This window comes from Phyllostomus discolor, chromosome 12 (genome assembly GCF_004126475.2).
Source record: "Phyllostomus discolor isolate MPI-MPIP mPhyDis1 chromosome 12, mPhyDis1.pri.v3, whole genome shotgun sequence".
Lineage (NCBI taxonomy): Eukaryota > Metazoa > Chordata > Mammalia > Chiroptera > Phyllostomidae > Phyllostomus > Phyllostomus discolor.
The window spans coordinates 47,729,530-47,797,499 of record NC_040914.2 but is presented as its reverse complement, the minus strand read 5'-3'; the positions used below and the strand labels follow the sequence as shown (position 1 = coordinate 47,797,499).

General features: G+C 60.4%; 3 protein-coding genes across 4 annotated transcripts in view; 2 read left to right on the top strand and 1 right to left on the bottom strand.

Annotated features, from left to right (window-relative positions):
* NETO2 (neuropilin and tolloid like 2) overlaps positions 1 to 9,144 on the top strand; it is a 31,351-nt gene extending 22,207 nt beyond the window's left edge. For both annotated transcript variants that reach the window (XM_036013511.1, XM_036013510.1), the window contains exons 8-9: positions 3,452 to 3,565; positions 4,662 to 9,144. In XM_036013511.1, the coding sequence (XP_035869404.1) occupies positions 3,452 to 3,565; positions 4,662 to 5,281 (734 nt within the window). In that variant the 3' untranslated portion in view covers positions 5,282 to 9,144. The remainder of the gene's footprint in view (positions 1 to 3,451; positions 3,566 to 4,661) is intronic.
* Positions 9,145 to 26,109: 16,965 nt separating this feature from the next.
* Positions 26,110 to 37,670, top strand: DNAJA2 (DnaJ heat shock protein family (Hsp40) member A2). The gene is made up of 9 exons (XM_028501794.2): positions 26,110 to 26,341; positions 27,745 to 27,804; positions 28,090 to 28,313; positions 30,944 to 31,024; positions 31,273 to 31,406; positions 33,299 to 33,495; positions 36,228 to 36,372; positions 36,482 to 36,609; positions 37,055 to 37,670. Exons 1-9 carry the CDS (start codon positions 26,264 to 26,266, stop codon positions 37,244 to 37,246), a joined length of 1,239 nt encoding a protein of 412 aa, XP_028357595.1. The 5' UTR covers positions 26,110 to 26,263; the 3' UTR covers positions 37,247 to 37,670.
* A 5,121-nt stretch (positions 37,671 to 42,791) lies between these two features.
* Positions 42,792 to 61,270, bottom strand: GPT2 (glutamic--pyruvic transaminase 2). The gene is made up of 12 exons (XM_028502097.2): positions 61,126 to 61,270; positions 60,641 to 60,904; positions 55,212 to 55,301; positions 54,654 to 54,762; positions 52,433 to 52,566; positions 51,694 to 51,937; positions 49,862 to 49,941; positions 48,323 to 48,459; positions 47,029 to 47,203; positions 46,524 to 46,679; positions 45,546 to 45,658; positions 42,792 to 44,474 (listed from the first exon to the last, which is right to left on the bottom strand). Exons 2-12 carry the CDS (start codon positions 60,881 to 60,883, stop codon positions 44,384 to 44,386), a joined length of 1,572 nt encoding a protein of 523 aa, XP_028357898.1. The 5' UTR covers positions 60,884 to 60,904; positions 61,126 to 61,270; the 3' UTR covers positions 42,792 to 44,383.
* Positions 61,271 to 67,970: the final 6,700 nt, after the last annotated feature.

Sequence of the window (67,970 nt, the reverse complement as noted above, 5' to 3'; positions counted from 1 at the left end):
TCAGCCCTCAAGACAGGAGCGGACGGGGTCAGCCCTGGAGACAGGAGCGGACGGGGTTGGCGCCACGGTGACCGGGTTCGTGAACGTGCAGGGCGGTGTAAAGAGCTCCCCGGTAAAAGCCGGGCACTCTCCCCTCACTGCTCCATCGGTGGGGGAAACCAAGCAGAAAACCTGTCTTTTTCTTTTTCTTTTTTTTTTTTTTTTTTTCCACTTTCGAAGCTACAAGAGCCACCCAGATGCAGCCACGCAATGGCATTGCGGGTAAACGTGAAGAGCTGATGACAGTTGGACTCAAACAATCAGAATACCTGGAAGCCCCAGGTATAATACCTGGAATTCCAGGTATTATAACGCCCCTCCACCTGGCTTAACCATGGCTCCTCAGTCCTGCGTCCCCGTTTGTGAACGGGAGAAGACAGTGAAATTAGAATTCAGCGTGTGCTCGGAGAGAGCGTGATGCACAGGGTCCGGCAGGGGGAGGCTGGCTTGAGTGCGGTTGGGAGCGTGACACCGTGGGTGTGACCCTGTACAGTTTTCATGGGAACATGTCACCCACAGTGTCATAGGGTGTGCTTGAGTGGGACATTGTCGTGGTACAGAATGACATGCTTATGGTTTGGGCATAAAAGAGGGGCGTTATTTGTGCTGGGCCCTGTGGCATCCTGGTCTGATACAGAAGCAAACAAACCAAAACCCCCCAGCAAACTCCAGCTGCTTCTAGAAGTGAGGAGTTTAAACATCGCTGTGCTCTCCAGCCTGTGATTTCCAACTTGTTCCTCGTGACCATGTAAACTAATCACTGAATTCTGCGGCACACCACAAAATGTGTTTTTGCTGATCTGAGGAAAAAACAGGTACAGTTTTGATTCATTCGCACCAGATGGCTGTGGTTGTGTTGGCTGGCATCGTTTTTTTTATTTGACCGTCTAAGGGAAAAGAGGCCGGTGCCTCTGACTACATAGTCGGGTACTGCGCATTTTACAGATTCTTGCGGTGCACCAGTTGGAAATCGCTGCTCCGGGCCATTTGTCACATGTCAGAATGCTGCCCTGGCTGGGTGGCTCAGTTGGTTAGAGCGCCCTCCCGATACACCAAGGTTGCAGGTTCAGTCCCAGGTCAAGGCCCATGCACGAATCAACCCGTGAGTGTATAAATATGCGGTACAACAAATCAATATTTCTTTCTCCTTTTTTTAAAGTTTTTTTAATTTTATTTATTTATTTTTAGAGAGGGAAGGGAGGGAGAAAGAGAGAGAAAGAGAAACATCAATGTGTGGTTGCTGGGGGCCATGGCCTGCAACCCTGGCATGTGCCCTGACTGGGAATCGAACCTGCGATCCTTTGGTTTGCAGCTGCGCTCAATCCACTGAGCTATGCCAGCCAGGGCCCTTTCTCCTTTCTTCTCTCGCTCTAAAATCAATAAACTAAAAAAAAATTGTCAAGTGCGCACACCCTGTGTGATGTGGTTTTACGATCCCACAGCACAGCTGACGCCGGCGCGCTGGCTGACCTTGCACTTGAAATACCACCCTCCGCCCTCATCGGCTCTCCTGTCCTCCGGCCAGCGGCTTCGACGTAGCCTCCTGATGTAGCTTACCCGGACAGTCTAAGAGATGCGACGTTGACAGGTTGCCCCCTCGGAGTGGGTCACTTGCTACGTCCCCTTTCTCGCACTTGGATTGAGAACTGCAGTGTCAGCCTGATTGGGGTCCTTCAGAGTCTCACCCAATGGTGGTGGCCCCAGGAGCCGGAGGGGGCCTGTAGCCCACCCACTCGTTCGAGAGGCAGCCGAGGCCGGGTCCAGGTGCACTGCTCACATGCAGGCCCGTCTCTCTCGGTTGTGGGTGGGTCGGTAGCTCCACCGGCAGCCTCACAGCGGACCGATCCCTTCCTCCTGGATGGAACGGGTTTTCTGGAAATGCAGGACGTGTTAGGCCGGGGCTGCCTTTCGTTTGATCACGTTCGTGGGAGTCAGTGGTGCGCTGAGTCGGGGAGTTCCGCCACACCCCCGCGGAGGTGGCGGGAGTAAGCTGGCCCAGCTCTCGACTTTGCGGGTTTCTTGCTGGAATCTAGGATTTGCTCCCTCACAGAGGCAAGCACACGCGTCACAGTCCAGAGTGACACACATTTACGCGTGCAAGGAGGGAGCTGCAGGGGGAGGCTCCAGGGGGACAGGAGCACGCAGGAACCCTGACCACGTACGAGAGCTGAGGGGACTCTTCTCTGGGAGGACGACATTTGGGGTGACCCTGGAAGAGGAGTAGGAGGCGGCCATGAGGGGAAGGAAGGAGTCATTTCAGACCAAAAGAGCAGCTGACATCAGTGCGAGAGCACGTGGAACACAAACCACGTACCTTTATTTTTCATTGTCGTTCTGGTACAGTTGCCCCAGATTTCCCCCTCTGCCCTCCTCCACCCGCCTATATACCTTTTTAATTTGAAATTCCAAAGAGTTTTTAATTTTCATTTTGCTCTGATGCTAAAGTCTGTGCAACTTAAAATGCACCACTTCTAAGCACGGGAGTCCCCGGCACCGAGCACAGCCCCCCGCTGTGCCCCCGCAACCCCCCCCCAGCAGGTTCCTCTGCCCACACTGCGCCTCCGACCCGTCAAACGCCCCTCCCTGGCCGCCTCTCACCCGCTCCCGGACAGCCTCCACTCTGTGTCCTCTGGCCGCCTCAGACGAGTGGGATGCGACAGCGTGGGTCCTTCTGTGCGTGGCGTCTTCCACGCAGCACGATGCTGTCCAGGCTCGTCCACACAGGCATCCTGTCAGGGTTTCCTTCCATGCTGGGGTCTGAGTCACACTCCCTCGTGTGTGTGTGTGTGTGTGTGTGTGTGTGCACGGGTATATGCACGTACATGTGCACGCCCCTCAAGGTGGCTGTCTGTCCACCGCCCGCAGTCACGGGGCCGTTCCCACCTGCGGCTCTTGGGAATGGCGCCGCTGTGGCCACGGGGTTCTGGAAGCCCTCGGAGCTCCTGCTGTCAGTCTCCTGGGTGGAGCCCAGGAGGGGGGGTTGCTGGACCATGTGGGGACCGCCGTGCCTCTCTGAGGAACTGCCAGGCCGTTTCCCACAGCGGCTGCACCATCTCACGGCCCCACCGGTGGGGCACAAGGGCTCACGTGCCTCCCCATCCTCTCCAGCATCGTCCTTGCACAGCTTTAAAAGCTGTGCCAGGCTGTGTACTGTGGGAAATGCGTCCATATCACCATGACACTGACAGTGGCCTTTTGGTAGCCAGGGTAAGTAGAAGTGTCCCCGCGTCATCGTCCAGGACCATTGGCCCCTGTCTCCCTGTGTGCCCAGCGCAGAGGGGACTCCGGGGCAGGCCCCTGCGGCAACACAGTGACCCCACGACAGTCAGTGCGAAATGAGTCCACGGGAGCGTGTGGCCGCCCGCGTGCTTCCCGGCCTCAGCAGCGCGGTTCTCTCTCTCTCTCCCCGCAGCGCCCTGCACGGGCAGCTCCTTCTTCTGCCACAGCAGCATGTGCATCAACAGCTCCCTGGTCTGCAACGGCGTGCAGAACTGTGCCTACCCGTGGGACGAGAGCCACTGCAGAGGTGAGGCCCGCCGGCTTGCGGAGCAGACGGAGCTCAGCGGCCCCAGGGGGAGGCGTCACGGGTCCTTGTCTGCCCCTGCGCCGGGATCCCCACTTTGGCAGAAACGGAGACCTGCGTGTTACTATTCTTTGAAATGGATCATAGACCTCTGGATGTGGTAAAAGAAGAAAAAAGAAAAGAAAAATACTTATTCTCAGACTCTGCTTTTTATCGTAAGCGGTTCCATCCAAAGTTCACCATAATATTCTTGCCCTTGTTCTGTTGGTCATTGGTCTTGGGGAGACACCCTATCCTCAGAATTATTTAGAAAGGGGCCTCGAGGATTACTGTTTTTTAAGTTGCATGGAAACACTGTTTAACAAAAATCCATGGATGGATTCGGTCTAACAACATGAAGCAGGCTCCTTGGGAGAACGGCTTGTGTTCAGGTCATAAAGTTGCCTGCGCCTTCTTCCCACGGAGAGTTCTGCAGGGCCAAGTCAGGCCGTGGTGACCATCCGGTGTCCGCACGCTGGCCGCCCAGTCGCTGTGTCAGGGCTCGAGTTTATCTGCCTTTTACTCGTCCTGGGCTTGATAAACGTCTCCTGTGAAAAGGGAATGACTCTGATGCGGCAGACTTAAGGACCAGACCGGGAGTATTTCCGGGAGTCATCCCTTTGTAGCAGTGGCCCCAGGCAGCAGGCCTGGGAGGGCCGGTCTGGGCATCCAGGTCCCCCGTGAGGTCCCCGGAAACACGGGGACGTCCTCACACCTGCCCGAGAGCAGGGGGCCCGTGATGACAGAACAAGGGTGTGCGTTCTGGCATTTTCTCCACGCACGTGTTCTGTTTGCTTTGCTCGCTGCATTCCCCCGTGTCTTCTGGGCAAGGAGCTGAGTGCCCTTCCGTTTCCGCCATCTCTCTCGCTATGGGATGCTTGGGGAGTTTAAGCAGAACTCCTGACGCGGTTATTTCACTTTTCATTTTAAAACCTAAGCGTGCATTGCATTGCTCCTTGGTGTACTTGACCCGCGTGTCTGCCCCGCCCGAGCGGGGACTCGATCCCGAGTCGTCAACGCCTGTGTGTGTGTGTGTGTGTGTGTGTCTCTCTCCCTGCAGAGAAGAAACAGGCGGGCCTCTTCGAGCAGATCACGCGCACGCACGGGACGATCATCGGCGTCACGTCGGGGGTCGTGCTGGTCCTCCTCATCGTGTCCATCTTGGTGCAGGTGAAGCAGCCCCGCAAGAAGGTCCTGGCGTGCAAGAGCGCCTTCAACAAAACGGGCTTCCAGGAGGTGTTCGACCCGCCGCACTACGAGCTGTTCTCGCTGCGGGACAAGGAGCTGGCCGCCGACCTGGCCGACCTGGCGGAGGAGCTGGACGGCTACCACCAGCTGCGCCGCTCGTCCTCCGCCTCGCGCTGCGTGCACGACCACCACTGCGGCGCGCAGGCGCCCGGGGGCGGCGCCGGGGGTGGCGGCAGTGGCGGCGGCGGGGGCGGCAGGGCGAGCAGGACCAACCTGGCGGCCGTGGAGCTGCCGTTCCGGAACGACTTCGCGCAGCCGCAGCCCATGCAGACGTTCAACAGCACCTTCAAGAAGAGCAGCTACTCGTTCAAGCAGGCGCGCGAGTGCCCCGAGCAGGCGCTGGAGGACCGCGTGATGGAGGAGATCCCCTGCGAGATCTACGTGCGCGGCCGAGAGGACGCGGCGCAGGCGTCCATCTCCATCGACTTTTAGCCGCCGGCCGCGGGCGCGCGCGCATGCCCCTGGAGCGCCCCCTGCGTTCCGCTGAGAGCCCTGCTCGCCGGTCACGGCTGCGAGGACTTCCCTTCCCAGCCACCCGCTGCGGTGGTGACGTGTGTATTATCTCAGGCAGTCAACGCGCATTGAACCAACCCAGGGGCGTGCTCCGCTCGGTGAAAGACAGCAGCCTGTGTTGCTCGGTGTCCTGTAAGCGGCGCAGCAGCCAGATGGCACCCGAGGGTCCGGCGACAGGAACCTGCTCTTTTTTTTTTTTTTTTTAATAAGATTTTATTTTAGTTTTAGAGAGGGGAAGGGAAGGAGAAAAGAGAGAAACATCAGTGTGTGGTTGCCTCTCGTGCGCCCCCTACTGGGGAACCTGTCCTGCAACCCAGGCATGTGCTGTGACTGGGAATCGAACCAGTGATCCTTTGGTGGTGCTCCATCCATTGAGCCACACCAGCCAGGGCAGGAACCTGCTTTTGATGGACACCACTCGGTCAATAGTCTGATCCCACAATACGTTTAAAGATAAGATTTTTCTCTATGTTCCTTTTATTTTTTTTCTTTCGATGTCGTGGGTTGCGCAAGCCAGAGATTGTACCATTTCACCCTCTTCCATCGGTGTACGTGGCGTGAGCACCGCGCGAGTCTGCACATCGGCATTTGTTCTAGACTTTGTCAGACACGCGCGTTACCATGGTGAGCCCAATTAAGAGCCGGCGCTGAGCTTCCTCCATCTGTTTCTTCCTGACTAATTTCTAGATTGTTCCCTTCTAATTACTGGACCCTTAGTCTTTATTTTCTGTAAGAAGCAGATGATATGGTGTGATTTATGGCCTGGAAGTCTATATTTGGTCTTAGTTATAGTACAAAATCCCACAGTTCTGGGATGTATGTGCCATTGCCAATTATGACTAAAAACTTGGGGGAAAAAATGAAAACTTCTAGAAATCCTTTGAAATTTCCCGAATCTGGCCACACCCAGGGGCAGCCCATCCATCCCCGTCGGCAAAGTCACACTCGGTACATTCGTGAAGAGGCTGGTGGTTTTGTTCATTCCCAGCGGTTCTCATCAGCAGGCGTGTTCCCCATTATTTTTATGAAAAGATTAGTTAGCTCCCTTTGTGTTCATTTACTTTGTAGCGTACGGTACCCCAGGCTGGCTGGGAGCTTGAGGAAAACTCCCACGAACTTGTAGAAGCCTTTCCGTCACTGCTTGCTTGGGACAATACATTTCTCTAGGTCTTACCAAGAATAACAATTCCCACTTTTTTTTTAATGCACATTTGACCTGCTGGTTTTTATTGATGGCATAGAAACAATAATTTATAAACATGATGGAAAAATTCATTGTGCTTTTTCAGACTTTTGGTATCGTTTGATCCTGGACAAACTTGAGGAGTGACATCAAGATGCGCGCCCTCCGGGACAGATTTCTGGCGGTGTTCCCCATAGCCGATCGGCAGGGAGGGGAGTGGACCCTGTAATTTATTGTAAAGACCTCGGTAATGTGTACATAAGCTCTGTGTGTCCTTTTGTTACTGCATCCGGTTTATGATACAGATTTTCACTGTGTGGTATTTATTGCTCTACATCACTACACAAACCCTCTATTTATGCATTGTTCCATGGTTCTTCAGTCCTGTTCTTTATGGCACTGAGGTTTTAAAGGAATCTGGCTGTTGAATTATAGCCACTTCAGACTTGCCATTCAAGCAGGATACGTTCTCATTTCCTATGTTTTTGTAGTAAATTCTCAATGAATTGAGAAATTGAAATTTCACTGGATTTTGTTGGTTCCTTTAAATAGCACATCTGTGTTTTCTCACATTAGTGGGAGCTGTGACCTTAAGTGATACATATATAATACTCCTTCAAAATGAGTTTTATTATCACCTTTTTTACTTTTTAAAAAGTATAGAATATCCGGAGGCTTGGAAAACGTGCACACGGTGTATATTCATGATCTGAGGATTTTTTTTAGATCAGCATCATTTCTCATGTCAAAAATGCAGCTCGGGGCAGTGGGGAGACGTCATGAATGTGGTGTGCAGTAAATCAACGGGCCAGGGCCAGGTGAGGCAGCTCAGTTCCCTCACAGCTGTGTCCAGCAGGTCTGTCCATAGGTCACCTGTCAGCCACCATCGGGACAACATAGTAAATATTTCATGACAACCCATCTCCCTCCTGATGCTGAAAGGGAAACGAGCATATTTCTGTGTAACATGTAATAATATGCGTTACAAAAACAGCTGTTCTCCACCTTTAACATCTAAGTTAGAGTAGAAAATAATATAGTATGCTGAGCTACATTATCTAGAATCACTGTAACTTTACTTTTGAAGTTTGTATCACGTGTGAAACGGGCAGGAAGAGGCCCACCAAATACCGTCTTTATGGACACATTTCCCATGCAAACAGCACAACACGGCAGGTCAAGTTCAGACAACAGACTCGGCTCTGCATCGTACGGCGGCCGGAACCAACGACAGAAATGGTTTCTGTGTGTCACGACAGCAAACCCGGACACCTGCTGAGGCTGGCCTTCTCTTACTGTAAAGGAGGGGAGGGTCTTTAGCCAGGATGTGGCTTCCTCGGAAGTTACACAAGATGCAGGACGCAGAGAGAGGCCCCGTGGCTGCCCTAGGCCGGCGCAGGCAGGGCGTGGCGCGGTCCACCCCGCGGGGACGGAGCCGAAGAGCCGGTGGCCGCCCGCTGAGCTGGTCTCGGACCGCCCTGTGGCACGTGCCTTCGTTGACCTAGAGGTGGCCACTGGATCTCCGGTGGCGCTCGGTCAGCATCCAGCAGTCCGAGACGGGAAGAGGACAGAACTCATACACATTCGGCATGATTTTGAGCGTAACGTTAACTGTTGTACATAGAGCCTTTTATCTTTGAGGTCAGTGAGAGAACTTTTCCAACCGTTTACTAAAGTAAAAGCCATACATTTTACCAGTGGGAGGTGGGAGCCCGCCATCTCGCGGGAGTTCGTGCACCCTTCACAGAGACCTTGGGGACCAGTGTTAGGCTGCGAGGGGACACGCCAGCCTGGGGGGCACCTTCCACGCAGGAGGACCCGCACCGCAGCTGTATGGGAGCACCTTCAGTCTTCTGTGGCACAGTGGCTCCCGCACGTCCCAGGAAACCTGGCAACGTCCCCCGGCCCCACTGCCATGTCTAAGGTGTTCAGGACCAAAGTGGGAGGCTCCTTTGCTGGGGGTCAAGGTCTCCTTCTGAACGGTCGTCCAGATCCATGGATGTCTCCTGAGCAGGGTGCCCCCTCCCTTCAGGGGCGCGTCACCAGGTGCGCTGGGACGGGAAGGGCCCGCGTGGTTCGGGGAGTGATTCTCGGTCCGAGGCAGCACACGCGTGCACTCGCAGGGTGGCGTGTGCCACGTTGTTTGTGTCGGATTATGTCATGTATCAGAAAGAATGTGTCTCGGGTCCAACTCATCAGACTGGTCAGGGGGAATCTTGAGTTTGGGGGGTTTTCTAAGATCCGAGAAAGAGGATCTGGTCCAAGTTCGTGGCTGAGGAGGCTGGAGCCGGAGAGGAGAGAAGGGGCTCCCTGTCTCGGAGCAAGCCCCCTGGCGCTCCTTCCGCCGTCTCCCCGCTCCCCGTCTTTCAAGTCGGGCAGTCTTAAACAGCGGCCCCGATGGCCCGGGTGAGCTCGTCGTTCTGACTTACAGTGTAAAATTTACCTTGTAACGTTTTCTATCAGATCATCGTGTTTTCCTCTTTTCTCTTGACCTATGGAAACCGTGTCCTTCTACAATGTGTGCAGCCAGGGTTTCTTGGCACCTACAAACGCGGCAAGACAATGACTGTGAATTCTTAATAAAACAATGTTTGTTAACGATCACAGACTCGACTGGAGCGTCAGTGTTTTGCTTTTGCCATCTTTTTTTAAACTTAAAGGAAACAGTGTGTCCTCTGGAAACCCAACGTCTGTGTGGTGCATGTCTTGAGTTTGGAGAATGATTTGAGTTCAGAGCCGTGAGTAACGTTGTCTTTTTCAGTGCCTGGCAAAATCGGTGGTCTGTGGTTTGGGGGCCTCTGCTCGTCCTAGGAAATCCAAGATGCTGGATTTGCCTTTCCTGGGTAACTCTTTGATGTATTCCTGTGATTGGTTTAAGGACAACAAAAGCCCAAGACTGGGCTCAATGACTGGGGTGCATGTCTAGCATGAACTGCCTCGAGTCGGTTTTTTTAAAGAATGGGTTTTCCTTTTAAAGAGGAACTTCCGGGCCACAGGGGAATTCTCACACGCTAATCTTGGACTTGACGCTGCACGGTAAAGAACGTGACCCCGAACCTGAAATAAGGACTCGTGCTTTGATTATGTTGCTGGCCTTGGTTTCCAAAGTCTGGAGAAGTGGCCAAGAATCTTCACTTCCTTTGGAGGGCCAAGGTGGCGTTTCCTATCTAGAAGTTTCCAAAGTAAAGTAATTGTAGTTCTGAGATGTGTGTGTGTATATATATATGAGCAGCCTCAGGCTACTGCACTGAAAGCCATTTGAAGTTTTCAAATCTTCAAGCGAAGATGAACTTTTTAAAAAATGAGTCCGTCTTCGGTTTCCCGCAGGATGCAGTCTACCACGGCGACCCGCTGACGCGGGGTCCCGGAGCGAGCAGCTGCCGCAGCACGCTGTCCTGGTGAGCGGCCGAGGGCATCGGTCCCACGGCTCGGGGCGGATGAGTGGCCCCGTCGAAGGTGCCCACTGGGGAGCCCGCAGAGAGAGGCCAGAGCTGCCGGGTTTTCCAGGCAGTCGGCACGGGTCCGTGCCCGCAAAGAGTGATGGGCGATTTCCCTTTGTGTTACTTAGGGTCCAGAAACAGCTTTCACCCGAGGGTGCTCTCGCCGTCCAGGCTCGGTCGGGCCCGCGCCGCAGGCAGCCGAGCTGGCGCATGCGCTTTGCTGAGGCGTCTCCGAGGCTGCTGGCGGCCGGCCGGGAGGGCTTTGTGTCGCACGTCTCGGGGTTCAGCCAAGCTTCTCAAGTCTGGTTCCCTTCTTCCGTTCCGGGCTCGGTGCTGCTGTATCAAGTGTATCAAGTGGTGTATCACAGGAGTGTTCACACCTTTTGAACCGAAACATAGCTGTGTGACTGCTGGGGCCTCGGAGGCAGACACGTGGAGGGGCCTGTCCCTGAGGAAGGAAACCAGCCGTTCGTGTCCAGAACCCACCCTGCCCGCCCCCCACCCCAGGCGAGAGGTGATCGCCGAGACATTGCAGAGATTTCCTGCTGTGATTAAGAAAAAAGAACATTTCCTGGAAGATGATGCCCTTTTCTAGCTTGGCTTTGTCCAAAGTGACCGAAACCCAGCTCAGGAAAGGGGGTCTCGTCGCAGTGGTCTTCAGCGGCCGGCTGAGAGCCGCAGCTGCCTGCTCCGGAGACACAAGGGCCCTTCCGTGGTCTCGGCAGAATCCGTGGTTCCTTCGAAGCTGCTGCTGGCGCCGACCACGCCTGGACCCATGGGTCGTCACGGCGTGCTCGGTCCTTTCCTGACTTCAGGCCGGCAGACCCCAGCCTCTGGAAACAGGATGGTGCCTGCCTGCAGGCCTCGGGTGCTCCCCTCGGACCCTGGTCTCTGCAGGACGGGCCCGGGTGCACGTCCCGTCCCCGATCCTGCCGCGTTCGGTGACCGGACGAGGACGTGGCCTTCCCACCGGGGGCTCGTGGAGACCACGCCCCCCATCACTCTGAAACAGCAACGCCCACCCACCGCGGTCCCAAACCCAGGCTGGATCCTTTCTGCAGGGTCCGCACCATGCCTCCCCTTCACCCCCAAATGCCCCCAGGGTTTTTCAAGCAGGCACCACAACACCAAACCAAGACACTGCCAAGGTGGTGGATAAAAACCTTGAATGGTGCAGGTCAGTAGCAGTCCGAGGGGCGCACACAGAGATGGCCTTGCTCCAAAGCCGTGCCCCCGGGGCTGTGCCTACGGATGCTGTTCCCTTTCTTTTTTCTGTTGATTGACTGTATTGGGGTGACAGTGGTTACTAAAACGATGTGGGCTTCGGGTGTTCAGTGCTACGGCACACCATCTGTACTGGGGATGACGCTCCTGCCGGCGGGTGCCCTCACCTCGCAACCCGGAGGAACAGCTGGCGTCTGTCTGGCACAGTACGCCGCGCAGAAGGTGCAGGCTGCGCTCCGCTGCAGGCGCGCAGGGCGCACAGGGCGCGAGCGCCGCCGGGGAGCTAGACGGTTTCTGCGCTCCTAGGGCCGAGCCGAGCGGCGCGCAGGCGCAGTGCCGGACGGGCGGAGGAGGCATGCAAGGACGTTCTTCCCGCGGTGGCCCCAGAATCTGGCACGTGCCGCTGTCGAACACCAACGTGCCACCAGCGAGGGCACCAGAGGCGGACACCACTTCCCGCTCTGTGCTCCGTTTCTTGGAGATGGAGAACCCGAGGGCCGCAGACTAGTCCTGGAGGCCCCTGCTCCTCCGATGGCCCCCGCGGCGGGCCGCATTCCCGCGCTCCCACTGCGTGGTTTCTGTGGAGCGCGGGTGGCAGGACGGCTGAACGGCCTGTCCTTTCTAAACCAGAGGGAAGAGGGAGGAAATCTGACTGTCGGAAAAAATAATAAAGTTTCTTATCCGAGAGAACGGGATGTCTCACCCTGGCTGGTGTGGCTGCGTGGGTTAGGTGTGCTCCCACAGACAGGACGGTTGCAGGTTCGGTTCCCAGTCCGGGCACAGGCCTGAGCTGTGGGCCAGGTACCCTGTGGGGGCGGTGGGAGGGGGGCGCATGAGAGGCAACTACACGCTGATACTTCTCTCCCTCTCTCCCTCCCTTCCCCTTTTTTAAAAATAAATTTTTAATCTCAAATGAATTAATGAATTAACAGATTATAGCTGAAGGAAGTAGATAATAAAGGTTAAAGCAGAGATAAATGAAATGGTGAATAAGAAAAAAAATAGCCTTGACCCTGGGCATGTGCTCATGGCTGGTTAGAGCGTCATCCCAGTGCACCAAGGTGGGGGTTCGATCCCTGGTCAGGGCACATGCAGGAATCAAGCAATGAGTACTTAAATAGTGGAACAACAAGTCTCTCTCTCTCCCTCTCTCTCTCTCTCTCCCCCCTCCCTCCCTCCTTCCCTCTCTCTCTCCCTCCTTCCTCTCTCTCTAAAAATAAGTAAATATCTTTATGAATTTTGTGAAACCAAAAGCCATAAATACCAGTCACAGGCCTCTCAGCCTTTCTGCCCAAGGAAGGACACTCCCTGAAGCACCTGTTCAGAGAGATCCCCGGAGATAGATACATCCCCGGAGACAGAGACGGCAACACCGTTTCCGAACTGCCCCTACTGGGCTGCCCTGGGGCAGGTGGGGCCGCAGGCTGGGCTCTCGGGGTGGGGGGGGCTCACGTGTGGATGGAGGCTGGGGTGTGCCCGTGAACCAGGCACAAGGAAGAAGGACTGGGCACAGGGAAAGCCTAACTCCCTGACCAAGGTCCAGTGTAACCAGCGCGGAAGCTCAGGAGAGGACGGAAAACTGCCCTCCAGAGGGCCCTGCATGGGGCTAGAATGGGCTTCAGGTCCCTCCAGGATCAGAACCTCCTGGTGTTGTCCTGGGAGGGGCGTGGCCTGGGCCAGGCGGCTCCCTGGCTGTTGCAGAATGAGTCACGAGCTGGTCACCCTCTACAGTGAGGCAACGAGCATCGCCCACAGAGAGCTGGGGGGCGCACCCCACCTGTCTCCCAGAGCTGACTTCTCTTTCATTCAAGTCCGGATCCAAAATCTTGTTGCACTGAAAAGGCTTCCAGTCGTCGATCAGGGCTCAGCTGTGGGTCCTGCCCGAGCCCAGCTCCCCCTGGTGCTACACTGGCCCCCGGAGTTCACCAGGTGGACACCGCCTGTGAGCAGAGAGAGGGGCAGCTCCTGGGACAGCCCCCTCTCCAGCTGCCCACACCTGCCCAGGTCGCACCATCTTGTGTCCCATCCAACGCGACACTGAGCCGGACCTGCCTTCCCCTGCAGCCGTGTGAGGCAGAGGCAGGAACCCGCGGGTGGGGGGGACGCATGAGGTCGCCTCGGCAGTTCATCGGGGTTGTTATGGATCAGCATCTCCGGCGCACTGCTGGGCCGCGAGCCTGCCTTCGCCTCTGTTTCTCTCTAATGCATCACAGCGAGGGACGCGGGCAGACCGCATTTGCTAATTGCCAGCTCCTAAATTAGCCAGCCCAGGTCTGCTGATGGCTCTCTCCCCTCTGGCTGCAGGCCTCGATTCCTCCGCTTTCCAGGGGCCTTGCCGAGGGAGAAGGGGCGGGGCCTGGCATTCACTGTCCCCTGACACCGGCAGCCATCCTGAGTGGCATCAAGGGGGCTGAATAGAGCCCCTGGTAACCCAAGGTGGATTTCGTGTCTTCCGTTTCAATAAAATCAAACAGCTTGTCTTGGAAGGAAGAAAAAGGTCACTGCCAAATGGATGTAAGTTCACCGCCAAGGACTCTCTCTGGGTCTCTCCCTCTCCCTCTCTCTCCTCCATTGCTCGTGCCTATTTATAAATCCAAGTCCCATCAAAACCAGGCGCCTGTCCCTCCCTCCACCCCCCACTGCTCCGGCCCCAGCTCCCTGAGGATGACGGTCAAGCGCAAGCTCGGCCGAGGCTTCGGGCAGCCCGTGCCCACCGCCCCCGACAGCCCCTTTCTGAGTGCAGCCGCCTCCTCCCCGCCCGACGCTGGGGTCTGCGTGCCCGGGGCACCGGGCAGACTCGGTGGGGTGGGTGCTTCAGCGCAGGCTCAGACACCCCCCGGCCTATGTGGGCTGCACAGGACGTTCCGCCAGGCCACTCCCCGCCCTCCTCTGAAGGGATGGAGCTGAACGAGCCCCCCGGCCTTGGAAAGAGCAGGAACCGGGGCTTCCTGGGGACCTGGTGCCAGGGACAGTATCTGGGGGACACGTATCTTCTCGGGGTGATTTCAGAGCAGGTGGTTCCAACCCAGGCACCACGCTCACTGTGCAGCCTTGGGCGGGGAGTGTCTTCATCCCTCTGGGGTGACCTTGCCCTGGGGGGCCAGGGGTGCCGCAGAGCCCCCCCCACGCTCACAGCTGTGCACACAACGCAGGTGCTGCTGCCGCCGCATCGTTGTCTGAAATTTAAATCAAATCGGCTGGCACCTCAGACTCCGTGTCCAGGGGAAATCAGTCTTTCCCCCCAGGACCCCCAGGACTCCCTGGGGATGGCTGCCCACTGGCCACCTCCTGCCCCTGCTGGGGTCCCGGGCAGGAACGAGGGGACCCCTGGCCAGGTCCGTGTCTCTGCAAAGTGCAGACCCCAACCCGCAGCTCCGCCCAGCCCCCTGCACACCTGTGACACTCTCAGGGGATGAGTCCCCACTGCAGATGGGGCTAGGGGCGGGGCTGGGGGCAGGGCTGTCTCCCTGGCAGTCCCCGGGCCTGGCCTTGGCCTCCCAGGCTGCTGTCGAAGGGACAGGGAGGAGGAGAGGCAGTGCTGCCCCGGGAGGGGACCTTGCGGTGAGGGGCTGGGGCCCCGCTGGAATCCTCCCGCCTGCAGGGCGGGCAGGACCAGCGGGCTCCAGTTACCTGCTGGGTGACGAAAAGCAAGGCCACACATGAAAACAAGAAAGTGAAAGCCCCGAGGTCTCTAGGAGGTTTCACAGGGCACAGACAGAAGCCCTTGTCACTGCCACATGCCTTTCAGGAAGACCCCACTGTCCAAGGGGGAGGGTGGCTTTCTCTTCCCTTCCACTCGGTTTCTCTCTCCTGATACTCAGCTGGGCTCACTCCTCCATGCGAGGAAAAGTCATTCCACAGGCCAGCCTGCCCTCTGGTGGCCAGAGTCCGGACCAGCTGTGTTGCTTTCCTCTGACCGGACCTTCTGCCCAGCCCAGTCCAGGAACGTGACCCAGAGGATGTAAGGAGCCGGAGCCCAGCCCCACGCGCAGATCTGCCCCCAGCCTCGCTGGCCGCCAGGTGCGGCCCCTCCAGGACCACCTCTTCCCAGAACCTGTGGCCCCAGACCACAGGGCAACACAGTGTCCTGGGTGGTCCTGGCACTTCCCGCCCTGTGGTGCTGTTGCCAGTAGAGGGGGCCTGGGGGAGGGAACCCTGCCAGGTCACCTGGCCTCCAAAGGGCACAGGGCTCTCTGCAGGGCGGGTGCTGGGCTCCTCTCTGAGGACTAGGTGGGTGAGGTTGGACAAGGCAGAGGAGGCGTCTGTGGGAGGGCCCGGAGGTGCCAAGGGCGGCCCCCGGGGTCAGGTGCGACACTGCACAGCCCAGGTCCAGTTTCACTTCAGATAAACAGCAATTAAAAAAAAAAAACACCTCAGTATAAATATGTCCCAAACACTGAAGGGTCCATACTTCAACAAAAAGTCTTTTGTTGTTCATCAGGCATTTGACCTTCACTGACGTCCTGTGCTTTTGTCTGCTAAATCCCAGAAGGAGTCCATCCGGCCAGGGCGGGGGCAGGGTGGGCACAGGTCCCGGAGGGGCTGGGGCGGGGCCCACGCTTGGGGCCGGGCAGGAGGATGGCGCTGCAAGTGTCACCCGGTGCCTGGAATGCCCAACTGCATCACGGGGCCTGAGAGGCCAAAAACAAGGAGAGAGGAGACCGGTTCTCAAGACTGCTCTGATGTCCCCTCCCCCCCCCTCCTTCCCTGCATAGGAATTTAAAAAAGAATGTATTTCTTTAAAGATTTTCTTTATTTATTTTTAGAAAGGGGAGGGGGGAGAAAGAGAGGAAGAAAAACATCTCGTGACCAGTCGGTTGCCTCTCACACACCCTCAGCTGGAGACCTGACCCGCAACCCAGGCACGTGCCCTGACCGGGACTTGAACCAGGTAACCTTTTGGTTTGCAGGTGGGTGCTCGACCCCCTGGGCCACACCCGCCAGGGCAGGGCCACAGAATGCACTTAAAGAGGAAACTTGGTCACCGGCAGCGCCTGCCTCACCGGCGACCTCCCGGCTGGTGGAATGGGAACGCGAGCCCAGCCCACCTGGGAAGGCAGGTCACGGGCGTGAACGCCCCAGAACCAGGCCAGGCGGCGACACGGGGCTGGAGACGCGTGTGTCCTCACCTGGGCCCGTCCTGCCACGCTGCCTGCTAATCAGTGCCACCGGGTTGCTTCCTGCGGTGGGTTTGCACCCCTGCCCTTCCCCACACCCCGTGGCCCCTGCAACGGCCCCCAAACACCTGGGGGGATTTCCTTCTCTCCCTGGGCCAGGGCTCAGGTGGGCCCCGTGAACGCCACGGGGCACCACACCCTCCGAGAGACGATCTCTCCGGCCCGCTGCCCCGTGACTGGGGCCGGGCGCCCGCGTTTCCAGCAACAGGACGACCTGTTTGCAATGATTCATGGTCATCACCCCGAACCAGCGTCGGATGGCTCCCGCGCCTCTTTGTTTGGCCGGGAAACACCCGAAGCGTGAAGCCGCGTGAGGCGATCAGCGCCAGCGCCGTTGCAAAACCTCACATTTGGAAGCAATTTAGGGTGTCATTTTCGATCTCGCCGATGATCCATCCTCGCGCTCCGAGTCCTGGGTGGCTGCGATCTCCCGCTCCGGTGCCCGGGGGACAGCCAGAGGCAGCAGGCCGGCCCGGGCAGCGGGCGGCTGGAGGGAATGAACTCCCCGGGGGGCGCTGGTTCCCTAAGACTCAGCTATTCCAGCCGCATCTCGTCTCCTCCTGTTTACAGCAAGACGCTAGGACTAATGGAAGTGCCATCCCAAACCCTGCTGGCGTTCCCTCCTCCCCCCCTGCACAGCTAACAGGACACCCCCTCCCCCGCCACCCCACCCCCCTGCCTGTACCCCCCTGGCACTACTGCCTCCTGGCTGTCCGGGGCTCGAGCTGGTGCACGGACCCTGAGGCTCGGCGTTCGACGACCACCCCCGAGTAGAACAGCCGGGAGGGTATCGTGCATAAGAGTCTCTCCATCTGTGACTCGCGCCGAAACAGCTGGGGCGAAGGCGTGGCCGGTGAATTAATGGGCCAGGCGTGCAATTTGCCATGATGACGCCCAGAACACAGGCGGCTGCGTTTTTCCACTCCCCGTCCACCTGTTGGGCTGTGGGTGTGCCCTCCCCTCCCGCCCGCCCACGCCGGGCGCCCGGAGGGGGTTCCAAGCACACGCACCTTCCGTGCGCACACGGGAGCGCTCGAAAGACCCTGAGGTCGGGCCCTGAACGGGCCACACGGACCCACAGCTGGAGCCCGGGCCCGGGCTCCCCCGGCCAAGGGCTCATGGACGCCTCCACTGGCCCCAGGGCACCCTGGGGAAACTTCTCCCTGGAGAAGCCCGGACAGTGGGGGCGCCCTGTGATTCCTCTGCCCCCCCCCCGCCCCCATGTTAATGAGAAAGGGCAGTAGGAGGCAATCACCGGGCTGAGGAGCAGCGCCAGGGCTGCAGGCCTGGACTGTCCGGTTCCTTTACCCTCCAACTCGGGCTGACTTGAACGGGGAGAAATCCGGTGTCCCCCTGGGGTCCAGACACCTTTCTCTAAACAGACCTTGAAACACACGCAGGAGCACCTGTGTCCGTGGCACCCACTGCTCCCCTTTAATGCTCGGCACTGAGAGCCCGGAACCCCAGCCACTCCCTGTCTCCCTTCCCAGGGCGATTCGTTGTTTCACGTCCACTGGTAAAAGTAGGGTTTTATTTGCACAGAAAAACAAACAAACAAACCATGAAACAGGAACTAGAGAGGGATGGAAAACAGTTTCCACGTTTATACAGGTGACATAAGAACGTCCCTCTCCCCCCTCTCCGCCTGTTGGGGCTGGGGCGCAGGGGGAGACAAGAGGTCACCCCGATATCGATGGTTTTACACCCTCTTGATCTCTGCTCCTGCTCCCCCCCAGGGAGATGACAGGACCCTGCAGGGCCTTTAGCCAGGTGTCGCCTGACCCCCTGGTCCGGGGCCAGGGCCTGAGCAGCAGGGGGAGGGAGCCCCTTTCCGCGTGGGTTAGCCGAGCGGCCCCAGCCACTCGGTGACCGTGGCTACCAGGAGCCCCAGAGCCCTCCGCTGTGTCCCCACCCACCCCGGGGCCAGGCAGTCCCTCTGAGCCTCAGAACCCCCACTCCCACCGCCTGGCTGGGACGGGTCACGCTCAGCACATTCAGACCAAATGCAGATGCTTCCTTCCCCCCGCCCCCACGCCGGGGGACCGAGGCAGGCGGGAGGCGTCCTGAGTCAGAAGCCCTGAGGCTCGGCCAGCCTGTCCGACCGGTTCCGTCCGTCCGACTGCTGTCCCCAGCCTTTGACAGGCCGGCCGCACGCTTGACCAGGTTCCGCCTGAGGTCAGCACAACCGCCCAAGGCGGCACACACTCCCCTCTGCAACCCGACCCGCCGCGTGGCCATCGGACTGTGGCTGAGCTGTGTACAGTCGGGCCCCCAGGAATTCCGACGAGCACCCTGCGCCGGACCGAGGGGGGACAGGGCAGCCCGCAGCTGCTGCCGTGGCCTGAAGGCCCGTGTCCCCCTGAGATCCCTGTGTCGAGATCCCAATGTCGAGGGTGAGGGTGTGAGGAGGTGAGGCCTTTGGCAGGTGGTGAGGTCATGGGGGCGGGGCCTGCAGAAAAGACACCCCAGGGAGCCCCGGCCCCTTCGGCCCTGTGAGGAGGACACGGCCAGGGCAAGGCCATCTGGGTACCGGGAAGTGGGCTCCCAACAGGCACCAGACCTGCCGGCGGCTTGAGGCAGGACTCCCCAGGGTCGAGAACGGTGAGGGATAAATGTCTGTCCTTGAAGTCCCGGTCCACGGTGTGTCTGCCACAGCACCGGACGGACTCAGACAATAGCCACATGCCCGGGACCGTCCAGCCTCTGGGCCAGCCCTTTGAGGCTCTCAGCATCTCACGGGTCCCCCCTGCACCCCGGAGTCGCTCCTCCTGGAGGTGGTGCGGCTCACCAGCGTCCGGAACGCTGCTCCAGACCGCGTAGGCCGGATTCAATGCCGGATCTGCCCGCCTGCGGCCTGACCTTTTCCTCCAAGACCCAGTGGTCCCCAAACTCACGCTTCCTGGGCCCCACCCTGCGCCCCTAGTTCAGTAGATCTGGGGCCATTCCCTGGGTGACTCTGGAGACTCACCCAAAAATGATTGGAGGCGACGTTTAGAGGCGTGGCCCCAGCTGGCGTTAGAAGGTCGTTAGTCCCACCGAGAAAAGGGCCAAGAACCCTGGAGATCCTTGCAGGAGCTCAGAGGGGGTGGCACTTTCTCCAGGGCTGTCCAGATAAGGAGCAGCCTCCGCGCCTCCAAGAATCCTATCTTCCCTAACCAAGGACACCTCCTGCCTCACCAAGGACACTTCCAAGCAAACAGTTCACCCTTCCCCTCCCCAGCCAGCGGGTAAACAGCCTCCCTCGCCCTCCTCCGGGAGAACAACCGTGGAAACACGGTCAGTGCCATTTGCTAACCACACCCGAGCGCGGAGGAAGTTGAGGGAGTAAGTCTGCTGTAGGCGCACCGGCACAGAGCTGATGGTGCATGTTCTGTTGAGACCCTCCCCTGAGACCTCCTCTAAACCCCCAGCCTGTAAAACCCTCGAGAGAGAGGGCCCAGCATGGCCTCTCTCCCTCCCAGGAGCATGCCGCACCGTCCCCTCCCCCCCAAACCCTCCTCTTCCACCACACAGGTGCATCTCCTAAACTCGAAGGGTCCCCATGAGACTCGCAACCAGGGAGCTGTTGGCAGTGGCAGCAGCTCATCCCAGGCCCCGCCCCCCGCACCCTGTCCCCAGGGCCCCCTTTCTCTCTGACTCCCCAGTGAGCTCACAGCAGCGTCGCCTGGGCTCACTCCTGTCCCATAACTTTTCTAAATAGCCAAAGCAGCCCCACTGAGCCTCTCTCTGGCTGCTTTTTTTTTTTTCAATCCTAAGTCCTCCCTTGTCTCAGTGTCCCCAGCTTCATTAACGTCCCCCTGAAGTCACCGGGACGGTGTTGTGGAACCTCCCCAGTGCCCACACACCCCCGGCCCCAGGCAGACGCGCTCTGGCCATCCCTTTCCGGCAACGATGTCAACGTCCACGGACTTCACCCCTCGTGGAGACCTCCCGGGGAAGCATTTCCCGCGGTGTCTTTCAGAGGAAGGCGGGGCTGCCGTCGCCAAGGCCAGCAGTCCTCGGAATGTCTTCTGCGGACTTTCCCAGCCGGGCCTGCACGGCTTCTTCTTTCGTGGGGACAACCTGCGAGCCAGAGCCACGGCTGGACCGCAGCTGAAGCCGTGTCCCTGTTACAGGGACCTCGAGACGGTCATCCAGAGCTGCTGTGTGTGCAAGTTCGAGGTCTCGGCCCCGAATCACCGCAGAACTCGGGTGACTTCCAGCCCTCCAGGACGGAGTTCCCGGGGAGCGCTCCCATCCCAGCGTGCTGAAAACGGGCGCCCCTGGCCTGAAGAAAATCTAGCATTTTCTTTGGGTTGAAACCAATGTCTTTAAAAATCAAATGATCAGACATAAACTCAAAGCTTCAGTCAGCCTCAAGGAAGACCCCTGAAGAGTGAGACCCTATTTTCTCATCGTTGGAAGTCAAGAATCACGTCTGGGGCATTTTCATTTCTGGCGTAGACACGTATCTTAGTTACCGGATGATGAGTCCAATGTCCGTCACTAAAGGACTGATTCAGTTCATCTTGGTGCATCCTCACGATGTATGTTTCTATATTTCAATAAAACTTTTACCCCCCCCCAAAAAAAAAAGAGGAAGGAAAAAGGAATGAGGAAAATCTGTGTCCTGATGTGGATTTTCAGGATTCTCAGACGACCAAAGCCAGTACAGAGCAGTGTATGCAGTACTCTGCTTTTCTGGTAACAAAACGGCAAGCTAGGAGTATAAATTTGGCCCTGACTGGGGTAGGTCAGTGGATTGAGCGCAGGCTGTGAACCAAAGAATTGCTGGTTCGGTTCCCAGTCACAGCCCATGCCTGGGTTGTAGGCTGGGTCCCCAGTAGTGGGGGCATGAAAGGCAACCACACATTGACATTTCTCTCCCTCTCTTTTTCTTTCCTCTCTCTAAAAATAAATAAAATCTTTTTTTAAAAAGAATATAAATTTGTATTTGCTTGACTTGTATTAAAAAATGAAAGAATAGCCCTGGCTGGTATGGCTCAGTGGACTGAGCACCGGCCTGGGAACCAAAGGGTCACCAGTTCAATTCCCAGTCAGGGCATATGCCAGGGTTGCGGGCCAGGTCCCCAGTAGGGGGCATGCGAGAGGCAACCACACACTGGTGTTTCTCTCCCTCTCCTTCTCCCTCCCTTCCCCTCTCTCTAAAAATAAATAAATAAAATCTTTTTTTTAAATGAAAGAAGAGCCCTGACCAGTGTGGCTTGGTGGGTTGAGCATAGTCCCGCATCATTGCAGGTTCAATTCCCGGTCAGGGCATGTGCCTGAGTTGCGGGTTCGGTCCCCAATCAGGGCACGTGGATAAGGCAACCAATCAATGTCCCTCTTGTACATCGATGTTTCTCTCCCTCTCTTTCTCTCTCGCTAAAAATAAATAAATAAAATAGTTTTTAAAAAAATTATCCATTCAAAAAAAAAGTTTTCCAAAGCTAACGCTCCCTACCCTTCTCCTCCAGAGCACGCTGGCCTCGGATCTGTCGTGTGTCTGCTTGTTTGTCCCCCGCCCGCGCTCCCACCAGGGTGTGGGCTCCGTGCGAGCAGACATCTGTTTCCCGACCGTGTCCCCAGGCCCGAGTGTGCCCGACACTCAGTGGGCCCGGCGCTTCTTGAATAAGTGAACACACAGACACATTTCCTCCACCCCGTCCCCACACCAGTGGTTCGGTAGCTGCACTTACCTGGTCACTTCCGCTGCTCACCACCCCACTGCAGGGTATAAGCCCATGGGAGCGTGACAGTGTGCCAGCTGACAGGGAAGGATGGGGCAGGGTGACAGGGCAGCTGCTCTCTACAGGCCGCCATGCTGCCTTGGATGGCAAGGAGCTCAGAGCCTATCCAGTGACCAGAACCCCACTTTTTCTCCCCAGAACACCACCAATCACTGGGGCTGTGGTCCTGATACCCTTAAAACGAGAGCCACGAGCACCTCCCTCTGCACCCCTAAACAATACTGTAGCGGGGCCACGTGCTCTGCTCACCCCAGGTCAGTGACAGAAAAGGCAGAAGTGGAACTTCTGTCTGACCGTATGTCCCCAGCCGGTGGGAGGAACCGAGTCCAAGGTTCTGCTATTGTTAGTTGTGAGTACTGTGAATGTCCTTGAAAATGTCACAGCCCGTCCACTCCCGCCCTAGTCCCTACCCGCCCCACCTCACCCCCCCCACCCCCCACACAGTGACACAAAGACGCTGCATTTTGAAAAGGAACGGAACAGCAACAAGCCTGGCAGGGATCTGAGATCACTGCAGCCTCGAACTTGACATCCGTGGCCGAGCCGGAGCAGCCCTCGGATGCACCGTGACTCAGCATCTCATGGGGCCTGAGCCACCCAATGAGGTCACGGTCTCGTTCCCTTCGTGGCATTAGCTAAATCTGGAGCTCGAATAAACGAGCTGCCTTAAAAGCACGACGCTGGTGACTGACACGTTTCGGTGCTGACGCCGATAGGTGTGACTCAGCGGTGAGGACGGGGGGGGGGGGGGGGGGGGTGGCGGCGGCGAGGCCGAGCCGCGGAAGCCCCCCAGGGCTGTTCTGAAATACCTCGTTCACCTACAGAATGAGCCGCTCACAGTGCTGACCACAGGTGACACTCGGAAGGGGACAATGTCTTGTAAACAAGTAAAAATGGGAACTGGGTGACCGGTTTTGAGTGAGTTAAAAGAAATAACTTAGAACTAGGGACGGAATTTCCCCAGCTACCCTCAGCGAGGGGATCAGAAGCCCAAGGAAAACCACATGAGGGGGTTTCCCACTGCAAAAAAAAAAAAAGAAAGAAAAGGAAGAAAATTGAGTAAAACAGAAAGAGATGAGAAAAGTCCAGCTCCTGTGGACTCCTCGTGGCAGAGACAGAGAGACAGAGAGAGACAGAGAGAAACCGTGTGGAGGTCCCTGGGAGGGGGCACGGTGGATGGGGCTGGAGGACCGGGCGGCGGAAGGGAGGGCGGTCATTCTGACAAGCAGGGAGCCCCTGAGAGGGGAGACCAGGAAAAAGGACACGGGCCAGCCCGCACGGGATGTGGAGGAAACTGGGGAATCCCGCGGTGGGCGGGGGGCAGCCGGGCAGGGGCGGGGAGCCAGGGACTGAAATGGACAAAGACAAGGGGTGTGGGCACAGCCCACAGGCAAACGGGCACAAAGCAAACCGGCTAATCCTTCGTTTCAGCTCCTGTCTTCTCGGTACTCTCTCTGCCTTAACTCTTTAACCCCCAGACAAGCCAGTGACGTGAAGACTAGCGAATCCTGCTTTACAGGTGAGGCATCGGCCTCGGAAAAGCAACTCGCCCGAAGTCACATGGTTAACGCACAGATGAGCCGGGGTAGCAGCCCCCACCTTCTAGGTCCGCTGCAACCGGACGCCGCCGCTGACGGGCGTCTCACATGGTGAGAAGGAAAGGAGGAGACTGAATCGTTGAGGCCTCCACGGCAGCCCCGGCCAGACCTCACGGGGCCCAGAATTTCCCCCGAGAAACCTGCAGCCCATGGAAGTTCAGTCCACACTGAAATCCCCCTGAAAGAGCACAGCAGACTCGTCCTTCAAAGGCCCAGGCTGAAGCTGGTGGCTCTCCAGTGAGGGCACAGTGCTCCCCAGGCTGCAGGAACCAGGGGGACGGCCCCGGAAGAGCAGCACTCCGGGCAGGGTTCATGGGGAAGGAAAGGAAGAGGAGAAAGGGGCATCATCACTTCACGTCGATTGCTCCCCAGGGTTCCCAGGGCACATGGGCGGGCTCCTCAGCCTGGCACCTGAGGCCCTCCATGACTAGGCCTTAAGGAATGCCAAGGAAGAGAGATCGCCTTGTCCCGAGACGCTGGTCTTGACCACCCACCAGGTTGGGTTCCGAAGGATCGGAACCTCCTATTTTTTGTGTGTCCATAAGTCTCCCGTGGGCTGAAGGCAGGCACGATGGCTCATTCTTTTGTAACACTCCCCCCTCCCCTACCCCAGTCCAGGGGGCTGGATGTCACAACTCGTGGGAGGGACACATCATTTTCGGATGTGAATTGATGGGCACCAACACGGGGCACTATGCGCCCCGTCAGGCTGCCTCACACCATCTACACCTCCGGTGTTAGCTCGCTTTTCCAAGGATTTTATTTATTTTTGGAGAGAGGGGAAAGGAGGGAGAAAGGGAAGCAGAGAAATATGGATCGGTCACTTCTCGTACACCCCCAAGCAGGGGTCTGGCCTGCAACCCAGGCCTATACTCTGACTGGGGCTTGAACCCGTGACCTTTTGGTTCACAGGCTAGGACTCAACCCACGGAGCAACACCAGCTAGAGCTTAGCTAACTTTAAAGTTCTCAAGTTAGAGACTTAATCACATGGTCCGGATCCAACAGGTAGACTTCGGTTTGCATATAGAGGCTGCAAACCAATTGTGAGCAGATGTGAAACAACTGTGGAGATGTGAACATGGACTAGGAATTCACTGGTGTCAACACGTAAGAAATGCTCCGATCTGTAATCTCTTTATGAGTTTATTTGAGCCAAACTGACAATTGCTGGAAAGCAAAATCTCAACAGATTGAGAATATGCTCTCAGAAACAGCAGTTTTACTGCTTATTTTACACATTACAATAAAAGGAGGAGTAAGGGGGTTGCATGCAATTCGTTGGTGGTAGATTAGGGAGGCCAGAGAGCAGAGCCAGGAAATCTCCGGGACTGGATACAAAGTGAAATAAATAGAGACATCCTTCTGTTACATAGGGGGATACAGGGTGGTCAGGTTACAATTAACACCACCACAGCCCCCGGATTTGTGGTCTCTGCTGTGCTTTGGTAGTTGTACTTTAACGGGGTCCAGAAAAAAAGTAATTACTTTCATATTCTAAAGGTATGTTACCAAGTATGTTATTGTAGATGCAAAAAGGCAACAGACAGGCTCGGTTAAGATAAAGATTGACCCTTGTTTGGGAAAAATACCGGCCTAGGACGTGACTACCCGCCATGAACTGCTTTTGGTTAAAAAGTTTTTATTTCAGACCATCCCATGCAGTTACTTTGGGTCTCTTGAGTTTGTAAGGCCAGCCACCAGGCCTCCCCCTGGCTTGTCAGGTTTAGTGTGTCGCCCCTTTTCTCCATAAAGACATTCATTCCATGACGTGTGATGAATTACACCTTACAAAGTCATCTGTTCGATCCGGGCTTCCCGACTTCTGGCGGGCGCGGACGAGGACCCTCTGCGCCTGCCAGGAACTGGGCCCCACGGCAGGAGGCGAGCCTGCATGTGGTGCGCTTGAGTCATCCCGAAACCATGCCCTCACCCCGGCCGCTGAGAAGCTGTCTTCCAGGAAACCAGTGCCGGTGCAGTTGTATGAGATGATGCACTGAGGCTGCTTTCCCTTAGCACCAGCAGCTAAGTCATGCCGGGGGTCGGGGAAACAAAATCAGTGGCATGTGACTGTCGTGCTCTTGGGCGTAACCGACTCCTTCTGGCGACCGTTTGGAAATGCCCTGGTAGGAAACACGCGCGACAGACGGGTGGTGGTTTTCCACCCAAGTCCGCCGGAACCAGACCCCAGGGGGGACCGGGGCCCGGGGCGGTGAGGACGACCCGCGAGCCGGGGCGGCTCCGCCAGCACCTCCAGCGGGAGCCGACTTCCCGGGAGCTGGAGCGCTCCACTCTCGGGGTCCGCGCCCGCCGGGCCGCGAGCACGCCCCCCCGCTACGTCACCAGCCCCGCCCCTCCCCTCCCAGCGGCCGCCTCCAACGCCTGGGGACGGCCCCGCGCAGTGACGCCACGGCGCGACGTGCGCCGGGTCAAAGTGTAGCCCCGCCCCCGCTTCCCCCTCGCTGTCTCCTCGGCCTGCGCCGCCGCCGCCGCCGACGCCGCTCCGTCAGCTCCGCCGCCTTCCTGCCCGAGCGCTGCCCGGCCGGCCGCCATGGCGAACGTGGTCGACACGAAGCTGTACGACATCCTGGGCGTCCCGCCCGGCGCCAGCGAGAACGAGCTGAAGAAGGTACCGGGAGCCGGCCGGCCGGCCGGGCGGGGTGTGAGGGCGCGGGCCTGCGCGGCCGGGACGGCCAGGCCGCCCTCCGCGGCGGCCCGCGAGCCGGCGCCGGGGCCCGGCCCGGGGGGGCGGCGGCGGCGAGACCCGCCGGCTCGGGGCCGCGCGCTCCGGCCTCCCCTGACCTTGGGCCGTCGGCCCCGCCCGCCGCCCGCAGCGGCAGCAAACACGACCCACCGCTGCGCACACGAGACGGAACGCTTCCTTCCTCCCGCCCCCGGCGGGCGCCGGGGTCACCAGCCTGGAAAAACTGGTTGGACCGAGGCGCCCGGCCCCGAGAGGGACGTCCACGCCGCGGACGCCGGCGCCGCGTCGGGCGGGGTCGCGGCCGCCCGCCGGGCACGCCGGGCCTGCCGGGGCCGCGGGGCAGGGGGGGTGTTTCCCGGGAGCCGGGCGCTCGCCCTTCCTCCCTTCGGCGGCGACCGGGCGGCGTGCGGCCAGTGTTTGGGCGCCTTGTCTGGGCAGGTAACCCAGAGGTTATGCGCCCGCTTCCGGAAGAAGCATGGGTCCCAGCCAAACACCTGAGTGTCCGCCGACTAAAAATAAGTGGAGGGCCTCACTGCCGCGCGGGGTCGAGCTGCGAGGCTGACAGCGGAGGATTTCGCAGCCCCGGAGGCAGGCGGTGACGCCCCAGGGCATCTTCCCGGGGCCCGGAGCCGCCGCACGGCGAGCGGAGGAAACGAGGCTGCCCCTTAGGCGGCGGGACGGGGACAGTTGAGCGGAGAAGGGACTTCCTGTTGCCTCGCCGGAAATGCCGGCCTGTTATATAATTCCTGGGTCTGTGAGCGGAGCCGGGGCGCAGTGCAGCTGGGCGCCTCGGCTCCGCTCCCCTCGCCGAGACCCCAGCTCAGCCCCCGCGTGGAAGCAAAACCTGGCCTGCGAGCCCCTCTTGGCTGGCGCTCTCCTGGCGGTGCCCCCAGAGGAGCCGTGGGGAGCAGGGATTCTTCTTCCCTCGGCTTCATGTTCCGTTGTAGCGCCTTGCGGTCTGGAGAGCTCCACCAGCGTTTCTCCTAAGAGTTGGCCGGAGTCGCCTTGACCCGGTTACTGGCCATCAAAGACGTTTGGCCATAGTGAAAACACGGAGCTTTTCCGTGTTTGGTTTTTCTCTGCGGTGGTGTTTCATTGTCTGCATCTGGCTTCGTTGTAACCCATTTCCAAATGTGAAGGCTGTGTGCTCCATTGTATTAAACTAGCGCATGAACAGTATTAAGGTGGCAAATCCCAGTGAATGAGAGGTTTTGGAAGGTTATGGTTTTAGAGCATTGCTTCTCAGAAGAGTGATTGTTAAGTTAGTACTCACAAACTTGTAAACCAGTCTTTGTATATAACCTTTTTTTTATTATTCTTTATTGAAGGCATACAGAAAGTTAGCCAAGGAATACCATCCTGATAAGAATCCAAATGCTGGTGACAAGGTAAGTTATTTGAGACTTTTTACCCTCGAGCTTTCAGTTTTCAACCTGAGTTGCCCTCCTCGATAAAAGGGATGTTGTGAGAAAACCCCGTTTGTGCCCATGAGCCAAGTTTCTCCTCTGAGAGCGTGTGGCCTTGTAACAGGAATACAGCACTCTGACGGTGCGCAGTGGGGACCGAACGGAAGACAACTGTGACTTCCAGAATTGAGGGCATTCTGCATTCCTGCAGCCTTCCCCACTCTCCTACTTGGAAATCCAACCGTTTGCTTTGTTTACTTTTCGTAGTTCAAAGAGATTAGTTTTGCGTACGAAGTGCTGTCGAACCCCGAGAAGCGCGAGCTGTATGACCGCTATGGCGAGCAGGGGCTCCGGGAAGGGAGCGGCGGCGGCGGCGGCATGGACGACATCTTCTCGCACATCTTCGGGGGCGGGCTGTTCGGCTTCATGGGCAACCAGAGCAGGAGTCGGAACGGCCGGAGGAGAGGCGAAGACATGATGCACCCTCTCAAGTAAGCGTCGTGTTCCTCCTGCAGGACACTTAGGCACTTGCACTCACGCAGTGGCGCTCAGTACAAGAGGGAGGGGACCGGAAACATGTTGTCCTTCGTCGGAAAAGAGTAGCTTCCGTTCGCCCCGCTGTCCTCCCGGGGTGCCTGGCTGCAGAGGGGCTGGCTGGGCGGCGCGCTTTGCCACGCGTCTGAGAGGAAAGGAGGGTCGGATTTCCTGCCGGGCAGGGAGGCGGTTTTGTTACTGTGCGTCTGATGAGGCCTGCTCTATGCTTTACGTGTTCAGTTGTGGAGACTCTCCTTTGAAGCATTTAAATCTCCCAGGTCTTTTTTGGTTTACAAACTCAGAAACTGAGCGACTGGCCGGCTGGTTTGTTTGGGTGTCACGGTTCCTCCTCACTTGTCCTCGGTGACAACGCTCCTAAATTGGCTTCCCGGGAGCCCGCTGGCTTCGAGCCCAACATCAACCTGCCAACACACGGGCGGTGTCTGACCTTGGTCTTGGCCTGGGAGCCCGTGCGCCCGCTGCAACGTGGAAGTGGCTTTTATACTCGGTGCGGTCTGCGCGGGCTTGTGTCCTGTTGACTTTAGAGTAGGAGTCGTTTCACAAGCAAATGCCAGAGACTGAGTTCCAAGTGTTTAAAGTATTTCATGTCGTCTCTTCATTCGAGGGGACCAGAGGAAGGGAAGCATGTCTCTTACGTTGTTGGAGTCTCGTTCTCAACTGTGTCTGCACTTTAGGAGCATTCACCCCCAGACAGGAATCAGCGTGGGGCAGCGTCCCGTCCCGAGAGCAGTCGTGCGGCGCGGGTTAGCTTTCACATCCCTCCGGGACGAGGAGGCGGCCGAGCAGGGACTGGGGCCGAGGGTGTGGGCTGCGCCCGGCGGTGCCCCCTGTGCTGCTCTCGCTGCACGCAGTTGCCCTCCTGCCGCTGTACCGTCGGCCAGCACTTCTTCCGGGTGGCTTTCTGGCCTTCTGGTCCATGGTGGATACACTCGCTCGCCTTCCCTGCGGGGTGTCGCCGGTGTTCTCCGTGACCGGCAGTGCTGCTGCGTCTTCGTGCTGCTCTGGCTTTCCTCGGCAGCGGCTCCCGGGAGGCCTGGGGTTCGGAGGCAGGTGCACGCGCTGTGTCTTCACAGAAGGCTGTGCCCGTCCAGTTCACTGCGGGGGCGCCCGCTTCCCCGGACCGTCACCCTCAGTTTCCTCTCTTGCTCATGTTTCGTTTCTTCGCTTTTGTAAATTGATCTTTGAGAGGGAGGGGGGAGAGAGAAACATTGATTTGTCATGCCGCTCATCTGTACGTTCATTGGTTGCTTCGTGTATGTGCCTTGTCTGGGGATTGAACCTGTAACCTTGATGTGCCCAGATGATGCTCGAAGCAGCTGAGCTGCCCGGCCAGGGCTCCTACCACGTTTGTTGAAGTAAAGGTTTTTTGGCCTCTTAGGTAGTGGTTTTGCATGCTGATTGTAATGTAATACGTGGGCGGGGGGGCACTACCTATTTTCTGTCAGTGATTTGGCTAAACATTCCCATAAGGTAAAAGGCCCGTGCGGCGCGGTGCCCGAGTCCGAGGCTGAGCTGTGGGTGAGGGGTGTTCCTCGGAAGTGGAGGTCGTGGTGGTCTGCACTTGTTTCATCCCTGCGCGGCCTCGAGCGTACAGAGGTTAGCTTAGGATGGCAATCTTGAGGAAGTTTGAATACCGCAAGGTAACATACGTGCTTTGCAGAACACTTCCAACTGTCCTGTTTCCCTATTTTAAAGTAAGTCTGCAGTACTGAGGAAGATTTTAAAACAGTGAGGGGGGGTGACCGAAGGAAATGCGAGGCGGGCGGGTTCGAGACTCGGTGTCTCCAGGTCTCGGGAGGGTGCTCGGGAACGAAGGCCCTGGAGGGCACGTGGGGCAGACGAGTGAAGGCAGGTCGGGTGAAGGCAGGTCGGGTCTCGTCGGCTGTCTGTTGTTAACACTTTTGACTTGGGTCTTTTCTGGGTCGTAGACCTCTTTGAAAGTTTGGTAGAAGTTGTTTAAATTCACAGTTTTGCTCGTAACTCCTGGGTTCTTCAGCGCGTTCACACTTGTCGTAGGCTCTGCTGAAAACCTGCCCTCCTCCTCCTCTCTCTCACACCGCGGGTAAAGCCGCTTTTTGTGCACTTGACACGTGCACTCTGAGTGCCCCCAGAAGTCGTGACGCTGTAGCCTTTCTGAACGGTCCCAGGAGGCAGCAGGCCTTGGGATGGAGTGTGGACCCTGGTGCTAGGCTGCCCGTGGGCTGTTGGACGAGTTACTTAACCTCTCTGCCTGTTTTGGCCCGTAAAATGGGGGGACCGCCTTCAGAGGTCAGACCAGGCGAAGGGCTCCGCCTGCGGCTGGAAGGCTGCGCAGTTATCAGCTGTATCGGAATGTGCTGCTCGGCCAGCTGCTGGCCCGGCCCCGTGGGCTCCGGGCCTGCACACCGGCTGCCCTGTCCAGAGCCGGGAAGCCTTCCGCCCGTCGGAGCCGCGAAGTGAGGCCACGGTCGGCTGGCTTCTTGTGCTTGTTTGAGAGGTGGCAGGGACTTCGCTGTCCCCGCTGTCATTTTGTCTTGGATACGAGAACGTGGCCAAATCTGATGGCATCCAATCCTTTTCTCCCCAGGGTGTCTTTAGAAGACCTGTATAACGGCAAGACAACCAAACTACAGCTCAGCAAAAATGTCCTCTGCAGTGCGTGCAACGGGTAAGTGTGCGCTCTGGTTTAGGGAATGAACCCCGTCTCTTCTCTCTGTGGCGCCCCCAGTCTGTACCAGGTAAAGCTGTTCGTGACTGAAAACTCAGTCCCCAAGACAGGGCCCTCCGGTGCCTCTGGAAGCCAGAGCCGTGGGCAGTCACCGGGGTTGGAGGTGGCCGTGCGGAGCACAGCACCCCCCGGCACCGCCTGCCGGGGGGCCTGGGCGACAGTCTGACCGACCCTTCTGCTTGCTGCAGCCAAGGCGGGAAGCCGGGGGCCGTGCAGAAGTGCAGCGCCTGCCGGGGCCGAGGCGTCCGCATCATGATCCGGCAGCTGGCGCCGGGCATGGTGCAGCAGGTGCAGTCCGTGTGCTCCGACTGCAACGGTGAAGGTAGGTGCCCGCGGGCGGCGCGGGGGTGCGGGAACCGGAGCGGCCGGCTGGCTCTGGGTCACCTTACTGGAGGAAAGCCACAGAGCGTTCTGGAAGGGAAGGGGGAGGCAGTTCTGTTAACGCAGGGGCCCGGCGAACACAGCTGAGCAGCCAGTTTGCCCTGTGTTTGGCGAAGGGCCCCGCGCTCCGACAGCAGCGCTGGGCAGGTGCTTGGCCCCTTCCGGTTCAAAGGGGGGTGCGCGGTAAGGAGGCAGCAGCAGTGTTCGTGACTGCCCGATGGGAGGGGGTTTTGCCGTGAGCCCCAGTTAGCTTGTGAGGCTGCACATCGGGGTCAAACCTCTGCTCACGAAAGTGAGTGTTTCCGGCTCGTGCTCGGCTTCGAAGCCGTGCTCCCCTCAGCCCTTGGCACCCTTCAGGGGGACTCTGGGGACTTGCTGGGCATACTGTCCCTCAGGTGGACCCCACTTGCACAGACAGGGCATGCGCGCTGTGGCCCGACGCCCCTCGAGCACTGCTGGCCAAAAGGGTTTTCCTGCTGTGGTGGAAGGGAGCGTGCTGTATACGTAGCATCCAGAACGATGGCCGTTAGCCTCCCTCGGCTACTGGGTACTTGAGATGTGGCTGGTAGACAGGGGTGGCGAGATTTTCCTTTAACTGACTCCAGTCTGAGGTGGCCACCCTCCTGGGCAGCGCGGCGTTAGAGCACCCCTTCCCAGAGTGCTCTGGAGTGGGCGGTCACTTGGAGACGCCGCACACCGCCTCCCCGCCGGAGGCGCTTGGTGCACTTGACCTCAGCACGGTTGCTGACGTTCTGTTATGAAGAGGCCCAGGCCGGCCAGGTCGGCCGCGTCTGCGGAGCGGAGGCGTGCAGAAGGCACTGGGCGGAGCCAGGGTGCTAGAAGCAGACGCGGACTCACTGATGTGTGCGTCCTCCACGCGCTCCAGTGCGCCAGCCGTCAGCCACTGGAGATGGGCCCCGCTCTCCCAGTGTGCTGCGCATACCTTCCGTTTGACTTGACTAGACGCTAATCAGAGGGTTCGGAAGAGGAGGGAGGAGGAAAGAAGCGTGTACGCGGTCCTCGTGTGGGGTGGGGTGCTCGCCTGCAGCCGCGGCCTGCCTGGCTCTGGGCACCCTCGGGGACAGGGGCCCTGCAAGGGGCGGGGGGCGGGGCGTCCATGACTGCACGGCTGAGCGGTGCTCACTGTGCGGTAGATAAACCCAGCGCCCGCTGGGCAGGGCGCATTTGCGCCGTAAAGGGCCTTTAGCTTTTTATTTGGGTTCTCCGTCCATTGTTAAACTCGCATGGATCTAAGACTGAAAACAAGAAGTGAAGAAACATTTGTACAAGCCCAGCATCTGACCCTCTGTCTTGTTTCCATAACACTTAGGCTTTTTTAACGATTTTATTTATTTTATTTATTTATTTATTTATTTATTTATTTTTAGAGAGGGGGGAAGGAAGGAGGAGAGAGAGAAAAACATTGATGTGCAAGAGTTACATTGATTGGTTGCCTTTTGCACGCCCCCAGCTGGGGACCTGGCTCACAACCCAGGCGTGCGCCCCGATGGGAGTCCAATTGGTGACCCTTAGGTGCAGAGGCTGGCCCTCGAGCCACCGAACCACACCAGCCAGAGCTTTAGGCTCTGTTTGAACTTTAGAGTCAGGAGCAAAGAACAGGTTTTAGGATGCATTGTGCTGTGAAATGTAAGACACTTGGGTAGCTCCGTTCCTCAGGTCGCCAGCACGAGGATGTCAGTTTTTGTTGGGAAGGTGGCAGTGAAAGGAGCTTTCAGGAGATGTATTCAGTGGGTAGAGGTGTTGCCGGGGCCTGTCTTGCCGAAGAGTGCCGCGGAGCAGCACGGCCGGAGTCCGAATGGCGTCTCTTTGCAGGGGAGGTGATCAACGAGAAGGACCGCTGTAAAAAGTGCGAAGGGAAGAAGGTGATTAAAGAGGTCAAGATCCTCGAGGTGCACGTGGACAAGGGCATGAAGCACGGCCAGCGGATCACGTTCACCGGGGAGGCAGACCAGGCTCCCGGCGTGGAGCCGGGGGACATCGTCCTGCTGCTGCAAGAGAAAGAGCACGAGGTGGGTTCCTCTGGGTTGGTCGTGCTCAGAGACGTGCGCTGCGCACCAGGTACGCCTTAGAGCTGGGCGCAGTCCGGGGAGCAACACCGGGCGCGGGGCGCAGGGCGGCGCTGCCAAGTGGTGCGGCAGGTGCGCGAGAAGCCCCGCGAGGGGATTGGTCCGGCGTTGGCCGTGGACTAGCTCTGAGCCCTCACGTAACCTTGTCATCTTGCTCCCCGGTCGTCTTGCTCGTGCGATCAGGGACACTGGGCCAGGCAATCTGGGGCGCTTGTCTCCGAGGCGGAGTGCCTTTGAAGGGTGGTGCGCAGCCGCGGCTCCAGCCCTCGGCGGTGCTCCGGTGACCTGTGTTACATGCGGGGCATCCGGGAGAGCTCTGCTGCTGCTTTCCGTTCCTGTGTGGTGGCTCTGGGGCGGGGCGGCCGGAGTGAGAGGCGGAGACAGAACGGCCAACCTGTTGCCGCCCCGCTCACTGGTGCCTGTGCTCTGGCCGGGTAGCGGACCCACCTCCGAGGTGCACCGGGACGCTCTGTGACGGAGCCACCGCCAGAGCCGGCGGTGTTCGTTCTAAACGTCTGACGGAGAGTGTGCCGGACCCGCTCCGTCTGGGCACACGCCCCAGGTCTGGCGGGGGTCCGGTGCACGCTGCCCTGCGGGCCTCCATCCTGGGAAGTGCGGCGAGCTGTTCGTGAGGCAGCGCTCCGGGGGCCGCCCAGCCCGGGACGGGAGGGCCCGCAGATCGGGCTCTGCCCCGTCCTGGGCCTCAGTGACAGGCCCCTCTGAGAGTCTGTGTGCACAGGTCGGCTGCCTCTCTGGCTTACATGGAAGTTCCCCCCATTTGAGTGTGACTTCCACACATAGTTTCTTTCTTCTTTTCTTTTTTAAAAAAGATTTTATTTATTTTTAGAGAGGGGAAGGGAGGGAGGAAGAGGGAAACATCCATGTGTGGTTGCCTCTTGTGCGCCCCCTACTGGGGACCTGGCCCACAACTCAGGCCCATGCCCTGACTGGGAATCGAACAGGCGACCCCTTGGTTCACTGGCCGGCGCTCAATCCATGAGCCGCACCAGCCAGGGCTGCTTTTCTTTCTTGGGGCCGTGGGGAGGCGCTTGGAAGTCAGTCACTAAAAGTTGTTGGCAACAGTGGCGTTGCCTGGGGTTTCCAGCAGCCAGTGGTTGTCCCTGGGTCTCCAGCGTGGACGGTGGTGGGAGAGGTGAGCCTGCAAGTCCCCCAGTGAGAGAGGTCACGGTTGTTCCTTCTTGGCCCGATGATGGCCAGTGAGGCGAGTCTGAGCCCGAGGTGAGATCATACTGCTGGAAGTAATTCTGACTAGTTTGAACTGGTTTACGAAAAATCTGGTCGTTACTTTGGGCACGCCCCCCAACACTTGTGCTGAAGAAACTTCAAGGCCCTGGCATCAGGGCGGGTGTTGTACCAGAAACAGCGCCGGTGTTCTGATGGAGCAGCCTTCCGTCTGGGAGCGCTGTGTGTCCCGGGTGTCTGCCTCTCAGTGCACGCGCTCCTGTGTGTGTGTGTGTGTGTGTGTGTGTGTGTGTGTGTGTTGGCGATCTGGCTGCCACGCTGCGCTCGTGCAGCGGCGGCATCTGGTGGAGTCCGTGCTCTGCTTGGCTCTGCTCGTCCGGTTTTCAGGAGTTAGAGCTTCCGAGTGCTGACCGTGTGGCGCTTGGCAGTCCGTCCTCGTTGACCTTGTCTCGTGTGACTTCCGAAGTTGTTCTTGCGTCTCCATTCTCTGACTGCTAGCATCAGGTTGGCTGGCCTGACCACCCTCCCCCAAACCAAACAAACTCGGACACCGTGTTTCTGGGGGACTCCTGCTCGGGTGGCTTTCCTGTGCTAGGGCCCTGACCAAAGGGGGGCGGGGGGAGGGGGCAGGCCGAGGCGGCGGTCTGAGGCCCGCTGTGCTGCCCGGCTACCTCGGGGTGGTTTGGGGACGAGGACATGGGTCAGGCTGCTCCTCTCTCCAGACACACCGGCCGGCGTCTCTCAGGAAACTGGTGTTGAAGAGAATCTAGGGGCCTTTCACTGCGGCTAACTTGATTTCATCTTACAATTCAAAAGTTAAGCATGTGGATATTTGTAAATTTTAATAAGCAGAAATTACAAGTTTAGGGTGTGTGAAACTGGATGTGTTTTTCCCCTACATGTTGAGAATTCAGAAACTTTTCTTTTCTGGAACGTTCTTGATTCTTACTGAATAACCTTTGCATAGCTTAGTCCACGGGCCTGTTCCGTGTGTTCCGTGTGACTCCCGTTTCTCCAGGCCAGTGCTGGACCCTAGGAGAGACGGACCCTGTCGGTGCCCGCGTGAAGCATGGGTGTCGGCTCCGTCCCTGGCCAGGCATCGCCGGTGGAGCTTCCTGTCGGGCTGGGCCCTGCCCGACCCTGTGAGGAGGCCGTCTGGGGAGCACGGTGCACCTTGTTGCTTGGGGGCGGGGCCAGGCAGTGGGCCGGCAGAAGGTCGCTGTGTGGTTGCGGAGCCTCAGCTGTGACCTCGGTGCAGGCCAGGGTTTTCCCTGGCGGAGCACGCCCAGCCCTGGTCTCCGGCACCTCTCTTGAGAAAACCTGGTTTCCCCGCCTCCACAGCGGGGATTCCGCATGGAGGAGTCGGTTTGTGGCGGATGTAAAGTTGGGGTTCCGAAGTTGACTCGGGGAACAGAGCGCCGCAGAGCGTGGCCCCCCGGACGTTCAGTGCGTCCCGTGCGCCTCGTCGGTAGGTGTTCCAGAGAGACGGGAGCGACCTGCACATGACGTACAAGATCGGGCTCGTCGAAGCCCTCTGCGGGTTCCAGTTCGCCTTCAAGCACCTCGACGGCCGTCAGATCGTGGTGAAGTACCCCCCCGGCAAAGTCATCGAGCCAGGTGGGCCTCGCCGCGGGTGGGGTCGGCTGGGGTCGGGCCCGAGCAGACGTGACTGGGCGCCTGTCTCCTCGGACGGCGTGCTCAGTGCGCTCCTCCCCGCCCCCCGCAGGGTGTGTGCGCGTGGTCCGCGGCGAGGGGATGCCGCAGTACCGGAACCCCTTCGAGAAGGGAGACCTTTACATCAAGTTCGACGTGCAGTTCCCGGAGAACAACTGGATCAACCCGGACAAGCTTTCTGTGAGCGTGCCCTGCGTCTCAGCCGCGTGTGCCCGGCTTAGCGGTCACGTCTCTTGTCGCCTTCCCTCTGGGCATGTGTGCATGGTGCTGAGATTGAGTCAGTGTGTGAGACTCTGCCTTCCGAGTGGAGAGGGGCTGCCGGGGCCGGTCACGGCGTGATGTCGACAGACGGGGTGCGGTGCTGGTGGGAGGGCCAGTCCGACCCCCGCTCCGTGTCCGCCGGTCCTTCCGGCGGGGAGGCCTGTCTGCTGTGAGGTCGCCCGGTGCCGCGTGGACGGGTTTGGTGTTCTGAGCAGGAGAAGGCTGCACGCGCGCCGTCTGTGGGTTTGGCCTGCGGCAAGAGCGCAGGGACTGGCTTTAACCTCCAGGAGGCGTGTGCGGGGGTCGTGTCAGAGGGAGGCTGACGACGCCGCTCCCGGCTAACGGCCTGTTTGTTCTGCTGCAGGAGCTGGAAGACCTCCTGCCCTCGAGGCCAGAAGTCCCGAACGTCATCGGCGACACGGAGGAGGTGGAGCTGCAGGATCTGGACAGCACGCGGGGCTCGGGCGGCGGACAGAGGCGCGAAGCCTACAACGACAGCTCCGACGAGGAGGGCAGCAGCCACCACGGACCCGGGGTGCAGTGCGCCCACCAGTGAGCCCGTGCGCGGCGCGGGCGGCCCTCCTCCCTCGTCTGCCTGGTGGTCGGCGACCGGCCGGAGTGTCTGGGCGGTCCACATGAACTGATGGACGTTTCTTGGTCTCCGTGTAACTTTTAAAATGGGTAGAGTATCTACAGAGTGTATAATTTAAACTAACCACCCAGCTCCCATCTTCACCCGGGCCCTCCTGCAGCAGGACAGAGCACTTGAGGAGAAGCGAGACTTTCACACGTGGGTTCTGCGTTTCGGTCCTGCCGTCTGTGCTTGATTTTCATCAGTTTCGTGTAGATTTTTTGTTTCGTATTTTAAGTTCAGTCCCACATTGTAAAGTTTGTGTACAATTTGTCATGGAAGCTTTGCGTTTGGCTGCATCTGCATAATAAGCTGCTACAAATAGAATAAAGGATTTCACCGCCTGTATCTGTCGTTTGGGTGCATGGCGGCGGGCTGCGCACACACGGGTCGGCGCGGACTGAGGACGGGGGATTCCGGTAGCCGTGGTTGTCAGGTCTGGGGGCTTTTTCCCTTTTTTCCTTTTTTTTTTTTTATCTTGTGAAAAGTTTTCAAAACTCAACAATAAAGAGCAGTTGGTGTAAATCATTTTTGTGTCACGTTTTTAGGAGGAAGAACATACTTTGAACTAAAATGTATCCTTGGTTCTTACGCGGCCCCTGGAAACCTTGGCCCAAGGGCTGTGCCTCAGGCACGTGCCCGTTCTGCGGCTTTAAGAGGCAGATGGGTGCAAGTGGGACGTGTTGGTAGGAACAGGCTGCGTGGGCTTCCACTGACACCTGTCAGGTCAAGGATGCCCGAGCGCCGGGTTGTCAGTCACGGCGCCGGGCCTCTGTGTCTCCCCTGCGCCGCCCTCTACAATCGGAGTCACAGTGAGCGGCTCCAGGGCCGTGTCTGCGCAGAACCTGCCGGCGTGCTCTGTGCTCGTCACACGTCGAGGGGGAGGCTCCCTGCCCCCAGGGATGTCGGAGACCCAGCAGCTTTGCCCACTGCTGGCATCGGTGGGCTCCCAGGCTGGCCCGAGAGATGGCAGCAGGTGAGGGGCGCACCTGCTCTTGCCGTCGCCTCCCCGCGGCCACCCTTGCGTGCCCAGAATGGGTGTCTTTAGGGCACGTTTTGAGGGAGAGAGACGTCAATTGTACATTTGACCTTTGCAAAAACACAAGTGGAGGAAACTGAAAACTTAACTTTTTGAGTGTATCACGCCGTCGCTGACCTAAAAATACAGTATTTGTAGTGTATTTCCAGGTCCACTAGAACCCGAACGGAAAGGGGAGAGGAGCCGTCCTGGCGCCAGTCCCAGCCTGGGGGGTCCGAGCTGCTGCCCTCCCCGCTCTGCCTCCCTCGGGCAAGGATGCTGCACGACCAGCCTGGGCCGGATGCGGCAGCACGTCTGCGTCCGGGGTCGCCTCCCACAGCCGCCGGGAGCGTGAGAAGTGCAGCGGCAACAGAAAGTGTGCGGCCGTCCCGACAGAGAGGTTTATGAAGCAGTTGTCACAGTGTCGTCTGTCCTCCCACCCTTCCGTCCGCCCGAGTCCCCTGACCGCCGGAGAAGGCCGTCCGCCGGGAGGGGAGGGGAGGGGTCGGGCCTTGTTCAGGTTGGCTGGTTCACTCGGCACGCCTGTCCAGGGAGCGCGCATCGATGGCGTGGCCAGCACTCACGGTCTCTCGCTGTGATGTGATTTGTGTGCATTAAACATACGTGTGTGTTTTTTTCTAAGGTGTACAGTTCGAGGCGGCGTTGGCACACTCCCAGAGTTCTGCGGCCGTCGCCTCGGGAAGGAAGCCCCGAATCCATCGGACTCCATCCAGTGCTCATCACCTGTCCGTTCCCCTGGGGCGCCCCCGTCCAGTTCCTGTTACCCAGGGTTTGCCTCCTTCAGAGTCCGCGTGAAACGGAGTTGTGACAACACGCGTGGCCTTCGGCGTTCACTGAGTCACGCTCGGTGTTCGTCCCCGTGATCGTGTGTGTCTGTGCTCCACGGCGGTCGCTGAGCCGTGCTTTGCTGTGGACACGTGCCACGCCTGTGCTGGCCCGGTCACCAGCTGGCAGGCACTTGGGGTGCTGCTGCCGGAACCATCGTGTGTTGGTGTCTGTGGGGCATGTTTGCAGGTCTGGGTGCCCACCCGGGAGTGGAGTCGCTGGGTCCCCCGGGAACCGTTAGCTCTCCAGAAGATGCACCAGACTTTGCCCTCAGAGAGCCTGCCCTGCTCTGTCGTCCCGCCCGCAGTGCTCGAGGCCGCCACCGCCGACACTGACCTCGTCTGTTTTGTGAGCGCCATCATCGTAGGGCGTGCCCCGTGGTTTGGCTTCACGTCCCTCGTGACTGTGTCTCTGCCCGTGGGCTTTCTGCCTGTTTGTGTCTCTGGAGAGGCGTCTGTCCGAGTCCTTCCCCAACGTCGATTCAGAGCCCCTCAGTTTTTCCCTCCTCCTGTTCTGGGGCACCGGTCTCCTTGCATCCCGTCTCCGTGGGCTCCTCCGGGCCGGCGTGGCCCTCGGACGGTGTCTCGGGTGGCCTGGACGGTTCTGAGGAGCACAGGTACCTTGCAGAAGACCTGTCGCCGATTCCACACGTGTGAGGAAGGCGTCCGTCCATCCTGCCTGCGTGACTCAGTGCGGTGTTCTCTCGGCGAGACGGGAACCGGGCCCCCACCGTCTGCCAGCCGCTGGTGCGGTTGCTCAGTTCGGGTGACGGACCTGTGACCCACGTGCCTGGGGGAGCAGCTTCATGCAGTGGAGGGCGGCGCTGAGTGCAGCGTGGGAGGCTCACCCGCACCGGAAGGCTCCGCCGTGCGGTTCGCTTCTCCCTCCCCGTGCGCTGGGTTCTCAGACAGCTGTCCCCCGCCCTGTGGCTTGTCTTCCTTGAGGGTGTCCTGGGAAGACGCACGAATGTTTTGGAAAGTTTGAAGTACCGTATTTTACCCTGTACAATGCACACTTTTTTGCCCAGACTTTTGAGGGGAAAACAAGGACACACATTATACATGGGCAGTACTAATACTGTACCTACATAAATGTCTTTAATTCTTGTATTTATGCTTACGCGCTAAAAGGGTAACTCCAGGAAGCATGAATGATATCCGCGTGCAAAACAATACCCTGGGATACAATCATTAGGTTTGTTTCTAAACACAGATAAATAATGGGACGAAAAAATTAACACGAAGATTTTTTTCCCCCTGAAAGTCTGGGCAGAAAACGCGGGCGAGTGTTGTTCATGGGAGCGCCATGGACATGCGGGTTCTGGCGGGTCTGAGTCACCCACGTTTCTTTCCTCCCTCGCGCTTTGGGCGTCGCGTGAAGACCCTGCGGCACTGGAGCTGGGGTCGTCGCTGGGGTCGTCGCTGTCCCCGGCGACAGCGTGTGGGAGAAGGAAGGGCGCTGCGAGCCCGCCTGGTAACTGGTCACGGACTGGGGACGGCCATGCGCAGCGCCTGTTCCACAGTGTGTCTGTGGGGCGTGGGTGTGGCATCCCGGCACCTACCATGCCCCCCCCCACCCTGCACGTGTGTGTGGAGAGGGGACAGTGACGCTGGGGACCGACAGGTTGGCAAGATGGAAGCGTGCTGCCTCCGCGCCTTGTGACAGCCCAGGAACGTCACGGCACGACAGGCGTGTGCCGGGCGGGGTGCTGGGTGTTCTACATGTGGGACAGCATCGCCCCAGTTGACGGATAAGGAAGCCAAACCTCAGCAACTTGAAGGAATCCAGAGAGGTCACGGCCGTGACCTGGTGCGGAGAGGATTCCAGTTCAAGTGCCAACACCGAGGCCTCACCCACGCCAGCGACGCCCGCGAGAGCCGCTCCCCTCTCCCCACGTCCCCCCAAGTGCCTGGGCGGGAATCGCAATGGCCTGAAGGCGGTTGGCATTCGCTGGGGTCAGCATCCCTGGGCTTCTCCCCTAGCTGGCCCGGCCTGCGCAGTGCCCGAGTTTCCATGGAGCAGGGCTCTGGTCAGAAGGGGGAGCGTTTTGTGTGTCTGAGACGTACCCACTGTCGACGTGGGCGGTGGGCAGAGCTGGTGGCGCCTCCAGTCCTGGCCTTGGCGCTTCTGTCCCTGTCCACTGTTGTCTGTGACCAATGGGAACCTTGAGAGGTCACCCCTAGAGCACCCTGACAGATCCGTAGGGCAGCCCCAGGCCTGAGCACCCCGGAATTAGGATCCCGGCAACCTTTGGGGCACATCACCTTTTCCTTCCCTGCAGACAGGGGAAGGAGACAGATGAAGTCCTGAGCTGGTCTGCAGGTGGAAATATGCAGAGGGAGCCTGTCCCGGGAGGCAGCACCGGCCCGCCCAGACCTGCCCGGCGAGTCAGAGAGAGGGAAGCCAGCCCTCCGATGGCGCTGCGGTGGGCACGTCCACCGCGCCCTCCAGGGCGGTGTCCACGCTGACAGGCACGTCAGTGGCCCGGGCGCACAGTGCCTGGGCACCCACCTCGTCCGCCCTGTGAGGCGCTGGGCAGCGGGCAGTGTCTGGGAGCGGTGTGCGCAGGGGCCGGCACACAGCAGCATCGAGGCGGGCTCGCTGCTGCGTTACAGGTCGGTGGGGGTCCCACGGGGGGCCAGCTCCCCTGCTGCCGAACCGTCTTCTCGCCTGGACACGCCCTCGACCTTGGGAAGTGCTGGCTGGTCAGCAAGACCCCGCACAAGACCGTTTTTGTCGAAAGATGGAGTATGAGCGTGAGAAGCTGGGAATGACCCGGACGACCCTCGCTGAATCTCATCACCCCGATTCAGGGCGCAGGATGGGCGCGGCCGTTAAAAAACGACGTGGCGACGAGAGCCGTGTGACCTTCGTGACAGACACCACGTCCGATCTGCCGCCGCCTCGAAGACACGCTCCTGCAGGCCCGCCCGGACGGCACGCGGGCTCCGTCGTCGGAGATAACGGCCTCCTTTGCCTCTGAGGCCAGCGGGAGTTCAGGAGCGTGTTCACTGTGAAAACACGCACAGAGCCCAAATAACACAACCCCTGCACACCCACTGCCCCGGCGCTCGGGGGGGGGGTGTTCGTCGTGCTGGAACCACGTCACCCGACAAAGACGCACAGTCAGCATGCCCCCCCGACTCTTACATGTGAACAACAAGGAGAGTGGAGCGCAGTCGCCACGTCTGACGTGTATTTTATTTCAAGACTCCCAGCAGAGCGATCACCGTCAAGGACCTCACTCAGGAGACGCTCGCGAGAATCCTGACTACCAAACGGCACCCATCGGCTCTTCCTGCGAATCCACGCACTGGGACAACCGGCCCGGCCCCTGGTGGTGAGGGGACAGACCCCGCCCCGGGCAGCCACCTCTACGAGCATGGATTGGATTCACAGGGCAACCCCAATGACACATGGCTGCACCGTGGCGGCGCCCCAGCAAGGCACCAGAACAGGATCTGTAAGAAGCGAAATCTGTCGTGACCAGCACCCCCTCCTGAGGTTAGCTCCCTAAACCAGCGGTCCTCATCAAGTTTTTGTTATTTGAAAAGCAAACCCAGTGTACACGGCGTCTTTTTAAAAATCATGTAAACGTTGCAAAGATTTTAGGGGTTACTTATAATCTCAAGAGATTTATATATAAAAAAAGTCTACTTGTTAAGACTACAAATACTCGCCCGCCCTCCCCGCCCCGTGAGAAAACCGATTGTTACAAAAGATACAAAAAATAGACTAGCCCCTGCTCTCCGGCTCCTCCACCAGACAGCTCACCGTTCGGACCATCGGTCAGCAAGCCCAAGTGCAATGTGTCAGTTTTCTTTAAGGACGGACAAGTTCCCACATATTTATTCCCTTTGTCCCTCGGGAGGGTGGCGGCCTTGCTCATGGGGACTGGGATACCGGCAGGCGGTGACAGTTACTCGCTGGGTCCCCAGACTTGGAGCCAGCCCTGGGTTCCCTAGGCTGGTGGGGGAGGGGCACCCACTCCTTGGGAGTGTGGGTGGACCCCGGGCCTGGTTTGCTCAGCCCCGGCTGCTGCAAGCTCGGGGGAGGGCGCCCCGCGGCCTGGAGAGGGGGCAGACGCTGCAGGACCCCCGTCTGTGGCCTGGGAGGGCCCAGCAGCAGGCGTGGAGAAAACACTCGTGTGCACTTCAAACTGGCCGCAGGTCCTCTCCACGGCGGCCGAGCTACCAGGCACTTGCGCCGATTAATGGCTAGGAGGCGGGCCAGATGTAGTGTGAAACGACTCAACAGACACAATGGGGTCAGGGGGTGACTGTCAAGTCCTTGGGGACGCCTCACTCATAAGGATGGTGTCAGTGTTTCGTTGTTCCTGCTATCGCCAGCAGGGGGCGCTGTGTGCAAAGGCGCCCTCAAGCCCCGAGAGGGAACAGATGCTGGGTAAAAGCGGGGCCGATCCCCCAGCCCCCGGGGCAGAATCCCTCCGCGGCCGCTGGGCCGCACCCACTGCCCTAGCCTCAGCTCACTCAGAGGGCCCTTCGCCCCCAAAGCCCTCGTGTCTGCTCGGGGTCCTCGCTGCCTGGTTCAGCTCGGAGCCTGGCTCACACCCGTGGGTCCCGGGCAAGACACACAAAAAAAACACTGGCCGTGGCCCCCGGTGCCCACCACCACCCAGCCCAGTGTCCCTCGCGCCCCGAGTGCTGCTGCCCTCGCCGTTCTGGACTGAAACGTGGGCTGCTGCCCCGGGTGGGTGGAGGGGCCCTTGGGGCCTGCAGAGGGCTCCAGGCCCGCCTGCCGTGAGGGCTGGGCTCCCGAGCCGCAGAGGGGCTCACTTCCCAGGTCCCAGCGGGGACGCGGGGTCTCCGGTCCTCTCCAGGGCTAAGCCACACGCTTCCCAACATCCTGTTCCTCCAGCGCTGCAGCGTCTCAGCCAGCACAGCCTGGCGGTTGCAAACCCCACGCGAACCTTCCACAAGCAGCACCACCAGAGGCAGAGGACACTGGCCGGCCGAGTTCCCTCTACTTTGGTTGCATCAAAAAGAAAAAAAGAAACGGGCTTCTGAGTTATCCGCAATTCACATTGGCTTGGAGGAGAGCTGCTCCCGACAGCAAGGCACAAGGAAAGGTCCCCTGGGGCCACGTGGCGATGAAGGCGACCGTGGTGCCCGGGAGGCCTGAGGCAGCGTCGCCGGGGAGGCGAGTGGAGCGTGGGGCGTCGGGAAGGCCAAGCGCCCTCACGAGTACGTCTCCAGGAACTGCACGTGGAAGTCCCGCACCTTCTGCAGCACCATCTTCAGCTTCTCCACGGGCGGCAGGATGGTCATTCTGCCGGGAGGGAGAGCGGCGTCAGCCTGCGCGCTCGAGTCGCTCCGGCCAAGGGGAGCCCAAGCCCAGCCCCCAGCCCCCACCGCTGCGGCCATGGGGACAGGACAAGGGTGGTGAGGGCCACCACGGGGCCATGGATCCAGCCCCACAGGGCACTGTCGTCTCCCCCGTGCACACACTGGGGACCCGAGTAACACATGGGAACAAGAGCGAGGAGCCAGTGGCCGCACAGGAGCCCAGAACCCTGGGCCGTTACCGCAGAGGCCCCGCCCAGCACGGACCGGGGTCCTGAACGACTCCGGAGCATGTACTGCCTACACACAGATGTCACTCCTGCCAGACAGGCCTGCAAATCCCCACAGCGAGAGCCTCCACGCATAGCTCTCCCACCTGAGGAAGCCCGCAGTTGCCATGGTAACAAAGTCAGCCCTCCAGCACTGTCAGTGTGCCGCCCAGCCCTAAAGGTGGCTTTCGGGATGACCCCTGAACCTCCCAGGGGAACCTACAAGGAGGGCGGAATGACCAGTCTGTCCACGGGGACATGCCGCCCGTGGCCTGGACGCCTGGACAGCGTGGAGACTGGCCTCCAGATGCTAAGCTCACAATGCTTTTTTTTTTTTTTACTGTCTGTGCAGGGGACACCAGGGGAGGCGCTGTCCTGAACAGATCTGGCTGTGTGGGGAGCCCCGGGGGCGCGGCCCCAGCTCGCTCAGCCCCAGGGTCCACATCGCACAGGGGCAGCGGGTCCCTCTGTGTTTCAGAAGCAGGACCTCAGCAAGCAGGTTGCGCTGAGGTGCCCCGGGATGCTGGACGCGCGGTCGTGGGGGTGAGAAGGGGCAGGGAAGTAAAGAAAACACCACCGGGACCGTTCCACACGGGATGTGATGGAGGGAGGCAGCGGAGGGGGCCAGGTGGCCCCGGAGACGACCCGGGCACGGGGTCCCAGCTTGGCTCTGCGGGCCAGAACGGGGTGCCAGGGATGGATTGCCCAGGGGAGGCCGGGGTGCTCCTGTCTCCATCCCCGAAGCCAGATGGTGCTCGGGACGGGCCCCCAGCGCCCGGAGGCGGTACCTGAAGTGGTAGGTGCCTTCCCGCTGCCCGAAGCCGCTGCCGGGCACCACGCAGATGCCCGTCTCCTCCAGGAGCTTCATGCAGTAGAACATGTCGGGGGCCATGTCACGGGCCTGCGGGGACAGGGCGGGGCTCAGGGTTCCCTCGAGGCGCACCACGGGCCCTGAGAGCCCCAGCGAGCACAGCGGAAGCAGAGGCTCCGACCCACGTCGAGGCTGTCCCCACCCCCTCCTACGAGGGGCAGTGCCGGAGGCCGGCGCTGCTGCGGCTGGTGTGGCAGGAAGGATGGCGCGGCCAAAGGCTGGGCAGCTCGACGTGATGGGGCCTCCTACCCACGGGGCCACGTCCCTGGTGGCAGGGGCCCTGGGTCTACTACACCCGGGGGCTGTAGGGAGCCAGCTGCTGGTGACACTGTGGAAGGTGCTTCTCACCCCCGGGCTTGCACAACCCGGGGCACCTGCTACATGGGTTCCCAGGCCCTGACACGGGATCCTGGTTTAGTAAATCTGGAGGAGGCGGACAAGCTCTGAATGTTTAACGGGGGGCTGAGGACAACCCTCGGAAACACTTGATCTTTGACACAGGGTCTGCAGAACACATCGCCTGGGAAGTGGCTAGAAACACAGACCCTCGGACTTGCACCCACTTCCTGAACCCGAGTCAAAATCTGAACGAGTTCGAGACATGAGGTTCCAGGCCGCGGCGCCCGGGCAGAGGGCACTGGAGGGGCTCTCGAGGCTGCCCCGGCCTGCACTCCACGTCAGAGGCATCGAGTCCTGCCTGCGCGCCCACCCGGAGGGCCCCAGCCCCAAGAGGGCCCCAGTCAACACCCCTCGCCCGGGGCCCACAGCGCAGCATGCAGGGCTGGGCCTGGGGGCTGCCACCTTGACACAGTAAGCACCATCTGGCCGAGGGTCCCCCAAGTTCAGAGCCCCAGGGCAAGAAGCCGCCCCCAGTGACTCTGCCCGGCGCCCCGACCTGAGCTGCCTCCACAGCCTTGGGGGGGATGAAGATCCGAGGGAAGGCGTACAGGGCCCCCTGCAGGGGGTTGCAGTGGATCCCGGGGACTTGGTTGAACAGGTCTTCTGTCAGCTTGGCTTTCTTGGCCAGGTTGCTCAGGACGGACTCTTTCTCCTGAGGGGACAGAGAGAGCACAGGCGTTAGCCTCTCCCGACATCGCGGAAGGGACTGTTCTCTCCAACGACCGAACGGCACTGACAGGGAAGGCGAGCAGGCGTGTGCGTGAGCACGCCAGCCAGGGAGGAGGGCGGGACCGCCGGCCCTCCTGGACCACTCCCCTGGTGCTCGGGCGCAGGCCCATGGGCGAGAAGAGGAGGGTCCGCACATCCTCATGCAGGCACCAGCTGCACCCTCAGACCCCACCTCCGGGGGGAGCTCCTGCCCAGAGGAACCTGGAGAGCGGCTGGCGTTGGGGAACCGGGCTGGGCCGCGATGCGGCTGGGCCGAGGGGCACGGGGCTCACCCTGGTGAACTGCTCGAAGGACTCCTCCCCAGGCACCGGGGGGTTCACGACGATGTCCATGGCGGCCTGCCCGGACACGGGCGGGCACAGGCGCACCGACAGCAGCTTCACCAGCTGGCCTTTGATCTCGGGGTGCAGGTTAATCACCTCCATGTAGCCTCCCCTGTAGCCACACCTGGGGGGGGGGAGACGACCTCAGCTGAGCGCAGCCCCACCCACCAGAAGCTTCTGTAGCCCTCCCTGCCCCTGGCACTGGGCGGCCAGCTGTGGCTGAGCTCTGGCCGGGGCTCTGTGCAGACTCTACAGGACCTCCCCCAAGAAGGAGGAAGCACGCTCTCTCGTCTCCTTCCTTCCCTGCCTTCCCGAGACGAGCAGACACTGGGGTGGCAGCCTCCTAGCCAGAGATGCATGCCCCCCAGCCTGCCCTTCCATGACCTTGTGGGGCACAGCCTGCCCCGGACACCCCCATACCTGGGACTGCTGTGTCCCAGACACTCTTTCCTCTTGTCCGAGCCCCTGCGTTTGGGGGCCTCTTTGTCGTAGCAGCTGAGCCCGAACCCCAACTAGCACACCAGCCCCCGCTCCAAAGTGGCACAGACTCAGGCCCCGCGTCCCTGCACCAGGGGCACGAGAGTCATTTGGGGGCGTGGCCTGGGACTCGTGCTGGACCGGTCTGCTGCCAGGAAGCAGAGCCGGCCCGAGGGGAGCAGCGCTGACAGAGCCCACAGGCGAAGGAAGGCGGCGGCCCCAGGAGCCCGCGGCCTTCGTTAAACCCCGGGCTCAACCTCACTCCTGGACTCTTTGCTAACGTGGGTGAAAAACGAAAAAAGCCTTTTGGTGGGGCCAGTTCCAGCTGAGTTTCTGCGACGCATGGCTAAAAGGGCCCAGACTGATGCAGCGTCAACTCATGTGCAAATAATCCGAAATCTATGAGTTTTAAAAAAAACCCTTCAGAACCGAATCAGCTCCGTCCGTGGTCCTTCCCGGGGCCCTGTCTCCTTCCCCAGATGACGCCTGATGGAGCGAGCTCTCACCTACCACTGCTCGCTGCAGCCACGCCCCCTGCCCTCCCCCGCGGAGCTCCGGGTGGGACCATGCCCCCCATCAGATGCCCTCAGCTTCGCCAGCAAAGCCTGGTTCCCCTCTAACCCCGGGCCGAACGTGGCGAGGCGAGCAGACAGGGGCTGGCGTCTCGGACAGGTTTCCCGCGCGCAGCTGGAAGAGGGGCCTTCCCACCTAACCCGGTGCGGACGGGCGGGGAATGGAGGTGGCAGGAGCGCCGGGGCCCACGTACTCGCCCATGTAGCCCTTGGAGGTGGAGTGGAAGGAGGCGAGCTCCACGTTGCCCGAGTACTCGGGCCCCATCTCGGAGAGCACCTTCTTGAAGGAGTGGAAGCTGCAGTCCGGCGAGTGCACGTTGTCCTGGTACACCTGCGGGGCGGGGCGGGATGGGGCGGGGCTCAGGGCTCCGCGCTGCTTCCCGCGGCACCAGGAGGTGCCCGGGCTGGACGCGCAGCCACGTCTCCCCCCGCCCCACAGTCCTCTGACCGCCTTTCTACCTCCCGTGACCCGTGACCCATGACAATGCGGATGACGCCTGCCTGCCCGAGCAGGGGCTCCCCCTGCAGCGTGACGCGATGACACTGGTGCTGAGAGTGGTCCCCGTCCTGCCCTGCCCTCCCTGATGAAGAGTGACCACACTCCCTCCTCAGCCCCTGCCCAGGCCGGACCTGTTCTGTTTCTCTGTCCACTTTCTCCATCTGCCCCCCACTAGACCGTGACGGTGAGCAGCTCCCACGCCTGTTTTCTCCTCTCCTGTCCACCCACTGCTGTGGGGGTGGACCTGCCACGCCCCTCCGGAAGCCAGGGAAACCGAGGCGCTCAGGCACCGTGGGTCGGTGGTGGGAGGGCATGGGAGGCCCAGGTGGATCCACCTCCAACTGGCCAGGCAGGGTCCACCCCCCTCCCCGCCCCGCCCCCTCCCCCCAGACCCAGCGGGGAGGTTGGTCGGCCCCGGCACAAGGAAATACCTCCGCTCATTCTGCCGCCTCCCCTCTCCTTCGGAAATGGAGGCCCATGTGCCATGGATCATGGCCGCAGTGGGGTGGGCAGTGTGTGTGTGAGTGTGTGTGAGAGAGAGAACGGGGTACTAAGGAACAAAGAAACAAAGAAACAAAGCTCGTGCACTAGACGCTGGGACAGACCAGAAACCACCCCAACATGAGATGACGCGCCAACGGGGCTCACCAGGCCTCCCCCACGCAGCTGCGGCTCGTTGAGACGCCCCTCCTTTCCGCACGCAGCGGGCGGGGACGCACGCAGGGCCCCACCCTTGCGGCGCTGTGCTCCCCTACCCAGCCCCCACTCTCGCTGCCCACAGAGGTCCCCTCCTCTCAGCGGAGCCTGGCCACTCTGCCCCTGGCCACCCCCGCCGGACCACAGCGAGTGGAGGGTGCAACGTGGGCCGTGTGGGAGTCTCCATCCTGACACCCTTGCTGGAGCCGCCAGGAGGAAACGCCCCTTCCGGGCTGGGAACCTGGCAGGCAGGCCCGTGTGTGCCAGGAGGAACGCGAGAGAATCTCTCTCGGGTCTGAGATGTGGTTCGAGTCCCGGATCCAGCCCCGCACCTGTAAGCCCGCCTTTCTTTTTATTTTAAAGTTGAAGTGGTTTGGGTTAGATTTCTGAAATGTGTAACTGAGTCCAAACCAAATGCGGAAGCTTGAGGTCACGGCCTCACCCGTGGGTGGGGCCTCCCCTCCAACACCGGGAAGTTCCATCGGCCTGGGTTTGTGCCCCGGCCACGCCGGGGACAGCTGGCAGCGGCGGCTCTTACCTCATCAGCCAGGAGAAAGAGCTTCTCTTCCCACGCAAAGTGGATCACGTCTTCTATGCACTTTCTGCTTTGCACCTGGCCTAAAAGAAACACAACAAAACCAGACGGTAGGTTGTAACTCTGTTTATACTTTCCCCAGGTCAGAACCTCACCCAGAATGGCTGCGGTGTTCCCTGGTGGCTGTGCCTGACGTGGGCAGTAAGTACATACATGTGCACATGTATTATTCGCATATACCTATACATCTGATGCAAAGCAGCATATCAAGTATGTTGTCCTTTTGTTACAAATAAAAATACCTCCATTCTTGTCTATGCAAGAATATGTCCAAAAAATTACACAGCTGCATCTCGTAAGCGTGTTGGGTGACTCAGCTTGTATTTCAACCTTGAACTGTTTAAGCAATAAAGCAATTTCTTTACCAAGACACCAAGTTCTGTCCAGCAGAACAAGTGCCAGCAGGCTTCCCGTGAAGCCAGCCCCGAGTCCTGGGATTCTGGGGGGTGGGAGGGTGGGGGTGGCTGCCCTGGGTGCTCCCAGCCGGCTTCTCCCAAGAGTTGCCCAATTTTCACTCATTCAGACGCCAGAGAGCAAATAAGCCCCTGCCCACTCATAAAGTTACTCTTTATAAAACCTACAGCCCCTTTAGCTAAAACAGTCTAAGAAGAAACAGTTATTTCCTCCCAGACAGTCCGGCGAAGACCCATGTAAACACCTGCCCCGGAAGTTCTGCCCTTGAACAGAAACTTGGCCTGCGAAGAATTTCCTAAGACTTGCTAATACAGCGGGGGGGGGGGGGGGGGGGGGGGGGGGCGGGTGCCCAGCAGCCTCCGCTGGGAGCTGGTGGGAAACACAAGCTCTCCAGCCCGCCCCGGCCAATCACAGCGGAGAATCTGGGGGAGGGGCGGATCCAGGGACTGCTTTCTACCAGCTCCAGTCTGACACAGCTGCCTGCGCCCCCTCCCCAGAGACTGGGGGTGCGGCCTTTTCAAAAAGCACCCTTTGTGATTCTAATGTACAGCCGGGAGGGAGAGGCTGGCTCCCTGTCATTCTCCGCCAGCCACCTGCTGGGGTCTTCACCGGTCCGTCCCCCAGGAGCCGGTGCAAAGGCACCCGCGACAGCCAGCTGCCCGTTGCCTCTGCCCCGGAACGCACGCTGCATCCCGGAGGAAGGGGGCACGGTGGACGTCCCCCACAGGCAGATTCCACGATCGACTCCAACGCGCTTCTGGCCCTGACCCAGTTCTCTCGACAAAGCAGAGAGGAGCCCTTGTTCTGGGCGTCCGGACGGCGCGGCCCGCGGCCCAGAAAAAGACCAGAACGGGCAGGGCTGCGCTTTTCTTTTTCCTTTTTTTTTTTTTTTAAGAAAAATATGCAAAATTAGGAGTGATTTTCAGCTTTTGGGGACAGGTGTTTTTGTTTGTTTGCTTTAAATATGGCATTTCCTTTCCCAGGCCTGCAGGTCCATGGCAGGGCTGCGTCTGAGGCACACAGAAAACGGACACGCCCGCGTTCTGGAACCGGGTTCGGGAAAACAAGCGGGAGGCCCAGGATGAATGGGGGCGCTTGTGCACGAGACGCCTCCAGGGGGAGACCGCGAAGGCCAGAAGCGGGAAGGCACCGGCCCTGGCTCACCTCCGGCCCTGGCTCACCTCCGCGGCTGGCAAGCGGGAGGGGTTTTATGTTCGCAAATCTGGACATGCAACTGGGCGGCCGGGGGCCAAGAGGACGTCACACCAGTCATTTCTTAACTCTCTAGCGCCCAGGTGGGCAGTACATCAGCGCCCCCGCCCCACCCGCCCCCCACAGCGGCGAGGAAGGGGAGCGCAGACCTGTGGGGTTCCCGGGGTTGATGATGCACAGCACCTTGGGGTCGCAGTGGCCTCTGGCCTCCCGCAAGGCCCGCCGGAGCTCCTCCACGTTCAGGGCCCAGCAGTTCTCCTCGTCCAGGTAGTAGTTCACCTGGACGGCGTCGAGCTCCGAGATGACCGCCGAGTAGAGGGGGTACTGCGGGATGGGGATCATCACGCCTGTCCGGGATTTGCCGCCTCCGGAAACCAGGATCTTCAGGATCGTCTGCAACGGAGAAGAAGTCCCGGCTCACAGAGGCCACGCCCCTGCCTCTCCCCAGCTCCCCCTGCTGCCCACAGCGCCCTGGGATGCCTGTCCTCGTCTGTAAAAGGCCTGCGGTGAGGAACAAGCTAATTAAAATGCTTTCAAGTTCCCAGCACGGTGCCTGGCCGAGGCGGCCCACGGATGGCCGTGCTGAGGGGGAGAGACGCCAGGGTCGCCCAAAAACCACGGGCTGGGCAGGCGCCCCCAAGGGTCCCGTGCACCTCTCTGGCTGGACCCGCAGCGTGCGCCCTGCGGGAAGCCGAGGCTGCAGACGCATCCAGGCTCACGAAGATGGAACAACGCAAGGGCAGGAGAAGGAGGGTAGCAGGGGCTTAGGGGCACCCCCGCCTCCCGGGCCTGTCCCCCCGCCAGCAGGCTGCCAGGCCTGGTCCTAACGTGCAATGCTGTCCCCGTGCGGGTGAGCAGTGGATGACAGCGAGCCGCCCAGGCACCTACCGTGATGCCGTCGCTGGCTCCCGTGGTCAGGTAGATGTTGTCGGGGTCTGCGGGGATGCCGCCGTCTCTCCGGGTGATGTAGGCCGCCACGTCCTCACGGATGCAGTTCACGCCCTGGCTGGCGCTGTAGGACCCTGCAGGGCCACACACACACACGGCAGTGACCAGAGGCGGGGTGTCACTGGGATCATGCATGGGATTAATGGTGGGGGGGGGGCGCATCTCAGTGGGACCCAACTCCTCCTACTCTAAGCTCTGGAATTGTGGCAAACCGCTCGACCACCCACCTGGGCTTCTTCATCCACCCGTCCTCTCACCCACTTATCCATCCACCCACCCACCCACCCATCTGTTCACCCACCCACCCAACTGTTCACTCACCCACCGCCCACCCATCTGTTCACCCACCCACCCAACTGTTCACTCACCCACCGCCCACCCATCTGTTCACCCACCCACCCAACTGTTCACTCACCCACCCACCCATCTGTTCACCCACCCACTTACCCACCCACCCAGCCATCCACTCGTCCGCTCACTTTCCACCCTATATTCACCAGTCACGGACTAGGTCGAGCACAGTCTAGGCTTTGGCTCCACCCCCAGGGCACCTGCCCTGCTGGGGTTTCTGTGGGTTCTTTGACAAGTCGTGACAGCTGGGGCTGCTGTGTTTTACCCCCCCCCCCGGTGCCTCCATGTGGTCCCCGACCTGGAGAACGGGTCGACCCGGAATGGCACCTGCCCACCCACCCCAGGAGTCCGCAGCCCAGCCCTGAGCAAAACCAAGCACGGTCCCCGGGGCTGCCGGGCACAACCCCCTACCGTCCCCCGTGTTAACACTGTGCATTTAGGATTGGAATCTGGACCACTACTTATATGCAAAATGCAAGCGCAGGCAGGGCCAGTTTCCGACGCTGGGGGTCAGAGCGGAGGTGCCCGCTCGGGGTGGGGTGCTGGCGGCAAGGCGGCCTCATGGAGCCGCTTCCCTGCCCCGGGTTCACTGCCCCCCTGAACTCCGGCCCCTGCCTGCAGGCCAGGCCCTCCAGCCGTTGCCATCCTGTTACTGAACAAATCACAGGGATCCCCCGAAGCCTCCAGTCTCTGTTGGGGAGTCTGTCGTAAAGACGGGGCCCATCCCCAACCGGCCTCTCACTCCCCAGGGCCTTCCTTTCACACAGACGCAGCCCGGCCACCTCCCCCCGCCGCCTGCTGCTCCCGTGCGTGCATCTCAGCAGGGGCGCCTCCTCCCCTGAGGGCCGCCCACACCCGAGAGGGACAGGGCTCCGGTCACAGGGCTGTCAGGCGGCGGCCACAGCCAGGAAGGTAAGCCCAGGGCTCCTGACTGAGGGACAGAGCAAAAGGGGGAGGGGACAAGCAGGATGGTGACAGAGAGGCCAAGGGTGGCTTTTCTCCCGCAGAGCACGCCGCAAGAAACCCTGTCCCACCTTCCTGAACACGCAGGCATGGGCCCAAAAAAAACTCTCAGGGCAACTGCTCTCCACTGGGCGGGGGACGCCGGGTGCCTTGTGGAGCGCCAGGCGGAGGGATGGGGTGAAAATAAACAGGAAAGCAGGCAGCTGGGAAACGAGAACAAAGAGCCGCGGTCCACGGGCTGGAAGCCCGTCTCGGCATGCGGCGGGGAGGGAAGGCCATTCTCACATCTGCAGGGGCCGAGCCAGCTCCGGGGAGGAGGCAGGCGCTGCGCAGGGCTGGGCTCCCCGCAGAGGGGGCGCAGGCTGGGCCGCGGGGACACAGTGCAGTGAGGCGTGGGCGGCAGGGTCGGAACCACGGAAGCCCCCCCAAAGGGGGTCAGAGGCATGTGGCAGCGCTACCCTCCCCTCCAAAAACGGACGGCCAGGCCACGCGGGGGGATAAGTAGGACCCGCAGAGCGAAGACAAGAGAACGCTGCACAGAGCCACGGTCCTGAGGCTGGTGGCTGGTCAACCGTGCTGCGGACATGGGGCTGGGCCCCAGCCGGCTCTCAGGGGCAAAACCCCTTCCGGCCGAGCCGGGAGCTACGCCTACTGTGTCCCCAGCCTCCAGAAGACGCGTTTCCCGCAGCGGCTCCGCCCCCAGGAGAGGAACGCTGTTCTGCGTCACTCTGCACGCCGGCACCCGCACACGCCCGCACACGCACGCCGCTACCGCTCGGGCGGCCAAGGCCCGGACGACGCACTGGCTGGTTCCTGCCCTCCGGGGCCCGGCAGGTCGGGGCCTCACCCAGGCTGTTGCCGCCACAGGCCTGGAGGATCCGTCGGGCTCGCCTCTTAGCGTCTTCCGGGAAGCTGGGGCTGTCCAGCAGGTTTGGGTAGGTGCAGAGCGCCATCACCTGGGGGTGCAGAGGTGCGGGCTGGGCTCCCGGCACCCTCCGCCCTGGGGGGCCGGGAGGGGCGCGAGGAACCCTGGGCAGGGCGAGGTGTGGAGGTGGCAACCCTGAGGCCTGGGGGCGCTGGGGGTGGGTGAGGAGGAGGGTCCTGGGCTCCCTGCCCCAGAAGGGGAGATGGGAGAGGTGGGGGCAGGGTGACCTGGGCTTTGGGTTAGGATGTCCCAAGAGGAGCCGGGGACAGAAGGGGCTGCTGCCAGGCCCCCAGCCCGACTCTGCCACACAGGCCTGAGGCTCACACACCCGCGCCCACAAGAGCAGGGGACTCCCAGGCAGGGGCCAGGGTCAGGCGGCCGAGGGAGTGAACCTGGGACGTGGGGTCTGCAGGGGCTGCCGCTGCAGAGGCACCTCCCTGTGGGGCACTGGTGCCTGCTGCCTTCCAGGGGCCAGCGCACCTGCCGGAGGAAGGTGATCGGCTGCTGGCCCATGGCCTGGGCGTCCCCGATGTTGGCGCGGATGACCTCAGTGAACGGTTTTTTGATACCCTGAGCAGAGAGAAGATGACAGGTGGTTACTTCAGACACTCGGACCATGGATTCCGGAGGCCACGAGAGGTTCCCACGGGATATTAGTAAGCAGCCCTATTCTGAGCCTCGCCAGGTGTGGGGCGCGGTGCCAGGCCTGGTCCCACTTAACCTTCTCCACGGCCTCCCTGTGGGGAAGAATTAGTGTTAACCCCGTTTTACAGATGAGGAAACCGAAGCTGCCAAGGGTATAGAGACTCGCCCGAGGCCACATAAAGGATAAATATGAGCACTGGGCTGGAAGCCGGACCCCGAGAGCAGCCTCCCTGACCGCCAGGCCGCCGTCTCCCACTTTCCGAAAAGGCTGGGAGAACTCTCCTGGGCGGCCGGAGCACCAGCGGCCGCCGCAGGCCCACAGCCCAGGGCGGCCTCGGAGCAACGCTGAACCGAGGGTCCTGGGGCACATGCAGCAGAGGGAGGCCAAGGTCAGCGGGAGAGGACCCCCCAGCCCCCGCTCCCGCCTGGGTAAATGGCCAGGCACTGCGGACACCCTCTCCCAGAAAATACCCATCGGCAGGGACTCGCGGGGCCCCTCCCGCCCGTTCAGCCTCGGCTTTGCAGAATGGAAAACGTGGGCGGATTTTCATTGTTGGGTTTTTTTCCCCTCTTTTTAGCATCAAGGAAGAAAAGACTGGCTGAGGAGCAAAACCGAGGCCACCGCCTGAGCGCAGAGACCCCAGAGAGCCCCCAGGGACGACATCGCTGGTAGGTGACAAGGACACCTGGGCCCGGATGGGGGGCTTTGGGACCCAGACACATGGGCGTGCTACCCTGCCCCTGGGTGGGTCCAGGAGGGGCCACTGGGAGAGTTAGAATCAGCAGGTTCAAGGGCCTCCGGCGCAGCTGGCATGAAACAGCCCGAACATCGCCTGGCAGGGCTCCGACACCAGCGGGTTGCAGAGCTGCGTGGGGGCGGGGCCTCGAGGGTCAGGGTGGAGGGAGGAGGCGGTGCGGCCAGGCGGTGGCAGTGCCAAGGGGCGTGGGGCGGGGGGGCGTGGGGAAGGAGGGCCACCTTCCCCTCTCCGCTGCCCTTTCCCCAGAGGCACCGTAAGTACGAAGTTTAACGATGGAAGTCTGTCATTTTGGCACTAGCCTTTTTCTCCGTTTCTCACAACGTGGGAGTAAAGGCAACCTTAGAAAACTCTTCCTTTTCAAATCAGTAACATACACCTCAAGTATAAACCAGGGGGCTTAAGGGATACAAGCAGCAGCCAATCGGGTGTTCCTGATCCGGTGTCCGCCCTAAGCCCCTCCCTCGTAGAAATTCCCCAGCTGCTTCTGGAGGAGGCCTGGCGGAGGGGGGGGGGGGACGTGCTGAGGAGGGCACCCCAGAAATGGCCCTGGACCTTCATAAACGGGGCCTGGTGAGTCTCCAAACGCTATGTTTCTGCGTAGGAATGAGGCTTTTCATCCCCTCGTGCCCTTCTGCTGAGTTCTTCAGGGCCGGCCACTTTGCAAAGATGTCCCCAGGGGGCAGGGAGGAGCAGCCAGAGCGTCCTGAAGGCCAAGGCCGGGGCTGTGCTGCCCACTGCTGGGACCAGGCCACGGGTGAGAGCAGGACCCCTGGAGACGGCTGCAGAGTGTGTGGCTCAGAGTCCATCCCGCGGGCAGGAGCCAAGAAGGCTGGGGACTAGGGCCTGACTGGGGCCGCTGTGCGAAGGGGCGGGCCCGACACGCCCCTTGGCCCTGGCGTGGGCTCCTGGCACAGACCCTCCACCCTCCGTCCTCACGGCCGCACCAGCTCCCAGGCCGGCAGCTGGGTGCACTGATTGCCGGGGTCCAGTCCTTCCTGAGCAGGGAGCGCGTCTGTCCCGGCGAGGGCCAGGGACCAGCACAGAGCCGCGGGCCCCCCGCCAGCCCACCGCTGGGAGAGGACAATGCCTGGCTCGGGGCACGGAGGTTCCTGCCCCGAGCCGTACACAGTGCCGCTCGGCCAGTTCGGGGCCGGCCCGCAGGGAGCCCTGAACGTGCCTTGCTTGGGTGTCGGTGCCACGACAGGCAAGCTGGAGGGCTCTTCAATGACTGGCCCCACCAAAGGCCCCCATGCAGAGGAGCCAGTACTGGGCAGGCTCCTGCCCTCATGGGCTCACCCAGGCCTCGGCCTCCCCCCCCTGGGGCCCGCCTGGGCAACATGTGGTGCCCTTGACCCCTGCCCGCATCCTGCAGCCCACCCGTCCGATCTGCCTGCACGCAGCCTGCCCGGGGCTGCCTCCCCGTGGGGCACTGAGACGCATTCCTGCCCAGCGGGGCCCCCTTCCCACCGCTGCGCTCGAGCAGGGGTCAGGGAGGAGGCTGCAGGCTCTGGGGCCAGCGGCCCTCCGTGGAGAAACGGACAGGAGAGCAGTCACGGCCCTCCCCACAGGCCCGGCGACACCACGAAGGTCTTGACTGTACAGTCGCACCTGAACTCTGCGGAAAATGGCCAGTGAGATTTCGCCTCCTGTGCCCGGCCCACCCTGGGCTTCCGGTCTCCGTTCTTTGCCTGCAGCAGGCACCTCCGTGGCCAGGGAGGGTGACACAGGCGATGCCGGCTGCAGGGATCAGCCTGTCCCTCCAGCTAGAGATGTTCTGCCTCAACTGCTCGTTCTTAACAATGAGAAGCAAAGCTGTTCCGCTGGGCCAACCTCCTCCCCTCCCCGGGGAAAGCGAGGGAAGACGTGGGCGGGCTGGCAGGTCTTTTCAAACTCTGAGCCGCAGCTCCCTTCCCAGGGAGCAAGGGGGTCTGAACGTCCGAGGGGCTCCTCCCCGCAGAACTGCCCTCCTGAGCCGCAGACCACTGGACAGGACGGCCCCTTTCACGCCCACCTGGCCGCCATCCCTTGGGCAGCCCGCCTGAGCCTTCTCCACCCCTATCACGGGAGCCAGAAGGACAGGACTGGCCGGGCACGCCACCCACAGCCACGTGTCCAGCCAGTCAGCCCCCGTGTTTGCAGAGCACCTGGCGGCTCCGGGCGGTATAAAGGCCTTGGTGCCACCAGGGACCGTCTCCGGTTCCCCGGGCCCCCGCTCTCCTTTCGTAGATGAGGACGGACCTGAGGGTCACGCCGCCACCCTGTTCCCTGCGACACTTGCCCATCCGTCTAGAACCAAATCGAACCCCGTACAGCAGCAGTTCAGTTTCGGTCGCTACAGTTCCTCACACGGACAGGAAAACCAAAGCCGGGCTGAGACAAAGGGGAAAAAGGACGGGGAGAGTCCCACCGCTCCTCAGAAGGGCACCTGCGGGGCCAGCCCAGTGGGGCGACGGTCTCCTGAATGGGAGGGTCTAGGGTAGGGCGGGGGGCTGTGCTGGCCTGGCCAGGCCTGGCTCCCCAGCGCCTACCGCCAGGCAGCAGGGACCCCACACCAGGGGGAAGGAGCGAAGGAGAAGGGACGAGCCCGAGGGAGAGCCCCGGACGAGGCAGGCACGCGCACAGAAAGACCGCCTCAACTCACTCGGCGGCAGGACGTGGGGTGTGGGGCCTCTGTCCCAGAAACCAGAGGGTGTTTCCAGCTCCAGTAATCAAAAACCTTGTTTACCTGCAACCGCCGGGCTGTGCCCTGCTAGAAATCCTTCCTGGATTTCACACCTTCACACCCAGACTTGGCACCTTGAAGTCCTGAGCCCAGCACAGGTCCCTGGTTTGATTCCTGGTCAGGGCACATGCCGGGGTTGTGGGTCCGGTCCCCAGCTGGGGTGCACAGGGGAGGCAGCCAATCCGTATTTCTCTCCCTCCCTCCCTCCTTTCCCTTCTCTCCAAAATAATTTAAAAATGTTTAAATAAAGAATAAAAATTAAACAGCCCACCGATCCTTAAAGGACTCGGGGGGGGGGGGGGGAGAGCTGTCTGCTCCTTAAAGGCAAAGGCAGCGTCTGCTCCTGTCCTAACCAGCCTCAGGCTGCACGGAGCACACACCCACGTTGCTGTTTAGCAAAACGTAGAGAGAACCCCTGAACCCCAGCCAGCTCTGGCACCGGAGAAATCACCCCAGCCTTGTCTTAACAGGGAGTCTGCCTGCCTGTGCTCCCTGCCCGGCCCCCTCCTGGCCAGGGAAGGAGAGAAACGGAGCCAGCCTCGGGTGCCAAGCTTTAAACTTAGCCCTGCAAGGAGTCAGAGGGAGACACGGACCCTGACCTGTCCAGCTCAGCCTGTCGGGTCAGCAGAACAGGGTGTTCTAAGGAGATGTCAGCAGTCCACAAGCTCATCAAACTCTCAAAGTCCCCGCAGGAAGAGGGACCAGGTGTCATGTCCCCATCACGGCTTCCTGCCACGCATTCTGGGACACTCAGTGACCCACTCCCCGGGATGTCCAGTTCTGGCACCTCCGAGAGCAAGATCAAGGGCCCTCCCCCACCCCCATTTCTGAGTCAGATCTATCTTAAGCAAGATTATTCCGCTATCTTAGACTTTCATCAGCGCCTACCAATCCCAGGTGTTGCTTCTCTCCTGACAGTCCCCTCCTGACGTCACCTGCAGAAGTCCACCCAGGTTAGAAGTCCCACCGGAACCCCTGTGACCCCCACACCAGCCACCCTGGCTGCTCGGAGGCAGAAATCACTCCTGGGTGTGCGGTCCCTTTACACACAGCTATGAACTCAAGCCAAGACCCCAGCCAGCTGGCCACCAAGGCCAAGGAAGTCCCCACCACGGTCCAAAGGGCCCAAGTCTCCGTCTTCCCGACCACTCACAGAGGGGCAGCTGTGTGCTCAGACAGAGAACAGAGTGTGGCCGCGGACCAAGGTTCCAGAGGGAGCCGAAAATAAGGAACTAGGCAGGGCCCTCCCAGCCCTGTCCTCACTGGGGACTCACTACTGGCAGAATGACCCAAAAGGTCTTGGACACGGAGGGAAAAAGTTTGGGGCACAAGCCCTCCCCTCCTCCTTTGTGATCACCCTTCCCACAACGACCGGCCCCCCAGCCCCCGCCCCTCCATGTTACTTTCTTCAAAGGACTTATTCACGGCCTGAAATTCTGCTGATCTCTTCACTGCTCCTGGCTGTCTCTCTGCCCTCCCCCCACCCGCGTCCCCCCAGGACACGGGGTCCCCGAGCGGGGAAGACGGCCACCTAACACGCACAGCCCGCCGCACATGCAGGGCCAGGCACTGCCGCCGCCCAACAAGTGAATCGCAACGGAGGGTCTTACTCTGCGCCGAGCGCTGGTGGGCGAAGGGGGGTGGGGGGAGGCATTGTGTTGTTCAACTCAAGCCCGGCCGACTGCAGGGGCCGCGCGGGCTGGGAGGAAGTCCGGCGCGCGGACCCCAGCGGCGTCCCCCCCATTGGTGCCCCCCAGCCCCGCGGCCCGGGCGCCCTCACTCACCCGCTGCAGCTCCAGCTCGATCTCGCCGGCCTTGAGCACGATGGGTCCCCGCACCGCATACTCCACCGCCTTCACCTGCGGGTTCATGGACTCGAGCGTCAGGATGCGCTCGCGCCGGCTCCGCTCGGGCCTCACTTTGAGCACGGCCGGGGCCTCGGCGGCCGCGCTGCTCTGACAACGGCCCCAGGGACCCGGGGTCCGGGGGCAGCAGCCCCGCCGGACCAATGCTGCCGCTCGCTGCATCGCGCACCCGCTCTGAGAAACCTTGGCATAAAAAAAAGAGAGAGAAATGCGTCGCGCACAGTCTAAGGTAGGCGCCCGTCCGCCAGCCCCCGAGCCCAGCCAAGGGCTCCTGAAGCGATGGGGGCCAGCCTGGCTCCGCGGCTGTGAGCCGCGGTCGGACCCTCCACCGCGCCCCGGCGGAGCCAGAGCGCTGCATAATCGGGTATGGCAGAGGCTGTGCCCAATGCTTGCATGCAACGTGCCTGTCGCCGCCTGGCCACCTCCCGCGCGTCGGGTTAGCGCGCACGCCGGGATCGGCTCTCCGGCTCCAGCGCCTGCACCCGCAGCACAGCGCGCAGAGCCAGCACCAGCACCAGCACCGCGGGCTCCCTTGCGCTCGCACACCCACCGCCTTTGAGTCCGCCCCGGACTGCCCGCTGGCCCCTGGGTGTCGTAGTTCTCCAGTACGTTTCTAGAGCAGGTGCGGGGGATGGCTGAACTACAAGTCCCATAGTGCCTCGCGCTGGTCTGATCGGGGGCCGGGCCGGAGGCGGGAACCCGAGTCGGGCTCCGCCGGGGGGCTGAGCCGGCTTTGTCCCGGTAGAGGCGGGAGCGGGGCTCTGGCTCAGCATTGCGGGGGCCGGGCGGGGGCCCGTCGTCTCAGCCTTCTGCGAATTCAGAGCTCTTTGCAGCCTCTCCCTGGAGGCGCGTTCCTCCTGGCCCCCCGCACCTGCAGGGACGCAGGCTGAGAGATGGTGCAGTCCTCCCCCGGAGTTTCATCATCCAGGTGGCTGCGGCCGCTCAGCAGGGGCTGGCAGGACGCGGGCGCTAGGAGTTTGGGACTTGGCCGCCACTCTCATCCCTTCTGAACGTGGGAGATCTGCCCACACCTGCAAGGGCGGCGGAGAGCATGGGAGGCCCAGCACCTGGCCTAGCGCGCGCTCAGGCTTCCCCTGACCCCCTCCCTCCATCGAGGCTTCCCCCACCTCCGTGTCCTCTTACTTCCTGCCCAGCCTCTGAAATGTTACTGTTCAGATACTTTTTACCGGCTTATGGTCTACCTCCATGGAAGCTCCAAGGGGGTGGGGCATGGGGAGCGTGTTTCTTGTCGGTGGTATTCCCGGCACCTCCAAGGGTTTCCACCACATGGTCAAGCCCCGCAGCCAGTGTTGGCTGAGGAATGAATGCTTAGCACAGGATAGCTCTTGTTCTTGGCGAAAGTCTCCGCAGGCAAAGGCTTCCTGGCCCACCCAGAGCCGCTGCCCAACGCGACAAGCAAGCAGTGGGATTGCGGAAGTGACCTGTAGGGCCCCTGCCCATCCCCCAGGCCCTTCCCAGCCTCTGTGTCAGCGGTCGGGCGACTGGCGCTCCAGGCAGCTTAGCTTTCCCGAGGGCTCCACTGCCTTCGATGTCCCGTTCTCACCGTCCCACCTTCCCCTCCAAAACACACTTAACCTTGACCTGTAGATGATGGACGCACAGTCCCTCGCTCTTCACCCAAAGGTCAGTGCGCGACCTGCTGTTCCCCCACCCCCACCCGGATCAGAAGGGCGGTGGGGGAGCCCGGAGGCAGGGCGGGCTTTGACAGGTGAGCACACGCTGATTTTATTTGCACAGGTGGGAAAAACAATGCCCGGCACCCAGCCTGTCCACACGGGCTCCCACGTCATCCCCGGCGGAGAAAACAAGTTCGTGTCCCAATCCGGTGCCTTGCCAACCTGTCGCCGTTGCGGGAGAAAGCTCCCCTGCTTTCTTGTGAAACGCGCCTTGCAAAAGACTTCCTCTCCTCTCACTGCCGCTGCACCCGACAGCCGCTGAGGGCGGAGAGGACGTGGCGTTCTCCCTGTCTCACAGAGGAGGCTCTGAGAGGGCGGGGCGGCACAGTCCCGTGGGGAGCAGGCACGGCTGTCCCCAGCCCAGGGCTGCAGCCCCCACACACAGGGACCCGGCTCGTGTCGCCCCCTGGGTTTGGAAATTTGAGTTGCTCCTTGTCCTGCACTGAGCCCTTGAAGGACTTTTGGGTGTGGTGGCTGTGGTGGTGGGTGGTGGTAACAGAGTGACCTTTGTCCCTTGCCTGCCCTTTAGAACAGGGAAGTGTAGGGCAGGAGTAGGCTCCTAAGTAGTAAAGGCGACGCCTGACCGAAGCGATCAGGAATGCCCTCCCTTCGAGCTGACTGAGACCTTCACCCGCAGGACCTCTGGACGCTGCAGGTGGTTGGGGAGGGCCCTGGGTCACGAGACACAGCTCCAGCCCGCGCTGCTTCCCCAGCGTTCAATGGGCCAAGCTCTGGGCCTGCGGCGGGCCATGCAACCGGTGCCCAAACAGAACGTCCAGTTTCTTAGGGACGACCAACCAGTTACCTAATCGGACGTGCAAACATATGATTACACACCGATGGCCACTGGGAGAGAAAGGATGGAGTTTTCTGGCAGATTAGGACCCAGAGGTCTGAGCGGAGGTGTCTCTTAGAAAGTGGCCCACGAGCTGCCCCAAAGCCTGGCAGGGCGATGTGGGACCGTGGTGCCATCGGGGCTTGTGTGCCCCTCCCCTGTCAAGGGGAACTTGCCCCCAATGAGGGGGCGCAGTCCGCAGCCGTCCCCTGCCTGTCGGTGCCATCGGAGCGGCCTCACCTGCATAGAGCCACCTTGCCTGAGGTCGTCATCTCCTGACTGACTCTGTGCTCGGTGGCTGAGCAGAGCTCGGACACCCATAGGGCACCAGGTACTTCTGGCCCAGGGCTTCCCAGAAGGCGGGCCGGTCTATGGCAGGCCCGCGTCTCGGTTTTTCTCTCCCTGCCGGATCCTGCTCGCTCCCACCTCCTCTTACAGGACCTGCTCCCTGATACCCAGTACCCACTCTGCACCCCCGCTCCCTCGGTGCCTCCGTACAAGGCAGACAGCCTCCAGGCCAGGGCCTCCCGGAGGCCCAGAGGTCCAAGGCTTTCCAGGAAAGCTGCCGGTGACACGGGGGCGGACAGAGGGCGGGGACAGCACTGGGAGCTGGGCCAGAGGTGAGCCGGGTCAGGACACGCGGGCCAAGTGCTGAAGGTGGGAATTTTGGTCTTCATCCTAAAAGACCTAGAAGCCCCTGGAAGGCTTACAGTAGGGGAACGAGGTGCTCATATTTATGTTTAAAGTTCTGCTGCCCGGAGGGCAGGTTGGAGGGGGCAGTGGAGGGGGTGTGGCCAAGAGCTGCAGCGCCAGCAAGGTCAAGGGTAGGCCTGGCTTGGGGCGTGGGCTCTCGAGAGCATAAACTCAGCTAGGGTTGGAAGGGGCCGGTTGGAGACGAGAGAGACGACGATCCTATCAGTCAGGAAATTCCAAGGGTTTACGACCTCTGTGTCAGGAACTGGGGACAAAGACCAAACAGGTTTCTTTATGACATCCCAATAACCTACGGTCAGTCTTGTTTGTGTAAAAGCCATTCAGCCATACGCAGAAGACGCCCATTCTGCCCCCCAGGTCTTCCGCCCGACCGGGGAATTCAGTCCGCGCGCGCTGAAATGAGTTTCTGATTGGAAGGGACTTCCTGCTGCCATCCTTGTGTTCTTTTTTTTTTTCTTTTTTTTTTCTTTCAATCATTGTTCAAGTACAGTTTTCTCCCCCTATCCTTGTGTTCTGTAGGTCTTAGAAGTTTGTTTCTCCCTCCTCCCCCCCCACGTTTGCTTTCCTTTGTGTCCAGTTCAATTTTCGTGGCAGCGTGGTTCGAGTCCCTTCTCATGTGTGTCGGTTTATAGTCCGTGGACAGCGCCTCTCAGGGGTACGGTACCATCAGCCGCGGCCACCGCGCTGCACCTTAGGTGGCTGTCTCCTCGGAGGTCTCCACGGGGACTGCGTGCACCAGCTCGATGTCAGAGCAGCCTGTTTTCTTTCTCCTTGGCTTCACAACTTTTTTTAGCCTTCTGCTTCTCGTGCGGAAACGCCTGTAGTGCGTGTTCGCGCTTGTTTTCGCTCTGGTTTCGTCTCGCTTCGGAAATAACTTTGATTTTTTCCTAATTTTTTCCTGCCCATTTGTCATTCAATTGGCATGTTTTCCTAGTTCTAATTTATGTTCATTTTGGCTATTTTGTAATCTTTTGAAGTGTCTTTTAGCTCGTTTTGAAATACCAGTGCAGCCCTGGCTGGTGTGGCTCAGTGGACTGAGTGCCAGCCTGCAGATGGGAAGGTCACCAGTTTGGTTCCCGGTCAGGGCACACGCCTGGGTTGTGGGCCAGGTCGCCGGTTGGGGGCTTGAGAGAGGCCACCACCCATCGACGAACCTCTTGCGCATCGATGTTTCTGCCCCTGTTTTGCTCCCTCCTGTCCCCTCTCTGTAACACTGTCCACCTGGCTTGCGGTCGGTGAGCCTGAGCCTGGGGCGCCTAGAGGGCTTCCGCCCCTTCCGGTCTCATCAGAGACCCTGTTCTCTCCGGCGCCGGAGCAGACGAGACCCCTGGCACGGCCACAGCCTCGCTCAAATCGGCCCTCTCTGTCTGCCCGCCCGGCCGGCCCAACAGACGCCCGGACTCTGCCCTCTGCTTTCTCTGCGCTAATGTGTCTGCCCCGCACACCTGCCCGAGGTGCTGGGGCTTGTCACGCTCTCCCACTTCGGAATTTGGGGCGTCGCCTTATCAGCTGGCCTTGTTATAGACGTTGTCCATAGTTTCTGGTTTTACCATCTAGATCAGGGGTGTCAGACTCATTGTCACGGGGGGGGGCCACATCAGCCTCGTGGTCGCCTTCAGAGGCCCGGATATGATTTCAGGATTGTGTACAAATGTAACTACTCCTTAACAGTTAAACGAGAGCTCGGCGCTGCTGCCCGGGAGAAACAAGGTGCCGGGCCAGATAAAACAAGTGGAGGGGATGGATTCGGCCCCGGGGTCTTGTGTTTGCCGCCTGAGCTCTAGCTGCCCTGTCTGGATTTGTCTGTCTGCTTTTACGGGGAGAGGAGGACCCCGGGGCATTGAGAAACGGGGCCACTGCTGTGCCTTGCCAGAGCTGTTGGGGGGGGGCGGGGAAGAGCCGGGCCAGCTCAGGAAGTGAATTTGTTCCCTTGGCCCTGGGCCAGAGAACTGGTTCCTAGGAAGCCAGCCGCCCCGTCTCTGAGCTCCCTCCCAGAGAAGCCGACACCGGACAGATGCATCCCAGCGTGGGGACCCCCGCTGCTCTCTTAGGGGAGGATGCTGACACTCCCCCGAAATAATGCAGTCATCGCGTGGCTTGCCATGGACCCCCAGCTATCTTAAAGTTAGTTTTTCCTTGTAGGAATGATGTGCGAGCATGTTCCTTTGTGAAAGATTAACACAGATCAGGCGACAGCCCCCCTCTGAGGCCACCCAGGTCTCCGGGTGGTTCTTTGCTGCCGGGGTGACTCTGCCTCTCAGCTCTGGCCGGGCTGTGCCCCCCTTAGTGCCGAGGGAGCACTTCACAGGCTTCCGCATTAACCAGAGCTGAGTGTCATTGCCGGAGCGAACCCACTAATAGCCATTCGGCGGCCGGCTGGGCGGCTCCTGTCCTCCTTGGTGAGGTACCACCGTGTACGACTTGAGGACTGTTGAGAATTTTGAAGGATTGTGTTTACTTATTTTTAGAGAGAGGGGAAGGAAGGCAGAAAGAGAGGGAGAGACACATCGATCCGTTGCCTCTCGTGTGCGCCTCCCCTGGGGGCCAACAGCTCGGGCTGTTTGTCACTTCACCACTGTCTGCGGGATTCAGGGCTCCGGTCCGCCCGTGGCGGTGCGCCCGGTCCCGCCCCCGGGGGCCCGGTCTCGCTGTGTGGTCGGCGCCCCAAGTCCTGCCCCGCAGGTCCCTGCCTTTGTTCTGCTGTCTCTGCGACTCCCCTCAGTGGTCTCCCTTCTCCTCCTTCCATCACCGGGACCGGGAGAGGACAGAGGACCTCTCTGTCACTGAAGCCCCTGGGTGACTCACTGGCCCTGACTGGTCACAGGCCCAGCCCTGGGCCAGTCGCTGAGGTCGGGGCACACTGATGTGCCGATGGGCTCATGCAGGTTAGCGGCATCCTTGGAACCTCTGGAACGAGGAGGAGGGCGTCCGCCCGGTTCGCAGAGCATTGCTGTGATGAGGGGTCGCCCAGCCCGGCGTCGCGGTGCCCCTCCCGCGAGGCGGCGTGGTTCAGAGCCGCCTGACCTTGGTTCTGGTACTCTCTTTACTGGCTGCGGGCCGTGCGACTCTGGGCAAGTTACCAAACCTCTTCGGGCCTCAGCTTCCTCGTCCCTTCCCATAAGGTGGTTGTGGCACAAGCCTGGGTGAGTGTGCAAGAAACACGGCGACTGGGGCGGGACAGGGTCTGGAGGAGCCCCCGTCCCGTTCGGAGATGTGGGTCCAAGGGAGCTGCTCCGAGGGAGGGTGTTGAAGAAGACAGGGCTTGGGTGCTCAGGCTGGGGACTCGCAGTGACTCGGAGTGACCCAGTTCCTCGGCTCAGCGGCTCACCCATTGTCATGGGGAATGGGAGAGCTTCCAGGTGACTGGGGGGGGGGCACACTGAGGGGCTCCCCCTTGAGGATCCCTGGGCTGAAGGTCACCACTGCTGGATGCGGCGAAGGGACCACCCGTTCATTAGGAGACGTGATTCACAGCCTCCTCCTAGAACTGGACGCTGTGATTCAGGATTCGCTGCCGGCCAGTGATGCAACCCCCTGATTTATAGATGGACCATTCACAGTTCCCCTCTCCACAGCCCCGCCCCCAGGGTGGGGGGGGCAATGAGAGGGGAGCGCAGGGCCCTGGTGGGGCTCCAGGGACAGCGCTGCCTCTGTGCACCCCAGGTCTCAGACGTGGTCACTGACCGAACCTGGAAAACAAGAGAGGCTTGTGTCGCGGCCTTCCTTTCAGACCCTCCCCCCAACTGCTTGGCTGGACATCCCCCCGCGGCCTCCCCCACCCTTTCCCGGGAGCAGCCGCAGCGCGGGCCGGTCTCATTCTGCACAGACAGGGCGGCGTAAATCTCCCTACTTCACAGTCCTGCTTTGCGCCCTCTCTCTCCTTTGGGGGCCTCCGGGGGTCTGCTTGGGCTCCTGATGAGCCAGGCCCCCGGCTGGCTGTCTTCTCTGCTTTAAGACAAACCTGTGGACTGCGGTGACTCTCACCCAGGCATTCGCGTGTTTA

Coding starts and splice junctions, on each gene's coding strand:
- GPT2 (XM_028502097.2), bottom strand. CDS start 60,883: ATGCAGCGAGCGGCAGCATTGGTCCGGCGGGGCTGCTGCCCCCGGACC. Junction 46,680..47,028: donor CCTTCGAGCAGTTCACCAGG/GTGAGCCCCGTG, acceptor CTGTCCCCTCAG/GAGAAAGAGTCCGTCCTGAG. Junction 44,475..45,545: donor GAAGGCACCTACCACTTCAG/GTACCGCCTCCG, acceptor CCCTCCCGGCAG/AATGACCATCCTGCCGCCCG.
- DNAJA2 (XM_028501794.2), top strand. CDS start 26,264: ATGGCGAACGTGGTCGACACGAAGCTGTACGACATCCTGGGCGTCCCG. Junction 26,342..27,744: donor GCGAGAACGAGCTGAAGAAG/GTACCGGGAGCC, acceptor TCTTTATTGAAG/GCATACAGAAAGTTAGCCAA. Junction 33,496..36,227: donor TGCAAGAGAAAGAGCACGAG/GTGGGTTCCTCT, acceptor CCTCGTCGGTAG/GTGTTCCAGAGAGACGGGAG.